The sequence below is a fragment of the Schistocerca americana genome, chromosome 2 (assembly GCF_021461395.2).
Source record: "Schistocerca americana isolate TAMUIC-IGC-003095 chromosome 2, iqSchAmer2.1, whole genome shotgun sequence".
Classification (NCBI taxonomy): domain Eukaryota; kingdom Metazoa; phylum Arthropoda; class Insecta; order Orthoptera; family Acrididae; genus Schistocerca; species Schistocerca americana.
This window is the reverse complement of record NC_060120.1, coordinates 175,588,699-175,649,646: the sequence shown is the minus strand read 5'-3', so window position 1 is coordinate 175,649,646 and position 60,948 is coordinate 175,588,699. Positions and strand designations below refer to the sequence as shown.

Below are 60,948 nucleotides of genomic sequence, written 5' to 3'. Positions count from 1 at the left end.
ATGTGTGTTATTTCATTCACATAAAGTTACAATAAAATTAAGATAAAAATCACAGCAGATAGGACCTCACAACTAATGTGTTTTGACCTCTTATTTTTTTATTTAAAAGTTGTTCAGTGCATGACAGTTTGGTATGGGGGGAAGTGTTTAAGTAAATAAATCAGAACCACAGTCTAATGACTGTGTCCGAACTATGTTTCCTCTCCTACAGTGGTGCTTGGTTCTGTGTTGTGAATTTCTTTGCTCCAAAGAGTTTCTTTTGTTTTCCATCTTTGTTCTCTTTGAAGTCTTTGTTATTGCTGTGAGTCATCTTTTAGATATTAAAGGAAAAAGATCAGTATTCTTTCTATAAAATTATATCCTAAGTTCATCCACGATACTCATCAACAATAAGATGAGTACTTACTTTATTCTACAAGTTATTTAATCAGCTTTTGAATAAGTATCTCTCTCTCAAAGTTTTGATACACTAAAATAGCAGAAAAGAACTTTATCTAAAAAAGTGTAATATTTTAAAAAACTGTGTATTACATAATTAGAGTAGAGGGTCATTTGAAGTGGAGTGGCTCCCTGGGATATTATATCTCAGATAGATCATTTCATCCCCTATACTTAGTGAGAATGGGATTCTTATGTTATAACTAATAATGGATGCCTTTCACATGTGGACTAAAAAACTTAACTGAAACTAAAGAAATTGCACATAAGTGGTATTTATAAATAAAAGAAATCGTGGTCCAAGTTTTAATAAGTTTTTAATAACTTTTGAAACATCAACTTTTATAATACATGCAATATAGCAACAGTATTTTAACAGCTGTTTGCTGCCTCTGATGAACTTGCAGAAATGTAGAATTCATTTTTAAGAAAACACAAAATGCACAAAAGATTTGACAAAATAATCCAAATCACAACTTAACACAAAAAGGTATTGGATCAAATGATAATAAATATACTATATTGATAGTTGTACATTGAATACTGACTAGTGTGTATTACTTTACATGGTTGCATTACTTATTTTACAGTGTAGCATTACACATTGTCAGTATGAAATAGTGGACATTATTACACATCTCCATAAGTATAAACATATACTCTGCCAGCACTGTAGGCAGCTGCAACAATTTCTTTCTTACCATCACCATCCAAGTCAGCTACAACTGATTTGCCTGAAAATAAAAGTTTATTTTGATTAAATAATCACCATTTCTGAAGACAAAGAAACTTTACTTCCACACACTGATAACTATCGTGGATTAACAATTTTCTGAAGACAAAGAAATTTTACTTCCACACACTGATAACTGTTGTGGATTAACAATTAGAAAAAATGAAGTCTGAATGAAGATTATTAATTCATTCATCATATGTACTGCATAATGAAGGAGCGCCTTCAATTATGTGAACTGAGTCATTTTGCAGTACATTAGTGAGGCGAAGAAGCCATTAAGAACTGAATGTATATTAACTAACATGTTAAATTACTATATACTATTTGTGCTTACACAAACTAAATTTAATAAAGCAAAATTAATAGGCAGCCCCCATTTAGAAGACAAATGGTGCTGCTTTTTCATTTATATTAAATAGCTACTCCATATCCAATATTGTTGTTGGCTTACTATCTACTTGACTTTGGATTAGTTATTTCTAACACTTAAGTTGTGCTCAAGTCAATACAAAGAGAAATACTTTCAAGGGCAAAACATCCTAAACTAAGTTGCCTGATTACTGTTTTTACATGTTGACTCAATTTTAAATTGCATCCAGTTGAATTCCATGGAATTTAACACAGCGTTTCATTTAGCACATGATCATTTATATATTTTTTTTCCTGGTGCCAGCAGGTTATTTTTGTTTCTCTAAAATCACATATGAGTCTTGTTGAGACTGAGACAACTGTTTGCCGTGAACCAGTCATAGGCTTGTGCAACAGTCATTTGAGCTGCATCTGGTAAGGTTGAGACTGGAACCTTGTTTAGTATGGCTGTGTCAACTGTAACAACTGACTTTCAAAGTCATTGGCAGATAATGTATGTCAATTAAAAACAAGAGTGAGACCAGTACTGATCCTTGCAGAACACTGACAGTCTTTCATTCCAAGATGTGATGAGGGAGTAAATATTGGTGGCTGGTTCACAGTGGCAACAGGTGAGTAACAGGAAGATAAGACATGTAACATATTTGGATAAAAATAGTAGCAATAGATTGAGATATAATTTGTGTTGTTAATCAAGTGCAGAAGAGAGGGTGGAAGGTGCTCAAATGTAAGAAGAAGGGTTGTTGTTGTTGTGGTCTTCAGTCCTGAGACTGGTTTTATGCAGCTCTCCATGCTACTCTATCCTGTGCAAGCTTCTTCATCTCCCAGTACCTACTGCAACCTACATCCTTCTGAATCTGCTTAGTGTATTCATCCCTTGGTCTCCCTCTATGATTTTTACCCTCCACGCTGCCCTCCAATACTAAATTGGTGATCCCTTGATGCCTCAGAACATGTCCTACCAACCGATCCCTTCTTCTGGTCAAGTTGTGCCACAAACTTCTCTTCTCCCCAATCCTATTCAATACTTCCTCATTAGTTATGTGATCTACCCATCTAATCTTCAGCATTCTTCTGTAGCACCACATTTCGAAAGCTTCTATTCTCTTCTTGTCCAAACTATTTATCGTCCATGTTTCACTTCCATACATGGCTACACTCCATACAAATACTTTCAGAAATGACTTCTTGACACTTAAATCTATACTCGATGTTAACAAATTTCTCTTCTTCAGAAACGCTTTCCTCGCCATTGCCAGTCTACATTTTATATCCTCTCTACTTCGACCATCATCAGTTATTTTGCTCCCCAAATAGCAAAACTCCTTTACTACTTTAAGTGTCTCATTTCCTAATCTAATTCCCTCAGCATCACCCGACTTAATTCGACTACATTCCATCATCCTCGTTTTGCTTTTGTTGATGTTCATCTTATATCCTCCTTTCAAGACGCTATCCATTCCGTTCAACTGCTCTTCCAAGTCCTTTGCCGTCTCTGACAGAATTACAATGTCATCGGCGAACCTCAAAGTTTTTATTTCTTTGCCATGGATTTTAATTCCTACTCCGAACTTTTCTTTTGTTTCTTTTATTTCTTGCTCAATATACAGATTGAATAACATTGGAGATAGGCTACAACCCTGTCTCACTCCCTTCCCAACCACTGCTTCCCTTTCATACCCCTCGACTCTTATATCTGCCATCTGCTTTCTGTACAAATTGTAAATAGGCTTTCGCTCTCTGTATTTTACCCCTGACACCTTCAGAATTTGAAAGAGAGTATTCCAATCAACATTGTCAAAAGCTTTCTCTAAGTCTACAAATGCTAGAAATGTAGGTTTGCCTTTCCTTAATCTTTCTTCTAAGATAAGTCGTAGGGTCAGTATTGCCTCACGTGTTCCAACATTTCTACAGAATCCAAACTGATCTTCCACGAGGTCGGCTTCTATCAGTTTTTCCATTCGTCTGTAAAGAATTCGCATTAGTATTTTGCAGCTGTGACTTATTAAACTGATAGTTCGGTAATTTTCACATCTGTCAACACCTGCTTTCTTTGGGATTGGAATTATTATATTCTTCTTGAAGTCTGAGGATATTTCGCCTGTTTCCTACATCTTGCTCACCAGATGGTAGAGTTTTGTCAGGACTGGCTCTCCCAAGGCTGTCAGTAGTTCTAATGGAATGTTGTCTACTCCGGGGGCTTGTTTCGACTTAGGTCTTTCAGTGCTCTGTCAAACTCTTCACGCAATATCATATCCCATTTCATCTTCATCTACATCCTCTTCCATTTCCATAATATTGTCCTCGAATACATCACCCTTGTATAGACCCTCTATATACTCCTTCCACCTTTCTGCTTTCCCTTCTTTGCTTAGAACTGGGTTTCCATCTGAGCTCTTGATATTCATACAAGTGGCTCTCTTTTCTCCAAAGTTCTCTTTAATTTTCCTGTTGGTGGTATCTATCTTACCCCTAGTGAGATAAGCCTCTACATCCTTACATTTGTCCTCTAGCCATCCCTGCTTAGCCATTTTGCACTTCCTGTCGATATCATTTTTAAGACGTTTGTATTCCTTTTTGCCTGCTTTATTTACTGCATTTTTATATTTTCTCCTTTCATCAATTAAATTCAATATTTCTTCTGGTTCCCAAGGATTTCTATTAGCCCTCGTCTTTTTACCTACTCGATCCTCTGCTGCCTTCACTACTTCATCCCTCAGAGCTACCCATTCTTCTTCTACTGTATTTCTTTCCCCCATTCCTGTCAATTGTTCCCTTATGCTCTCCCTGAAACTCTATACAACTTCTGGTTTAGTCAGTTTATCCAGGTCCCATCTCCTTAAATTCTCACTTTTTTGCAGTTTCTTCAGTTTTAATCTGCAGTTCATAACCAATAGATTGTGGTCAGAATCCACATCTGCCCCTGGAAATGTCTTACAATTTAAAACCTGGTTCCTAAATCTCTGTCTTACCATTATAAAATCTATCTGATACCTTCTAGTATCTCCAGGATTCTTCCATGTATACAACCTTCTTTTATGATTCTTGAACCAAGTGTTAGCTATGATTAAGTTGTGCTCTGTGCAAAATTCTACCAGGCGGCTTCCTCTTTCATTTCTTAGCCCCAATCCATATTCACCTGCTACGTTTCCTTCTCTCCCTTTTCCTACTCTCGAATTCCAGTCACCCATGACTATTAAATTTTCGTCCCCCTTCACTACCTGAATAATTTCTTTTATCTTATCATACATTTCATCAATTTCTTCATCATCTGCAGAGCTAGTTGGCATATAAACTTGTACTACTGTAGTAGGCATGGACTTCATGACTATCTTGGCCACAATAATGCGTTCACTATGCTGTTTGTAGTAGCTTAACCGAACTCCTATTTTTTTATTCATTATTAAACCTACTCCTGTACTACCCCTATTTGATTTTGTATTTACAACCCTGTATTCACCTGACCAAAAGTCTTGTTCCTCCTGCCACCGAACTTCACTAATTCCCACTATATCTAACTTTAACCTATCCATTTCCCTTTTTAAATTTTCTAACCTACCTGCCCGATTAAGGGATCTGACATTCCACACTCCGATCCGTAGAACACCAGCTTTCTTTCTCTGGAGCTAAAAAGTTGAAAGTTGAACATAAAAAGATCCCTTGGCAGTATGTGAGGAAGAAAGGGGCATTGCCAAATTTCAGCAACTGCTTGCATTTTGTTTTACTGAAAAGATGTGAGTGATGATGAACATTAGTTAAAAACCTCTCTCAGGTTACACATGCTCCACATGAGCCTCCTGCTGCTGCTTGGAGTGCAGCCATGAGGAGGAGATGGTGCAGTTCCTTACACTGTGCCAGCAAGCAGGCCACCTCCTCATGATGGATGCACTCCTGACTGCTAGAGATTGGCAGTGGTGGCACCGTGCACCTGGCTCCGAGGACACTGCACCACCCTCAAATGGAAAAAGGCTGAATATATGTAAACTAAGTAAACCTCTCAAACCTAGAGACTGAGTGAAAACATTCAAATAACAGACTTAATTATCAGAGACTTGTGTCATTCCACTATCTCACATTAAGCGAAACTACTCAAACCCGGAGAGTGAGTGAGAAACATTTGTATATCTCACAGGGCCACAGACACTAGTTTCATTCAATTCTTTCATTCAACTGATAAAACTGACTGAATGAAAAAGCAGTCAATGGGCCAGTTGGTTGTTAAAACCAATCAGCTGCCCCATCACTACTATTTATATGTAATCTTATCATATCATGTAATCAGTGACGTATTTAGAAAAATATATTACTGTGCTGTATATTGAGATTAGTAGCCTTTGCTGTTTCTGTATATATGCAAAGAATCATTCAATGTTGAAACAAGTATTATTATTATTATTATTATTATTATTATTATTATTATTATCATCATCATCATCATTCTCTTCATCATTATTACTATTATTAACTTTTATTATTCGAGCTGTGTATTTCACAGTTCATCCTTAGTTCACTCTTTTTATTAACAAGCAGTACTACTAGGGAGTAAATATATTGGCACTTGATTGCAAGAATTCCAAGACTATTTTTACGATCTGAGACGATAATAATATGTTAAGCTTGTAGCTGTTTTCAGAGAAATGTGACTGTAACCCTGACACAGTACCAACATAAAATGCAGACTCCTTGACAAATGCACCCATGTTGTGATTAGTAACTGAATTACATAGTGTGTGAGATGCCAAACTTGGAAAGCCCATTATAATAAGTGAATTGAAGTGAATTAAATTTTATTTGATTCTATAGTATTATGTTGCATGCATAAAGTGTGTGTGTGTTATGTACAACATATCAAAAACAGAAAACACTCAGTATCAGTTATTTCCTAAGGACTAATCATTTTGGTTTCCCTCTTTAAACACCACTGATGACAAAGAAAAACCCAGATAAATTAAATTTAATAGGCACAATTTCACCTGCAAAATATCTTTACTGACAGATACTTTTCAAGTTTCTTTGTTAAGTTAATGTGGTGTATACTATGATATAGGATTCTGAGTGATTTCTTCATAATGTGATACTGAAGTCCTTTTAGGCCCACAAGAATTGTCTATCAGAGGGATATGCTTCATATCTCGTTTTTTCTCTGAGCATTTTGGATGGTACATTATCATTCATTTGTGATCCACTCTGAACTGTCTTTTGTGATTTATATTGTTGTTTCATATATCTACAAATAAGTAAAAGATAAGATGCCAAGATTTCTGAAGCAGTTTCTTTATGTTTCAGAAGTGTCCCCCATCCCTTACCCCTCAATGTGAATACTCTTTTCATTCCCTGAATGTTTGAGTTTCCCCATACTGTCACTCTGTACTGCGGGTACTGTTGAAAGAATCCATGGTATACTTTGCACAGAAGCTGTTTGTCTGTGTGTTGTGGTAGCTGTTTCTTTATGAATGTGACAGTTCTGAGTTTCTTACAGACAGAATTAATACACTGTTTCTATTTAGTTCATTAGCCACAGTAATACCTAATAATTTAGTGGATTCTACTTCTTCCAGCCTTGTTTTGTCCACTTCTAAATCCTTATGGTCAGACTTTGGATTCTACTTCTTCCAGCCTTGTTTTGTCCACTTCTAAATCCTTATGCTCAGACTTCACTGAATATATAGTTTTATTTTCTGGTTTATAACCACTTAATTTTCCACTGGACTGCAATGCTTGTAGAAGTATATGCTGTTCTCTCAACCTGTTCCATATTTTGCTCACTGATCAATATTGTCAGGTCATCTGCATACAATGTTTTCTTCTCTTTCTGTTCAACATTTCTGTCGCATATAAAAAGGATAAATAGCAATGACCTAATTATAAATCCTGTGCCACTCTGTATTTGATGGTTTGTGACTGGTCTCTGTTCTACGTTGGTACACACTATTTCCTGTTCCATAGGTATAATTGTATCTGTTCTCCTGCTTGTCCTTGAGTGCTATAGCTTAGAAGACATATAGAAATATTATAGACACAAGTTTTTTTCTTCTAATGACTGTATAATATATTCTATCACACCATTAATCGCTGGGGGAAGAGAGGGGGGGGGGGGGGGGGTAGGTGTGTGAATTTATGTAATTAAACTTGATGAAAGCATTGACGTTTTATTTAACCAAGGATGGAAAACAGGAAAAATAACTTGACTTAGCTTATGGAACATAAACCAGAGAATAAGTGCAAAAACTGGGACTTGTGATGTCACTTATCTACTAGAGCATATGAAAAATTTATCTGATAAGACACAATATCTTACATTATATATTAATAAAGAACATTATTAAGAATAGATATGTGAGGCTATGAAGATGAAACAGCTTAATTACAAATCTAAATTAAGTATCTTTATCAATGGTAAAATTGTAGGAATGCTTCAGAAAACACTACCTGCATTACTGAGCTGTATTGTAAACTGGTTCAGCCTTGACAAGCTGATAATAAAAATAAATAGTACCATTAAATTCCTACATCATCAACAGAAATTGTGAAGACATTAATAATGCAGATGTGAGACACAGACATTGTAAGTGCAATCAGTACAAAACTTCTCAGGTCTTGCTCCAGGACAACTGCAAATGAGATACACACATTTACAGTATATTTAGAAGGTTAAGAACAATGTGTTATTTAATGAAAGTGCTTGAAAACTGTTGCCATAAGGAATGCCTGATGACTTGTAATGTGTAAATGTACATTCTGCCCTGAAGGATGAGATCACTTTGAGCTCTCTTTAAAAGGACATGAATTCTTACTCTTGCATGTATTTTTATTAAGAAATATATGCATTTTTTTGTAATACATCTATCAAAACTCAAAATATTCATTGTCATAACACTAAATGGAAAATAAACTTTCATGTGCAACAAGTAAAAACCATGTTCGCCAAAAGGGACACTACATTATTGTAAAATTACGAACAATAAGCTGCCAAAAAAAACTGTAATAATATATGGTCTCATAAAATTAAAAGCAGCGTTGTAAGGATGTTTACTTATGTACTGGTTCTGTAGCTTGAGTAAGTTCCTTCAGAACCTTGGAGCCAATAACATAATCGATATTATTGTGTGTGTGTATGTGTGGTGAGCTGCCAAGGAAACAGTATTATTTAAGCAATTGTAGATGAGTGTCCAGCTTATTCTGTACCCTGTATTACTGTTGTCCAGTCAATGTATTCGGTGCTGCATACAACCTGTATCTTATGTGTTGCTCTAAAAGGAACTACGTACAATAAAACATGTTTGTTTTTGTTACAGCAAGATTCATTTGTATCCTCGACAGTCCAAGTAATATTCTTGTTAGCTAGCTATATGGCAAAATTTCTTGCATCCTCTTAGAGAGACTGTTAGTTGATGAAGAGAGAAACTGAAGTAAGGCTGTTTTTATAACACTTACGCTTTTAATAACTCTTCAGTAATTTTGGTCATCAATTAACAAATGTGGGTAAATCAGTGACATTAGAAAGTGCTTACATGGACACTATTGTAGCTCCATCTCTTAAGCAGTTAAAGTGGTAATCAAATATTAAGTAAAACAGCCATCAATTTTAATTATTCTTTGTGTGTGTGATATTGCTTTTGTGTGAAAGAACAAGAACATTGTCAAAAACCAAAAACAGCTCACTCGTAGCATCAAAAAGATTGTCATTCTTAAGCATCACAACACCTTACCTGTTGTAGTAGCTTTTGTGTCCAAATAAACATTTTTCTCATAGCTCCAGTCATTTTTGTCTTGACTTGCTGCTGTGAGAATATAGTGCTTTCCATCATCATCACCTGACAAAAGTATATATGGCTTTTCCCTATAAGAAAGTATTTCAGTGATCAGTATTTATCATCTAAAGTGATGAGGACACCAAAAAAATGTTTCATGATAAAAAGATGTAGAATCTATGGTTGAATTCTAACCTGCTTACTCTATTTTGAGTGCATATTGTGTCGACAGTATCTGAGATGAGCTTTCCTTGTTAGGTACTGAGAGGTGATAGACACACAAGAGAAAAAATTGTGAAATCTGTAGTTTTCAGAAATTTATTGGTGTTAATGCTGACTTGTATGACATGTCACCTCAACACATCCACATTTGCTAACTAAAAATAACAGTTTATGCATTTTTATATTATCATACATCTCACATTAATGGTTAAATATGGTACAGAACATTATGGCAAAATGTAAGTAATTTAGGGGTAAAGGTAACAACTCACTGAATAGTAGAGGTGCTGAGATGTCAGCAGGCACATGAACAAGAGTGAAAACTTTTGTGGCATATCTCTGTGGAAGACCCAGATGAGAGACTGTACTGTTCACCCACCCACCACATCCTACTCCATTCCTGTCACAGGTATATCCTATCACATCGCAGGCAGAGTCACCTGTGGAAGAAGCCATGTCCTTACCACCTCCGCTGCAATTTTTGCACAGTATTTTACGTGGGCATGACCACCAAATAACTGCCCTCCCAAATGAATGACTACTGCCATACTGTGGCCAAGAGCAGATGTGACCCCCCCCCCCCCTCCCCCCTTGTGGAACATGCTGCTGGGTGCTACTTTAAAAGCCACTCCCCATCTGGATTCTTCCCTCCAGCAACAGATTTTCTGAATTACACAGATAGAAATTATCCTTGCAACACATCCTTTGGTCCAGAAATCCAACTGCCCTCAATCTTCACTAGTCCCATGCCTCACACACACACCTCCACTATGACACCAGTCCTTAACTTCACTCATCTTGCACCCACAACCTCTTCCCACAGTTTCCCCTTCATCTGTTTGGCCCAACTCCCAATCCATTCCCCATGTTATCATCATTGTGTGTTTCTTGAGCTTAGTGGTGCTCATGCCCATGTGTCACATTTCTAACATGTGCACCTGATACCTTTCACTCCATTATCTGTAGCCCATACAACCAGCAGCCACTCTCTGAGCCATCAGCACTCCTTCCCCAATTCTCCCTCGTGTTCCTCACCTCCTTTCTCCTGTCACAAATGTCACCTAACACAGCCTCTCATCCCCCAACCCCCATCTACATGCGGAACTGCAGAACTAAGTTTTCAGTCTGTTTTAAGTGCTTATCAATGACTCAAAGCCTCTACTATTTGCTAAGTTTTTACTTTTACTCCTAAATTAATGACATTAAGAATTCTCTCTCTTAAAGCCTACACCATTAGGGAACTCCTGTATTCTCTGAAATTTACTCTCTCATCCAATATTTCAGCAACCTAAGGAATAAATTCAAATCCTAGAACTATCCACTGAACTCACTCTGCAAGCAGATATTTCTTCCATCATGGTGAAGTTGAACCAGTTAATGATCAAATCATGAAAACAAGAAATCAGTAATTCTAAACACTGCGGTAAAGTTTTTAGACTCAAATGACCCATAAAAAAGTTTTCTGACTTGCTTACTCCTAAATATCTGCCTACTCTCATAGCTAAATCTGCCCTGTGCATTCTTTTGGTGCCATAAAGCTAAGCCCCACAACCATTATTATGAACTTAATCAAATACATCATTTTAGTCATACTGTAACCGATTTACATGGATAGACCTACTTTTAGACTTGCTCTATTTAGTCTTTCTATATGGTGTTGAAATTTATCTGTACTAGAAGCAAAAGTACAACTTCATCATAAAAATCAAAACCATTCAGATATGTTCTGACTTTTTCTTTGCCATACCTTATTTTCTATTGTTTCATCAGTTATTTTTGCAATCTAGGCATTGAGTTATTAGCCTATTTTGTAACACTGCTGGTTTTTTGCATATTGGTACAAGCATAATCAAACCATATAATTTACAGTTATGAAAGAAATTAACTATTAATACTAAGTATATAACATAATACATTCCAAATCACGGGATATTAAAATAAACTACTGAATAATACATTTCTAATAGTGTACAGGTTTACGAAGACAAATTAGTCAATGAATCAGGTTTTTCACAAGCTATTAAAAGGTAATATCAAGGAGTGAAAAGCAGCTAAAGTTTATTCACTAGCTGTGCAGCATAGTTCTTGTACTACCTCTTCACCTTCTATATTTAAAGTAGAGACAGTTTCTGTCCATTATTTCTAGGGCATAGCAAGCGGGCACAATGGACAGAAACTGTCTCTTTCTTCTTCCAGCTAATAAGGGAATAAGGAATACATTAAGTAATTAAAAATCACAATATTTTACAGGCATAGACAGTTGTATGTGAAGTATGTTAATGGCAAGAAACAATCAGTGCCTTCTCTGTGGAATACAATGGAGATACTATCGAAGACAGTGCTGCCAAGGCAGAGTTACTAAACACAACCTTTCGAAATGCCTCCACAAAAGAAGACTAAGTAAATATTCCAGTATTTGAATTGAGAACAGCTGCCAACATGAGTAACATAGAAGTAAATATCCCCAGAGTAGTGAAGCAACTTAAATCACATAATAAAAGCAAGGCTTCTGGTCCAGACTGTATACCAATTAGGTTCCTTTCGGAGTATGCTGATGCATTAGCTCCATACTTAACAATCATATACAACCGTTCACTCGATGAAAGATCCGTACCCAAAGACTGGAAAGTTGCACAGGTCACACCAATATTCAAGAAAGGTAGTAGGAGTAATCCACTTAATTACAGGCCCATATTGTTAACATTGACATGCAGCACAATTTTAGAACATATATTGTGTTCAAACATTATGAATTACCTTGAAGAAAACTGTCTATTGACACACAGTCAACATGGGTTTAGAGAGCTTTGTTCCTGTGAAATACAACTAGCTCTTTATTCACATGAAGTGTTGAGTGCTATTGACAAGGGATTTCAAATCGATTCCATATTTCTGGATTTCTGAAAGGCTTTAGACACCGTTCCATAAAAGCGGCTTGTAGTTAAATTGCATGCTTATGGAATATCATCTCAGTTATGTGACTGGATTTGTGATTTCTTGTCAGAGAGGTCAGAGTTCATAGTAATTGACGGAAAGTCATTGAGTAAAACAGAAGTGATTTATGGTGTTCCTCAAGGTAGTGTTATAGGCCCATTGCTGTTCCTTATCTATATAAACGATTTGGGAGACAATCTGAGAAGCCATCTTAGGTTGTTTGCAGATGACACTGTCGTTTAAAGACTAATAAAGTCATCAGAACCTCAAAACAAATTTCAAAACGATTTAGGAAAGATATTTGAATAGTGCGAAAATTGGCAGTTGACCCTTAATAACGAAAAGTGTGAGGTCATCTACATGAGTGCTAAAAGGAATTTGTTAAACTTCAGTTACACAATAAATCAGTCAAATCTAAAAGCCATAAATTCAACTAAATTCCTAGGTATTACAATTACGAACAACTTAAATTGAAAGGAACACACAGAAAATGTTGTGGGGAAGGCTAACCAAAAACTGTGTTGTAGTGGCAGGACACTTAGAAAATGTAACAGATTTACTAAGGAGATTGCCTACACTATGCTTGTCTGTCCTCTTTTAGAATACTACTGTGCGGTGTTGGACCCTCACCAGATGGAGTACATCGAAAAATTTCAAAGAAGGGCAGCATGTTTTATGTTATCACAAAATGTGGGAGAGAGTGTCACAGAAATGATACAGGATTTGGGCTGGACATCATTAAAAGAAAGGCGTTTTTCCTTGCGACAGAATCTTCTCACAAAATTCCAATCACCAACTTTCTCCACCGAATGTGAAAATATTTTGTTGATACTGACCTACATAGGGAGAAACGATCACCTTGATAAAATAAGGGAAATCAGAGCTCGTACAGGAAGATATCTACATCTACATCTACATCTACATCAACATCCATACCCCGCAAGCCACCTGATGGTGTGTGGTGGAGGGTACTTTGAGTACATCTATCAGTTCTCCCTTCTATTCCAGTCTTGTATTGTTTGTGGAAAGAAAGATTGTTGGTATGCCTCTGTGTGGCCTCTAATCTCTCTAATTTTATCCTCATGGTCTCTTCGCGAGATGTACGTAGGAGGGAGCAATACACTGCTTGACTCCTCGGTGCTTGTTCATTCAGTGCGCTATACGAGATTGGAATAATAGAGAATTGTGAAGGTGGTTTGATGAACCCTCTGCCAGGCACTTAAATGTGATTTGCAGAGTATCGATGTAGATGTCACCACAGATTATGTTATTAAGAAATGTGATAACATTACTACACCACCACAGTTCCATTTGCAGAACAGTCCACTGTCAACTGCAGCTTCCCCTAGTTGCTTGAAGAATTATTCAAGAAAGGGAAAAAATAAGATGTACCAAATTACGGGCCAGTTATATATTACCTGATTTCTCAAGGCTTCATGGAAAACAAATATGTTCAGAAAAGACTTCCTAATACTTAAATTTGATGTAAAAACATTTTTTTTTCTTTTTCAGGAAAGCTTTACTTGCTGTTAGCCATCTACTTTATATGTCATCTATTCTTTTTCCATAATCAGACTTTTTTTACCCATACAGTAAAACATGTCTACTACGATGAACATTAGATTATAAATCACAGAGGTGACTCATTTTCTCAGGAGGTCCAAATGGCCTTATTTCATGTACTTTCAGCATCTCATTTCCAAATCTAATTTCTTCAGTACTGTCTGGCTTAATTTAAATGCATTGTAATACCCTTGTTTTACTTTTATTTGTTCAAAACACACTATCCATCCCCTACAATTCACTTTGAAACTCTTTTGTGATCTCTGACTGACTGACAGGCCAAATTACCAAAGGATGCTATCTTCTTTACAATTTAACAATTTAATGTAAGAATGGGAAGGGCATAATCATCAAGCCTTATCAAACATAACTACGGTTATCTATGTTAAAATTCTACCATGTTTTAAATTCAACAAAAATTCTTGTTCGGTGTCTGCTACGTGCCAAATGCTCTAAAGTCATAAACAGGCAAAAATCAAACAATGGAAAATTCAGGATGGAATGTAACATTATTATGAAAAGGAAAGTTGCTACTTACCATATAGCAGAGATGCTGAGTTGCCAATAGCCACAACAAAAAAGACTGTCACAAAGTTAATGAGAGTTGTGTGTGTGTGTGTGTGTGTGTGTGTGTGTGTGTGTTTATTTGTGACAGTCTTTTTGTTGTGCCTATCTATGACTCAGCATCTTTGCTATATGGTGAGTAGCAACTTTCCATTTCATAGTATTATTACATTAACAGCCAATATTTTTTAAAGAATAATCCAAATGGCAAGTCAAAAGTTACTTCACTCTATCAGATGTTATTTACCTCAGACACTTAGTATATGTTTGGTTTGCAATGTCAGCTAGCTTATGAGGTCCTACAGTTAAAGAACAATAATACATGTTCACCTCTGAAAATAAGTATTCTGATCATATGTCATTTTGAACAACCTTATGTCTGGAGCTCTCAAGTTAAAATACTACTCATAATGGTGAAGAAACTAGCAAGGAACATCATTGTACTTGAATAAATGGGAACAATTCATTTAAAAAAATTGTTGTTTAATATTCAGTGCATCAGTTCAGTAAAATGGCTTTAAATTTTTCAATGATAGTTTCCACCCACACAATTTTAAAAAGGAGATATGTTTCTGGAACTGCTATTTACCCCCCCCCCCCCCTCCCCACGTTCCAACATATAGGTATTTACAAGGTCTACTACTGTGAATCTTTGCCCTTTTTCACAAGAAAGATCTTTGCAGATCTCATTGTAATTTTGACGAATGCATGTTGGATAGAATATATCCACAGTTTCTCAGGACCCAAAAGAGTTAGATGGAAGTGTAACTGACCATTATGTCGTATTGTGTAACAAATAAAATAAGGAATATCTATCTGGAGGCAACAGAGCTCTAACAACACTTTGTGACTCTTGTAGCATTTCCCTTTGACTGAAATGACGTTTACAAAAATATATTTTATTACCCTTTCTGAGGAGGCACAAGATCATAAATAACAACTGATGAATATTCTGTACTACAACACTTTTGACTTTTACATTATTAACTGATTGCTTTAAAAGTATTAAAAATAAGAACGAAGTAATACATTGTAATAGGACACCCTCCACTAACATTTTTTTTTTCTTATAAAAATAGTCAATACCAAGTATACTTTCAATTCTTGTATAGGTGAACATTATCTCAGCTGTTTAACTAAATGAATTTCATTTGATTTTGTATACAAGGTTTGTTTTTTTATATATATATATATATATATATATATATATATAAACAAAGATGATGTGACTTACCAAATGAAAGTGCTGGCAGGTCGACAGACACACAAACAAACACAAACATACACACAAAATTCAAGCTTTCGCAACAAACTGTTGCCTCATCAGGAAAAAGGGAAGGAGAGGGAAAGACGAAAGGAAGTGGGTTTTAAGGGAGAGGGTAAGGAGTCATTCCAATCCCGGGAGCGGAAAGACTTACCTTAGGGGGAAAAAGGACGGATATACACTCGCACACACACACATATCCATCCACACATATACAGACACAAGCAGACATATTTAAAGACAAAGAGTTTGGGCAGAGATGTCAGTCGAGGCAGAAGTGCAGAGGCAAAGATGTTGTTGAATGACAGGTGAGGTATGAGTGGCGGCAACTTGAAATTAGCGGAGATTGAGGCCTGGTGGATAACGGGAAGAGAGGATACATTGAAGAGCAAGTTCCCATCTCCGGAGTTCGGATAGGTTGGTGTTAGTGGGAAGTATCCAGATAACCCGGACGGTGTAACACTGCGCCAAGATGTGCTGGCCGTGCACCAAGGCATGTTTAGCCACAGGGTGATCCTCATTACCAACAAACACTGTCTGCCTGTGTCCATTCATGCGAATGGACAGTTTGTTGCTGGTCATTCCCACATAGAATGCATCACAGTGTAGGCAGGTCAGTTGGTAGATCACGTGGGTGCTTTCACACGTGGCTCTGCCTTTGATCGTGTACACCCTCCGGGTTACAGGACTGGAGTAGGTGGTGGTGGGAGGGTGCATGGGACAGGTTTTACACTGGGGGCGGTTACAAGGGTAGGAGCCAGAGGGTAGGGAAGGTGGTTTGGGGATTTCATAGGGATGAACTAACAGGTTACGAAGGTTAGGTGGACGGCGGAAAGACACTCTTGGTGGAGTGGGGAGGATTTCATGAAGGATGGATCTCATTTCTGGGCAGGATTTTAGGAAGTCATATCCCTGCTGGAGAGCCACATTCAGAATCTGATCCAGTCCCGGAAAGTATCCTGTCACAAGTGGGGCACTTTTGTGGTTCTTCTGTGGGAGGTTCTGGGTTTGAGAGGATGAGGAAGTTGCTCTGGTTATTTGCTTCTGTACCAGGTCGGGAGGGTAGTTGCGGGATGCGAAAGCTGTTGTCAGGTTGTTGGTGTAATGCTTCAGGGATTCCGGACTGGAGCAGATTCGTTTGCCACGAAGACCTAGGCTGTAGGGAAGGGACCGTTTGATGTGGAATGGGTGGCAGCTGTCGTAATGGAGGTACTGTTGCTTGTTGGTGGGTTTGATGTGGACGGACGTGTGAAGCTGGCCATTGGACAGGTGGAGGTCAACATCAAGGAAAGTGGCATGGGATTTGGAGTAGGACCAGGTGAATCTGATGGAACCAAAGGAGTTGAGGTTGGAGAGGAAATTCTGGAGTTCTTCTTCACTGTGAGTCCAGATCATGAAGATGTCATCAATAAATCTGTACCAAACTTTGGGTTGACAGGCCTGGGTAACCAAGAAGGCTTCCTCTAAGCGACCCATGAATAGGTTGGCGTACGAAGGGGCCATCCTGGTACCCGTGCCACTTTCCTTGATGTTGACCTCCACCTGTCCAATGGCCAGCTTCACACGTCCGTCCACATCAAACCCACCAACAAGCAACAGTACCTCCATTACGACAGCTGCCACCCATTCCACATCAAACGGTCCCTTCCCTACAGCCTAGGTCTTCGTGGCAAACGAATCTGCTCCAGTCCGGAATCCCTGAAGCATTACACCAACAACCTGACAACAGCTTTCGCATCCCGCAACTACCCTCCCGACCTGGTACAGAAGCAAATAACCAGAGCAACTTCCTCATCCTCTCAAACCCAGAACCTCCCACAGAAGAACCACAAAAGTGCCCCACTTGTGACAGGATACTTTCCGGGACTGGATCAGATTCTGAATGTGGCTCTCCAGCAGGGATATGACTTCCTAAAATCCTGCCCAGAAATGAGATCCATCCTTCATGAAATCCTCCCCACTCCACCAAGAGTGTCTTTCCGCCATCCACCTAACCTTCGTAACCTGTTAGTTCATCCCTATGAAATCCCCAAACCACCTTCCCTACCCTCTGGCTCCTACCCTTGTAACCGCCCCCAGTGTAAAACCTGTCCCATGCACCCTCCCACCACCACCTACTCCAGTCCTGTAACCCGGAAGGTGTACACGATCAAAGGCAGAGCCACGTGTGAAAGCACCCACGTGATCTACCAACTGACCTGCCTACACTGTGATGCATTCTATGTGGGAATGACCAGCAACAAACTGTCCATTCGCATGAATGGACACAGGCAGACAGTGTTTGTTGGTAATGAGGATCACCCTGTGGCTAAACATGCCTTGGTGCACGGCCAGCACATCTTGGCACAGTGTTACACCGTCCGGGTTATCTGGATACTTCCCACTAACACCAACCTATCCGAACTCCGGAGATGGGAACTTGCTCTTCAATATATCCTCTCTTCCCGTTATCCACCAGGCCTCAATCTCCGCTAATTTCAAGTTGCCGCCACTCATTCGCCTGTCATTCAACAACATCTTTGCCTCTGCACTTCTGCCTCGACTGACATCTCTGCCCAAACTCTTTGTCTTTAAATATGTCTGCTTGTGTCTGTATATGTGTGGATGGATATGTGTGTGTGTGCGAGTGTATACCCGTCCTTTTTTCCCCCTAAGGTAAGTCTTTCCGCTCCCGGGATTGGAATGACTCCTTACCCTCTCCCTTAAAACCCACTTCCTTTCGTCTTTCCCTCTCCTTCCCTCTTTCCTGATGAGGCAACAGTTTGTTGCGAAAGCTTGAATTTTGTGTGTATGTTTGTGTTTGTTTGTGTGTCTGTCGACCTGCCAGCACTTTCATTTGGTAAGTCACATCATCTTTGTTTTTAGATATATATTTCCTACGTGGAATGTTTCCCTCTATTATAACTATATATATATATATATATATATATATATATATATATATATATATATATATATATATATATATATATATATATATATATATATATATATATACACAGGGTGTTTCAAAAATGACCGGTATATTTGAAACGGCAATAAAAACTAAACGAGCAGCGATAGAAATACACCGTTTGTTGCAATATGCTTGGGACAACAGTACATTTTCAGGCAGACAAACTTTCGAAATTACAGTAGTTACAATTTTCAACAACAGATGGCGCTGCGGTCTGGGAAACTCTATAGTACGATATTTTCCACATATCCACCATGCGTAGCAATAATATGGCGTAGTCTCTGAATGAAATTACCCGAAACCTTTGACAACGTGTCTGGCGGAATGGCTTCACATGCAGATGAGTTGTACTGCTTCAGCTGTTCAATTGTTTCTGGATTCTGGCGGTACACCTGGTCTTTCAAGTGTCCCCACAGAAAGAAGTCACAGGGGTTCATGTCTGGCGAATAGGGAGGCCAATCCACTGCCGCCTCCTGTATGTTTCGGATAGCCCAAAGCAATCACACGATCATCGAAATATTCATTCAGGAAATTAAAGACGTTGGCCGTGCGATGTGGCCGGGCACCATCTTGCATAAACCACGAGGTGTTCGCAGTGTCGTCTAAGGCAGTTTGTACTGCCACAAATTCACGAAGAATGTCCAGATAGCGTGATGCAGTAATCGTTTCGGATCTGAAAAATGGGCCAATGATTCCTTTGGAAGAAATGGCGGCCCAGACCAGTACTTTTTGAGGATGCAGGGACGATGGGACTGCAACATGGGGCTTTTCGGTTCCCCATATGCACCAGTTCTGTTTATTGACGAAGCCGTCCAGGTAAAAATAAGCTTCGTCAGTAAACCAAATGCATATCGCCGTCATCAATCCTGTGCACTATATCGTTAGCGAATGTCTCTCGTGCAGCAATGGTAGTGGCGCTGAGGGGTTGCCGCGTTTGAATTTTGTATGGATAGAGGTGTAAACGCTGGCGCATGAGACGATACGTGGACGTTGGCGTCATTTGGACCGCAGCTGCAACATGGCGAACGGAAACCCGAGGCCGCTGTTGGATCAGCTGCTGCACTAGCTGCGCGTTGCCCTCTGTGGTTGCCGTACGCTGTCGCCCTACCTTTCCAGCACGTTCATCCGTCACGTTCCCAGTCCGTTGAAATTTTTCAAACAGATCCTTTATTGTATCGCTTTTCGGTCCTTTGGTTACATTAAACCTCCGTTGAAAACTTCGTCTTGTTGCAACAACACTGTGTTCTAGACGGTGGAATTCCAACACCAGAAAAATCCTCTGTTATAAGGAATAAACCATGTTGTCTACAGCACACTTGCACGTTGTGAACAGCACACGCTTACAGCAGAAAGACGACGTACAGAATGGCGCACCCACAGACTGCGTTGTCTTCTATATCTTTCACATCACTTGCAGCGCCATCTGTTGTTGAAAATTGTAACTACTGTAATTTCGAAAGTTTGTTCGCCTGAAAATGTACTGTTGTCCCAAGCATATTGCAACAAACGGTGTATTTCTATCGCTGCTCGTTTAGTTTTTATTGCCGTTTCAAATATACCGGTCATTTTTGAAACACCCTGTATATATATATATATAAACCTTGTATACAAAATCAAATGAAATTCATTTAGTTAAACAGCTGAGATAATGTGTATTTCTATCGCTGCTCGTTTAGTTTTTATTGCCGTTTCAAATACACCAGTCATTTTTGAAACATCCTGTATATATATTGTATACAAGGTTTTATATTTAAGGCTAAAATGTATAAAAAGAAATTAATTTGTTACAATCAATACAGCTAAAATTACTTATTCTTTTGAAATATTTGAAATTACAAAATATCTGGCATACTTAAAATTCATTATATTAATTGCACAATCTAACACTAATTTTTAAATTTGTTTCTGGATTCACTAACAAAATAATGATATAACTTGGTGAAGATTCTTCTTTTCTCAAGAAAGTCTGTAAACTCTGTTGTTTTGTAAACTCTTTAGAATATTGTTAGTACCGCAGAATGTAAGTGGTAGTGTGCATGCCTCTGATGAAATGAGACATGTTTTTAATTTTAGCACTAACAATGTAATTATAGTTTTTATTGAAGTGGAAACTGTAAAGACAGTGTGACATAGAAGAATAGGTCAAATAAAATAAAAAAAACCATAGAAACAGAGTTTACTTCATCAGTTATCAGAGCAACTGAAACCCACTACGTTAAAAAAAAATTACAGTCTCAAGAATCTACCTTTACATGTGTCTGTAGCCAACAATGAGAAAATCAAAATAAGTATGAATAGTTTTTTGTATATAGTACACCTCTGGAAGCTTATTAAAGTAATGAAGAGACAAAAATTTAATGGTGATGAGTGGAAGGACAAGATTACAACCTGTAGCCAAAAATGCAAGAATAATCAAATATAGAAAAAGAATAATTTACATTTTTTAAGTGACAGGAAACAGACACACAGTGATAACCACAAAAGGGACATTCTATGTCAAGTCAACCAAGCCATCTCACCCACTATCTCAGAATTGGATGAAATTTGTCTTATTTGCTCTCCTTAGAAATAAGTAACCATACCAAATTTTAGCATCTTATCTCTCCATTTTCATTTATGACATTTTAAAGCTCAGAAGTTCTGACATGTTTGACACCACAATGACGCAAAATTACACTTACTAACACTTGAAAATAAATTACAATCTTTACATTTATCATCTATTCTGTGCTAGTGTTCATGTACTCTAAGGATTGTAAACATAATTACCAAATACCTTGAAGTCAATTGACCAAGGCAGGTAAATTTGTATACTTATATTTTTGTCTTTTACTTTCTGAAAACCTTGGTTCAGCATTGCATTGAATATCACATAAAGACAGTGCAGTAATCCCCCTTCTTTTCCCCAAAATAAACCTCAAATCAAGAGCTATCATGTGGAAAAATAAAATTTAGTTAGGTTTTCACTCCTTGAAAGTATATTTCCTGCTACACTGGAATTTTTAGATCAATTTTTTATTGTTCATCTTACACAATCTGTCATTTTTGCATATTTTAATATTTAAAAAAAAATTTTCATTGCTTTCAATGTTATTATCCATTTTAATAAATAATACTTGTTTAAAAACTAAGGAACAAATGGCAACAGGCAATGTCATGCACTCTGGTCCAAATACTTATGACAAAATTGAAATTTTAAATAATTAAACTTATAAAACAAACTGGCTTAACCAAGAGCAGTTTAAAAAAAAAGAATGATGATGGTAACATAACTTCTAATTTATTTACTTTTTTAACCACACTGATAAAGTTAAAGTAATTTAAAATGGCAACACTTTTCCCTAACCAGAGTACATCTCTGTGACACACAAGTTGCCCAATGAGGAATCAACTGAAAAGACATCCAACTCAGCAGCCAAACTTCCCCCTGTGGGGGGACTCCTGGCCATCAGTGTCATATGGTCATTTCATTTCATTACCATGTGATAAAATGCATGATTTGGGGCATAAAAAGTGCCAGGCATAAAAGTGAAGAATGCAGAAGGAGAGGAGGATATGCAATAAAACTTCATGGGTTGAGAGAGTACAGATGCCATTTCAGTGATTATAAAATCAAATCAGATTTACTGAGAACATGGCAGTACGACAGCACTTATCAGTATGACGTTGCATCCCCAGTGCCCTGAATGTATGAACCGATTCAGTTGGGAAGAGTGTGATAAAACCATTGTGTCCTCTTCTGAGGCAAGATTGTCCACAACTGTTGCAACTGGTCCTTGATAACCTGGATATCAGTTCTGGAAAGGCATTGACATCAGAGCTGGTTCCACACGTGTTCTATCAAAGACAGATCTAGAGATCTTGCTTGCCACTTGAGTACCTCAACATCAGACAGACAATTCATGAAGACAGGTGCCATGTGTGGACTAGTACTGTCCTGTCAAAAAAATGGCACCATGATATTGTTGCATGAGAGGTAACACATGAGGACACAGGATGTCCATTATGTACTGCTGTGCTCTCAAAGTTTCCTCAATCACTACCTGAAGTCATACGCAAATGGTGCTCCACACAATGATCCCAGAAGTAACATCTCTTTGCCTCTCCAAAACACTGTAAGAATGGGACGTATTCCCAGGTAGCTACCATACTTGCCGATGATGGTCATCTGGGATGGTGCAGAACAGTGATTCATCACTGAACACAATGTGCAGTTGTTTGTGTTGTGGTGCAAATGGAAGCCTATGAATGCAATATTAATTTCCTAGTCTGGCTGAGTCTCTGACTAATGGTTCAGGATGACATAGAATATTGCAGGGAGTCCACTGGCTGTTGTTGGATGGCAGGCACAGGTGTAAAGCAGTTACAATGTGCTTGGTGCACAGTACAGCAGTCCTCCCTTGTGGTGGTTAAATGTGATCTACTGGAACCTTGACAGCAAATATGCCTGACCTCATGTTCCTATCTTCGCCAACATATCCAAATGCCCCATAAATCTGGACAATGCATGATTCAGTCAACTGGCTAAATTGAGACCCACTGTGCCCCTCAAACTGTGCCAGGTGATCATAACACAGTCTTCCATAAGTATGCCCTATCAGTCCAGGTAACAGCACTAAACATGAACAACATTAATGCACTCTGGTGGCTGTTGTACTTCTCACAGAGAGCTGCAATTCAAATCATTTACAGTCCTGCCAATGGTGTGTACATGTACAAATTTACATTGACATCCTACCACATCTTCTGGGTGCTTCATTTTTTTGTGGACTGCGTATTTAGTGTAAATTTCATCAAATCAACTGTTTTCTTCCAAAATGTTCTCCCTCTGTGTACCAAATCCTCCTCACCTGGTGAAACTCTAAACAGTTTATTATTATCACAAAAATTCATTACTAAATCATATACTTCAGGTTTCAGCTTCATTCCTCTTGTCAGGCTAGGTTCTGCCAAGAAACTCTATTCGCTAAAAAGATTCAGTGCACTGTATAGTCAGAAATTTCAAAAGCACTCTGAATTTATTATCAGGAACAGTTCAGTGATGCAGAGCCAGTCAGCAGGTGATTTTTTTTATTCTCTGTATATTGGTGTATATTGTTCCTTATGATATAGAGCAGTAAGTCTATTTCAACAGCTCCAGTATTTACTAATGCTGTATCATTTTCTGCACTTCAACATCTAATGCAACTTTTTACATTTTCTGCCAGTTTTTGAATTTTAACTTTTGCATATTCTTTTTTACAGTCCTCATTAAGTGCACATAATTTCAAAAGTGAGCACTTCCATGTAAGAAATATTAAAGATTTTGTACACCAGAAAACATGGATACCAACATACAAATATTTGTTGTTTTTTGTTGTGACTATATAATTTATATTGCTACTTATTCCTTAGGTTGTAAACAAAATATTATTTATTAAAATGAATAATAAAATTGAAAATATAAAATTATAAGAAACTGTCTTTACAAATATTGGAACAATAACAGATTTTGAGACACACCAAAATAAACAACTGTCCTAAAATTTCTTATATAGCAGTAAATATAAAGGAGTGAAAAACCATACTAACTCATTTTACTGAGTAACAGCTCACATTTTGAGGAGAATTTTTGAAAAAATATTTTGCATACTATCATACTGTCTTTAAGTGATATCCACTATAATGCTAAACCAAGTTTTTTACAAGATAAAACACAATAATATAAATATTTACTCTTTTCTTTCCTTGATGAGTTCACATAAAAGGTACTAGATAATTTTGTTTACAAACCCTATACTTCAGAGTATATGACCACCAAATTTTACATGCAATGGATGATAAATTAAACTATTGTAATTTATTTTTCAGATGTTAGAAAGCGTCATTTTGTCTCATCGCAGTGTTAAAAATGTCAAAACTACCAAACCTTAAAATGACATAAAATGAAAATAGAGAAAGGTAAAATGCTAAAATTTTCTGATTACTAGTCTGTCTATGGAGAGCAAATATGGTCAGTGAGAAAATGTTTTTTTGCTCTGAGTGCCATGAAATGAGCAAACGTTTTTTGACCAGAGATGTAAATGATGAAATGATACAAAACTAATAAAATAATAATCACACTTACCCTGACTGCTCATGTTCGTCAGAGATGTAAAACAAGTGCGCAGCACCAGGTGTCATAGACTGACCTCCCAGAATGAAATTAGCCTCAAATCCTTCAGCAAGTGTGTGTCTCTCAAATGTTCCTGTTCTGAGAAATGATGAAACTTTACATAGTAAAGAAGCAGACCTTAACATAGGTAAGTAATGTGCCATAAAAAGAAAAGCATACATGAAAAATATTTTGTGCGTAAAAATGAGAGAGACAGAGAGAAACTTAATATTTATCACAGTTTTACTTGCCATTTGATACAGCAAGGAAACCTTTATAGCTCGAAGTATTATAATACTACAATTTTCATTGGCTGGTCAGCATGTTCATACAACATGAATTGCTCATCAATTAAGATGCCTTGGAAATTTAGTCATGATTTTAATTGCATCTTGTTGTGTCAAGTTGTGGTTCTAGATCAAAATGTTTGTACTATCATTTGACAATTACCTCTATATGTTTATTTTTTGTGACTGAAAGAGTTTAGAGAGATTGAGTTCACATCAGCTAGTATTCCTCTGTCCACCCATGGTAGCTTAGTGGTCAGTGCAACGGGATGTCATACCTAATGGTCTGGGTTTGATTCCCAGCTGGGTCAGAGATTTTCTCCACTCAGGGACTGGGTGTTGTGTTGTTCTTATCATCATCATTTCATCCCCATCAACATGTAAGTCACTGAAGTGGCGTTAACTCGAAAGACTTGCACCAGGCAAATGGTCTACCCGATGGGAGGCCCTAGCCACATGGCATTTCCATTTTATTATTCCTCTTGCAGGACATTCCTGACAAACAATTAAGGGGACAAGTGACACACCACAAGTTGGTTTGTGGAGTATATATGTAGATATAGGTGCATCTGTAGATAAGAAAATCAAGGCATGTTATAGCTCAAGATTGAAGCTTTGAGTATTTAGATCTAGTATATAATATTTCTCCATTCTGGGATTGGTGTTAGACCTATGTCTGTTATTGAGATAATAGTAATTAGTTATTTTTAAAGTTTGTTATTTGTTTGTGTAGACGGCTAGTTAACTGCATCTTCTAGGAATAATATTTTCTGTATTTTTCTGTCATCTCTAACATGTTAGGTGATATATGAAAATAACATACTTTCCCAGTGCACATTATACTAGTGTCCTTTCTGTAGAGCACCCTATACAAAATCCGAACAACAATTAAGTCATCATATCATTGTATGTAATACTGTCAGTAATCCTATTAGGTTTAGATACATACACTGCAAATCAGAGTGAAGTGCATGTCCCCAATTGGTGTAAGAGATTTTGTGTTTGCATCTACTTCTGTACTCTGCAAAGCACCACGAACTGTGTGGGGGATAAGTTACAGTCAAGCTGACATTGGCTCTTTCACAATATTTCAACAATTTTCCTTGTTGTCTTCACCAGGTGTTGAGGAGAGATTTTGGGACTTGCTCTTTGGACTACAACCTGTCACACAAAACCCTTCATTAAAAAGCCTTTTATCTATGAGCAAAGGAGAGCATTGAGATGTTTGCTGATGCGATTTAAGTTAACTGAGTGTTAGACCCCACACTTTACTTAATTTAAAACTTCTGTCCCTGTTGATTGTATTATCCACCACTCTAATCTCAATTGTTTTCCGTATTCCACTGTCCCAGAAATTTGGCACCTGCATCACAATGTTGGCTATATTAGTCTGGGGTGGCTATATTAGTCTCATGTAATACTTATGTTCTTTACATATTTGTCTAATCATTCTTATGGTCTCTCTTGTAACATTTTCATCAATTAAACTTTTTTATGCTTCTGCAAAGCTTTATCTTAGATTTGAATTTTTATTGACTGTTTCATTAGTTATCGACACCAGGAAGCAGTCAACTGGTAGTGACCAATGTGTACTTTGCAGTTTGGTAGGAGTCAAAAGAGTGAACAATGAAGTCAGCATTCAACAACTAGTGAAGTAGTCAAAATTTCATGAAACAGAAAATGACAAATTGATTGGAACTCCAAAAACTTATAAACTTTCAGATATGAAGATAGAAGGATCATAATGTCCCCAACAATTTTATGAAAAACTAGCTGGAGAGAGAGGCTTATCAGTACCAGTAACTACACATCATTTGTCTTCACTTTTGTGAATGGGTGTCACTATAGCATGTTTATATTTAAATATTTTAGCCTGATGGGGAATGTTTAATACTTGCTAACAAAAACAGTACCATCAATTAGTAACTCTTTCACTTCTAGAAGAGTTTTCTACGTACTGGTTTGAGCACTGGCTTGTTATCACCTAATGTGGACACCTGCACTGAATGCAACATCAAAATGCTAACAAATGCTGTGTTACTTGAACCACCTGCCTGGTCCTGTACTGAATATTTCTGGCATGCTAGCAGTCATGAATTTTGTCACTTGAGTTTTGTCATCAACAACATTAACTGAATACAGTGATTGCAGAAAAATATAGAGATCTCCAATTTCTGGTTTGGAAGCTTCTTAGAAAACTGGTTCCTATAAGGATAAAACCACAGAGGTGTTATAATTTCTTTTTTCCATAAGAATTACATGACTGTTGTTAGTTTTCAAAGTGAGTTTATAAAGAACAATCGAAAAGTTTCCATTTGAGGGCATTGTTGCGATGTAGCAGGGATTAGTGTGGCATTCATGTCTTTCCAGTGCATGTGTAGTAGATACAGAAATGTGAACTTTGGCAACATTATTACCTAATGCATTCAAATGGGACCAATGTGCTGTTGTTCTTTTCTTGGCTGCTAAAGGACAACATTGGTAGACATCCATTGGAGAATGAAGAATTTTTGTGGAGGAGCATGTCTGTCGAAAAGCACGACAGTGGAATGGTATGTATAGTTCTGTGCTGGATGCTGCTGCTTCATGATAATGCATGTTCCCAAATCCCAAATGTCATAAAGCAGAAGTCATGTCACATAAAGTGGGAGGCACTCTAGGACCCATCCTATAGTCCTGATATGTCCCACATGATTAGAATGCCTTCAGTTCCTTAAATATGGCCTTCGATGGTGGATGATTCCTGTCAGATAAGCATGTCCAGCAAGTAGCTATGGACATCTTTATGCAGCAGGACATAGTGTTTTACCAAACAGCTATCTTCAACCTGGTGCATCAGTGGGCTCATTGTGTCAAAGCTCATGATGATTTTGCCTGTTGCCATAGAAGGTGTGGACTGTATGGCCTTCAAATGGAAATTTTGTTGTCGCCCCTTATAGTAAGCTATGATGAAAGTGATTCTGTTGTTCACTGTTACTTCATTGCTACCTACTCCCAAAACCTGCTTCTGGCATATACTTGTGTTCCTCACCATATTAGTTTAAGAAAGCAATAAATCAGTTAATAGTTACATAGATAGATTTTTGTACCTCTTAACATGCTACTGTATGATGGACTGAAAATTACAGTGTTTGGTATTTTTCTTATGAGGAACATATACCAGCAACTACATGGGTGCTTTATAATATTTTTGTAGTGCAAAGCACTCTATTAAAAGATCCAGTGAATGAGATATTCAAAAATTTATAATTTCATAGCCACTTTTTCTGATCCACAGTAATAACTGCTGAATGAGACCTGTTTGGTAACATCATGTATGATTTGTTCCTTATACAGTAACAGTCTGAATGCTCAGTCACAAAAGGAACACATTAATTCTCTGTAATATTTACTCCACAAAAATAATATTACAACAAAGCAACTTTTGCCATTGTATTAGTAACTTATTGAAGATTTTCTTAAGTTTTTAACAACTTCTTGTGAACTAAAGATAGTTGGCTGAATTTTTAGATATAAATTTAAAAAAAAACAACAACAACTTAAACATTAGTGTCATGCAATATTTTGTGTAATGTAATATCTTGTACAGACATCTTTTATTAACCTGACACGTTCCACATCATTACAAAGTGTCGTATTCATGATCTATGGAACAAGTATTAATCTAATCTAATCTAATCTACTCTGACTGTCTGAAGCTGAGGTATGTTAATGGAATCATTGTAAATCAAGATAAATTCACATTGCAGCTAAACTGAAGTAGTTACCAGCTGTCATTTGTCTATATATATAAAGGCCAGTGCAAGGTCAAGGAGGGATTTTTTTTAACTTAGTGAGATTGAAAGTTGTTATTTGAGAGCAAGCATGTCAGTTGTTACAGAGGTGGTGCGCAAAGTTGCGGATAAATGGAGGGATATGAAAATAATATTGGTGAGTCACAGCTGGAATCGATAGACTCATACAAATACCTGAGTGTAACATTTAACAGGGACATGAAATGGGACAATCACATCAGCTCAGTCATAAGTGAAGCAGGTGGTAGACTTCAGTTTATTGGTAGAGTACAGGGGAAGTGCAATCAGTCTACAAAGGAGATTACTTACAAATCACTTATGTGACCAGTTCTAGAATGTTGCTCACATGTGGGACCCGTACCAAATAGGACTAATAGGGGATACTGAACATTTACAGAGGTCAGCATGAATGGTCACAGTTTTGTTTGACCCATAGGAGAGTGTCACAGAGATGTTGAAAGATCTGAAAAGGCAGCCTCTTTGAGGGAAGATGGAAACTATCCAGAGAAAGTCTGCCAAAAAGTTTCAAGGGCCAGCTTTAAATGATGGCTCTAGGAATCTACTAATCCCCCCACCCTCCATATATTGTTCCCATAGGGATCATGAGGACAAGGTTAGATTAACTGCAGCATGCTCACAGGTGTGTAAAGAATCAGTTTTCCAGTGCCCCATAGATGAATGTAATGGGAAAAAGCCCTGACAGCTGATACAGTTGGACATATCCTCAGCCATGCACATCCCAGTAATTTGCAGAGCATGGAAGCAGGTGTAGATGTAAGTGTTGGGCAGTAATATTGTATCATAATTTTATGGTTTTCTCAAGCTACAGAATAAGACAGATGAAAATGAAGAATGCTAGTACAGTTTGTCATCTGCCTGGGTCATGCCTACTGGGGTGTGGAGTAAAATGAAATGACCATTTATGCCTATGCATATTTATTAAAAAAAAAGAACCATAGCAAAGACAGGGTGTAAGACATGCACACCAGTTTGTTTTTTTTACTATACTACTGGGTGGTTATAATTAAAGTGCTGCTACTCACAGAGAGCCAGTGTTAGCTGCAATTATCACATGCCAATGAAATTTGGTAGATATTCTAACGCATTAATGTGGGACCAATTTACACTGGAAAAGTATTAATTTCAATTTTGGTCACCAAATTCAACTCTGGTGCTGTGAATGCAAGAAAGACATACTGAAGTGTTCCCACATGTAATGGATTAGGAGTCGGATGTGGGCAGAAAAGGTAACAAATGAGAAATGCATAATGTTGATTTTATTACTAATGCCACTATACAATTTGTTCAGTATGAGCACTGAAGCCATTGACAAGATGCTGCATCCATATAATGACATGATCAACAGTTGCTTGCAACAGTTCTGGTGGGACCTGAACAACATGTTCCTGCATATTGGCCTACACTTGAGGTACAGACTGAACACATTCCTCGTAAATGTGTTCTTTTAGATATCTACAGGGCCAAAAGGCACATGGATTGAGATCAGGTGATCTTGTAGGAAAACCTCTGGAGTTAACATATTCATGGAAGGTTACATTAAGCAGATCTTTCAATGGGCATTTGACATGAGGTGGTGCCCCATATTGCATGAAAACAGTGGTTTCTATACAGCTGCTCTCTTCCAAAGCAGAAAACACATGCTGTACAAGGAGGTCTTGATAATGTGCAGATGTCACAATATACCTCATAGGACCTCTGGGTGTATTCTCTTCAAAGAAGAATGGACTGAGAATAAAGGTGTTTATCAATCCATACCACAGTCACATATGGTGAGTGCAATGGCTCTTCATACACAACATGCAGCTTAACCCCAAATTTGACAGTTCTGTGTATTCACTGCATCCTGTAGTGTAAAATGTGCCTCATCACTCCACAAAATATTACCCAGCTACATGTCTTCAACATCAGTCCATGCCAGAAACCAAAGAGCAAATTCAGAACACTGCCATGGATCATGAGGTTTCAATTGCTACACTGTCTGGATCTTGTAAAGGTATCAGTGTAAAATAGACCACAAAACTTTCTGTACTGTTGACCATGGGATGGACAATTCTCATGACACTGCATGAACACTAGCAGTCACAGGTTCGAATCCTGCCTCGGGCATGGATGTGTGTAATGTCCTTAGGTTAGTTAGGTTTAAGTAGTTCTAAGTTCTAGGGGACTGATGACCACAGATGTTCAGTCCCACAGTGCTCAGAGCCATTTGAACCATTTGAACACTAGCACTACTCAGGACACATGCTGCATGGGTAATTACAGCAACAGCAAACTTCTCAATAACTTCCACAGTGATAGGACACCTTCCTCTTTCAGATGCCACACCACACTCACCCATGTTTTTGAATTCCATTATCATTTTCTTTAAACCATTTAATGACACTGGGCCTCCCCTAAGACTGTTGAGTTAGCAATACTCTCTCGATGCAGCACTGTAATTGCTGCCATCCTCATAAACTGATTACATGTTATGGCTTGTCATATTGCAGTGTGGGTGTCAAACCATCATACAAATAGTGTAGAGAGATAGATACGCACCTGGTGGCCAAAATTGGAACTAATATTTTCCTGTTGTAATCAGTTTCATTAATAGCACATTGCCTCTCTTCTTGATAGCCATATTGTTCAATCATGTTATGGCTTGTCATATTGCAGTGTGGGTGTAAAACCATCATACAAATAGTGTAGAGAGATAGATACGCACCTGGTGGCCAAAATTGGAACTAATATTTTCCTGTTGTAATCAGTTTCATATTAACACATATGATATCTACAAAGTTTCAATGCCATATGATAATTGCAGCAAACGCTGTGCCTACATGAGTAGCTGCAGTTTAATCATAACCTCCTAGTACTTAATGTGTAGTGCTCATAATGCTGAGTACCACCAGAGTAATTATTATTAACTCACCTGAAGTCTTCTGGTACTGTATAAGCAAAAACATTTCCATAGCTGCCATTATAGGCAGTAACAATTATTTCTTTTACACCATCAAGGTTAATATCCCAGTAATATAAATCAAAAGGTTGACCGATTGTATCATCTACAACCACTTCTTGTAACTGCAACAAACAGTTATATCATATACATTAGAAGCCTTGCAAATTTTATCGTTAAAATAAGTAACAGAGTAACTATGATTCAGGTATTTGTAAATTAATGGCCCTTTATTACTTACACAGTTCATTCACCAGTGACTTGCTGTTTTGTGCAAATATATCTAACATATGCACACCAATTCAGGAGATCTGCAAAGTGCCCTTGCAGTATTTTGCAGTAGATGCAGTCATTGACTGCTGGGACACCTGGGAGGTGCACATAGCATTGAGAAAACGTCACCTTGGGTTGTATTGCACACCCAGCATTCAAATGTTTTAGCCATAGTATTTCCAGTTTCTTATTAAGAAACTACAAAATAGTTACTGATAGCTTTTGAGAACAGATAACCACTCACCACACACGGAAAATACAGCAAATTCACAAAGAAGGAAGATATAAATAGTTAGAGACCACTGCTCATATCGTAAACTTAAGTTCTCAGCAGGCCTCTCTTCTCTTTGTTCTGTTGCTGCAGTTTGGCTGGAATGAGTACTGTTCTCAATTTGAGTGGATGGAGGAACAAATATATTGGAGAATGGGCAAGAGGCAGAAGAGAAACAGGTAAGCAGACAGTATTGGAAAGACACGCTTCTAGAAGACATGGCAGCTCTTTCATTTGGGTATCATGATAGTGGCTAGCTTCCACATATGAAAGAGAGATGGTGAGAGGCAGGATCTGTACTGAAGACTGATGAGAAAATGGAGAAGCCAATGTTAGATATCATTTTGTCCACAAAGTTGACTTAGTAAGTTTTTGGGTGATTCACATTTTACGCTAGTTCCAGTGGAGGAGTGACGTGCATTTTATGAAAATAAATTTTCACACTTCCACACATTCAACAACATCAATATAAGATTCTGGTCTATCTTATGATACAATTTGTAATTTCCATTGCAAGACAGAGAAAGTAATTAGTCTTTCCTTCTCATCCTATCCAGTAAGTCTCCCCAACCCAGGGTTCTGGTGACTTTTCTGAACTTTACCCCTTTTCCTAAATCTCTCCAGTCCTTCTTCACCCCCCCTTCCTTCCCCTTTAACTGTTCTGCCACAAGAGGGAGCCACTGGCTCCGAAACTTGTAAATATTAAATCTTTTTGTGTGTGTATTCTCCTGCCATCGCTCGGTGAGTAGATTTTTTATCTATCCATTTACATTACAAATATTTAGTCTAATATACAGGTCATGAGTAAGTAAACTTATGTTTTGTACAAGTAAACTACCATTAAATGTGAGCATAAAGAGGTCCTATACTAACCACAGAAGGGTTTTGCCAGAAATTTGCATTGTCAGTTCCATAGTATATTGTGACCTTTTCATTCCAGAATTCACCATTGAGCTGGACATCATAGGCTGTTCCACCAACTGGCAATTGCTCAATCTGAAAATGTATATCAGCTCCATCTTCGTTTATCATATGCTGAGTCCATCCTTCCAACTGACTGTTACCTGGATTCTCAAGCCACAGGAACTGTTTTGTTACACTGCCTGAAGCATTGTAATTGAACAGAATTGTGGTAAATTGAAAAACAATAAATGATTATAATTATAATCAGAAGCTCTAGTAATATTAACAAAGGAAAATGTGACAGATAAAACTAATAAACTATGAGACAGAATTGCTGGTCATTACCTATCCCCGGGAAGCAAAGTGTATTAAGTAGCGCATATAAAGGTACAATGGAAACACTAAGTAGTTTTGGGTACTAAAGATATTTGTGTACACTCTTCCTCAGTACAGGTGAGTGTCTCTCATATTCGGGTCCAAGAGGCGTAATTTTTTTTTTAACTCAACACACCCCTTAGTCCTCCCTGAAAATGGAATAATTAGTTCTGAAAACTAGTAGTGTGCCTATTGGCAGTACCATACATTTTGCTTCCTGAAAGTAAGTACCAGCCAGCAGTACTAAAGTAATATTCTAATTTATACTATTGAAACAAATGCCAATGTTTCAAAGGAAACTGAAGCATACCTAAGAGTCCAGTGTGGAAACGAGCAGTCACAGCATCTGAAAGGCCATCACCATTAACATCTCTCCAAATTATTCGATGGTAAGAATAGTCTTGATCCTATTAAAACAAAGAAATTATGTATGGAGCACCTACTATGCAAGCATTACATTTGTATAATATAAATAACTTGTTCTGCTAATCTTTAACATAATTCAGTAACTTGAAGTTATTACTAGTATATAAATACTTCTTTAATAGTGAAATTTAACTTCATGCTATCAACTGTTCACCTTTTACTTTAAACAGAATTTCTATACATTAGTTACAATTAGTACCAAGTAATAAGTACACTAAACATTTGTGTCACTTCAGCCAATGTTTGTAATATTTTGATAATAATAATAGTACATTCAACTTACATCTAATGAAGCAATATTATATGGTCCATCAAATGGCTCTTGATCAGTGAAGTAGATGTTCAAACAACCTTTCGTTTTGGTGGGTACAAGAAAACCTGATGTCCAAATTATTCCCTCACGACCCGCTATAGAACCTGTAGTACATTGAAAAGAACACAGTGTAGATATAATAGGCTAAAATGTTTAATATTAGGATAAATTTTCCTATTATTTGTAGATCTTACATTTATTTGTTTCATTTTCACCAAGAAATATTGGAGGGTACTATGTCAGTTGATTCATATTTGGAAGAAACAGAGACGAAGTCGAGTAAATCGACATTCTGAAATAAATTTTCTCTTTGTGTCTTATGTTTCTAGATATTGTTTTCACCACTGACCACAGGTAGTGGAATAGTAATCTATAACATGTTAATAAAGTTTTTTGACTAAAACAAAGTCCTCACTAGTACCCAGAATGTTTTCAGAAAAAATAAATCTACAACTAGTGCCATCTATGATTTTCTACAGAAAGCCCTAGAAATATTGGACAAAAATCAAAATGCTACAACCATCTCATCATTAAGATAGCAATAGCTCATAATTCAAAAATTGTCAGATTTTACTTACTTGTTTCTACATTTTAGAAAATGTGTCCCACATAGGGTGAAAAGTCCCATGCAACAATGAAAACTCCAGGTAGGAATATCAAGAATGTAGGAAAAGACAGATTGCTACCCATCAGGCTGTCCCAAGATACTGGAGATGGCGGTTGTGTGTGCATGAGGTCTGCTTACTTATACTTGTGAATGGTGTGTGTGTCTCTTTTACAGATGAAGGCTGTGGCCAAAAGCTATATGTAAGTGTCTCTTAAATGTGACGGTCTTCAACTTGATGTGTCTTCTTTATGGTAAAGTAGCAACCTGTCTTTTCCTACAGTGTTGAAAGCCCCATACAAGGCATGGCCAGACTGGTGCTGAAAAGCCTTATGAGTGAACGAAAACAAGCTTGTGAAAATGCTTGCACACTTTGAGTACCTTGAAAATGATCATTGTTTCTTGGAAAGTGTGATAATATGTGATGAATCTTTGTTCTTCACTTATGATCAAGAAACTAAATCCCTATCCATGCATTGGAAGGGTCCAACTTCAATGAGCATGAAAGAAATTCAAATGAGCAAATCGGCAAATCGAGATTCAAAGCGATGATGACTGTTCCCCCCCCCCCCCCTCCCCCGCTCCCTCCCCACCCCACCCCCCCCCCCCCCCCGACATTCATGGAACTATTTACCTTCACTGGGTTCCTGAAGATCAAACTGTTAATCAGCATTACAACCTTGAGGTTCTTGCTCAACTCCATGAAAAAATAAGAAAAATACCAAACCGTATCATGAAAGAACAAGTCATGGGTTCTCCATAAAGATAACGCACCAGCTCATACTGTACTGTCTGTTAAGATGTTTCTGGCAAAGTACAGCAGCCCAATACTAGACAACCCATCTTATTTTCCTGATCTAGCACCATGTGATTCTTATTTATTCCCAATGTTAAATTTGATATAGAAGATTTCAATTGATTGAAATAGTGAAAGAAAAAGTGGCACACATCATCAAGGAGCTCACACAAAAAGACTTCCAACACTGTTTCCATAAATGTAAAATCTGCATAGAGCATTGCATGGAAAGAGAAGCAGAATATATTGAGGGTGACAATAACTCAATGTGTATGTTTTTGAAATAAAATGCTTTACAGCAATAGTCTCATTATTTTACAGCCACACCTCATATCTTAATACATGTTTGCTTAGCTCTTCCGTAGAAAAGTATCAAAACCTCATATCTTATAACATTGAAATCTTATGGGTACGAAACATTCTAATTCAGTAGGACATACCATGCTTCTTTAATTGTTGGGTGTGTGTAATAATTATTTAGACACAGAAACAAACACAAACACACACACAAAATTCAAGCTTTTGCAACCCACGGTTGCTTCATCAGGAAAGAGGGAAGGTGAGGGAAAGACGAAAGGATGTGGGTTTTAGGGAGAGGGTAAGGAGTCATTCCAATCCCGGGAGTGGAAAGACTTACCTTAAGAGGAAAAAAAGGACAGGTATACACTCGCGCACACACACACATATCCATCTACACATATATAGACACAAGCAGACATATGTAAAGGCAAAGGACATAAAATTATGAGCTCATTACATCAAAGGAATCTGAAGGCTCACATAAGAAAACAGAGGATGAATATTGGTACCAATATGTCCAAAAAAGAATTAAGAAGCAAGATACTGGAAAATAGAAAAAAATGACAATTCATAAACTACTGCCGCTGTTGAAATTTAAGTGTTATTAGATAATGAGAGTCAAAGAAAAAGCCAAACTCAACAAGTTAACACTCTGAATAATGCTGTGGAGCCAGAACTTATGAATAAAGGGCATGAAATGACAATAAAGTGTGCTAAGAAAGGTGAAGCAGATCCTTCTGTGTGGAAAAGAAATGAAGCAAAAATTTTTAGAAGAAAGGCAAAGAAGATAAAAGTACTGTGTATAACAAAAAAGGAAAACAAACTGAAAGGGTCCATAATGCTTCTCAAAATTCTGTTGCAAATCAAAGACCAAGAGAATGTGCTCTTCAATATCTGAACCAAATCAAAATATATTTCTGTTAAACGTGTTGCAAAATTACAGTACAGCAAGTGGTATGACAATCATTCAAAAATATTTACTTAAAGGACACCCCCAAATGAAATGTGATAGTGTTCATTCCTCCAGAGTGAATGAAGAAAGAGAAACAGGGTGCTCTGTTCACCAGCTGCTTATTTTGATGTGATAAAGGAAGCTCCTGCTCTGCATCATGTGGTGGCTTGTGGTGTATCTATGTAGACGCAGATGTTGATGTAGAAGATGTGGCAGACAAGGTCAGTAAAAGATTAAGTATATATCTCATAACTTTTTTAAAAACTCTCTAAAATTCTGCACCATAAATCCATTCATCCAGGGAATACAGTAGGAGATTCATATGTTACACACTTATTGGCCCTCAGGTATATTCCATCTGCAAGTGTCGAATAAAAACTGGATTTTGAAGAGGGCTGGAAATTACCTGCAAAACACGCTGTAGGGAAGCAGCCTACTCACGCTGTAGTAAATTCACATCAGTTTCCATTGTGTGCCAGCCAGTCTGCTGTAACTAGCTCTGACGTCATAAATGTTGCGCAATACCTTAAAAATCAAGCAAATGAACTAAAACTTTTCTAGCATGTCAGAAATAATATTAAATTAATGTGTGTTAAATATCAGTTCGATAACTTCAGCCATTTCCGAGATTTGGACGTTTTTCTGGAAAAATCATTGGCGCAACAGAAAAGAGCTAGAGACTTCAAAATTTATATTTAGATTCATCTTTCATAATGATTTAATAAAAACAGTACTTTGGATTTCACATATTAAGATTTTAGTGGAAATTTATGATTTTGTGGTTTTCATCTCAAAACTGAAGGAAGCAAGATAGATTAAGTAGGCTAATAAATAAGGCTAGGATGTTTAGATTTAAATAGGTTGGAGGTCCGCTATGATTATGAAAATGTGTAAAGTTTCTTTTTAATACCTATAAAATTATAGCGATAGCGGATCTCAAAAGGGACGGTTCAGAGCTCATCTGCTGCGTGCAGGGTAATTAGATTAATTCTCTCGCCCAAAGTATTTAACTTAGCCACGTCAAAATTTTATTATCAATACTTACCTGCGTGCTGAATGCACGTTTAAATTAAGAGATTCTTCGGCCATCAGCCAAAGAAGCTATAAATTATTATGTAACTTGAAGTGGTGCGTTACTAGCCCAGCGGCTAGTCGGGAGAGCGGATTTAATCAGGCGTTCCCTCAGCCGTCCGCACCGCGGCTTTATATATAAGAACACTGCGCGAGGAAGCAAGGCCCCAGTTCTCTCCAGACGCCGAATGACACGCCATCTGTGTCGGTAGTCGCGTCGCATCAGTGTATCTGCTACAAACAGCCTCGGGTGCCGTATTAAGTTACTAGAGATACGCGGAACCATTAAAACATTTTATGTGAAGTGTTAATTCTGGGATGATTTTCATTATCTAGCTTCAGTTTGCGTACCGTCGTATTTTCACGTGCCGTCGCGGGACAGACATTCTACCAAATATTTAGCGTGGCGTTTGATGAAATATTTTCATCAAATTTTGGCGAGCATTCTTTTTAACATTTGATTCGGACATTTATAGTTGCATCAGCGCATTAGACTCTGAACTGTTCTGTTAGTTAGGTTGTAGGGATACTTGTGTTGTTTATCAGTGAATTTCAGAATATACTCAACTATTTTGGAAAACCGTTTTTGATTAGAAATCCCGGACAATCTCCTAATTCCTCAGAGCTATAAGCTGCAGCTATAAGAACATTCTCAGGTAAAGTGGGCACCAGGATATCTATTTACTGGCTCCAAGTTTTATTAAATCACTTTCTGGGGGTCACGGAGTAAATAGAGAGCCAGTGTTGAGAACAGCAAAAGACAGCAATAACAACATTCTAAAAGCTAGAAACTGATTCAACACGCAAGCATATATCCAGCAATAGATTAATTACTTTTTACAAACTTATACATCCGCCGCCCCACAACGCCGATACTGTCATTAGTAAAATAAAAAAAAAAATCTTTTCACTAGTTCAGCTGTAATTTCTGCTTAACAGTATCATAGTTTCCAACAAACATTGCACGTAATTTCAAACCTTAAAAAAATTCTCATTGACACCCCCCACAAAGTAATAAAAGAAGAATGTTGATTCTTTACAACATTTTCACTATTCATGCAGTGAAACTTCAGCATCATGCATGCCATTTTGATTTATTACTTCTTTATTATTGACATCATTTGCAACATTTTTTACAGACAGTGTCCACATATTCCACTGAATTATCATCAAAATTTATATTATTATTTGACATATAGCTTAGAAGATATGATGTCATAAACATTGAGATGTGTGAGAAACTAACTTTTCTTAAACCAGGTTTTACATATTTGACATCAAATATTTAACACATTAATTCATTTGTAAGTTAATCACTGACATTAGTAGAGTAGAATGTATTGGGTGGGTGAATCGGGCACATCCTGCACCTACGTCTTTCATCCTGTGGCAGAGATTTGGGAGTAGCAGTGACATAGATATGGACAAGGGTTTTGTGTGGGTTGAGTGTGTGACAGAATATCATTTTAGGAGGATTGGGCTGGATTATGGGTAGAATGTCCCTAATTCCAGGCATGATGATAGACAGTCAAATTTCAGTTGTTCATCAAAGGATTCATCCGAAGGCTAGAAAAGCTTTTATTGCTGTTGCTGTTGACATCTCAATGCTTCCACTGTTAGGTGAGTTATCTCCTTCACTCCTGAATTATCCAAATTCTGCCAGAGCTTTCCTTACCATATTTATGCATTGGTAATTTATACAGAGTTAAAGTTCAACATTACTGCAGGTGAGGAAAATGATATGTATTGTAGTTAGAAAATAATATGTAATACCTTTGCATCATTAATGGACCAGAAAAGTTGAGTAAATTTGGTAATCTTGAATTAATACTACTTGAAGTGGTACTCACTGCTCATAAAATAGAGATCATTTGGCCAATAGTTTTCTTGATCTATCTTTGTTGGCACCCAGTTGTTGACATCATTTAACTGACTCCCAGGAGACTTGATGTAGTAAATATAATCTTTCTGTAAATTAAAAAAGCAAACTTGGCTGAAACAAAATCACAGTTAAGTGGATTACAGCAAATATGAATTTACACATTAACAAAAACTGATAAACAGAATTTCTTCATTGATATTTAACATTTCTCTCAGTGTTTCTTTACAAAGAAATAATACAGTTCTTGAAATAGTTAGAGGCAATGAATCTGTCATGAAATCATGTTTCCATCATTTTTTATTTTAGAATTGATACAGTTTGTTAAATATTGTGTCATCAATTTATGATTAACTGCTGAAATAAATATGAAGTTCACAGAAAATCAATTAAATGTAGCTACTATGTTTGTTGCAGCTTTAATACTTTATTATAGGAAGTTACCTACATTGGTAGAAAAAAAATTGGAATATAATATGATGTACATTTGAAGATAGACACCAACTATCCTGTTAGTAGCAATTTAAAAAGTTTAAAGCAATTTAAAAAGTTTAAAGAATCTGTACTGAGTGGTGGATCTAGGATTATACTCTGATCCCCCATAAATTGCTCCCATAGGGATCATGAAGACAAGAATGTCACTAACTACTGCACATACAAAGGCAACGAAGCAATCATTCTTCCTGCACTAAATATGTAAATGGAACAGGAAGGAAGCCCTCTTAACTGGTAAAATGAGAGGTGCCCTCAACATGCATTTCACAGTGTTTAAAAGAGTATGTCTGTAGCTGTAGATGTAGGAACTGTGTAGCAGATCAATAGTAAGGTTGATGAGCAAGCTTCAGGTAAACTCAAAAGTAAAAGTGAGCTACCAAAGCAATTCCTATGTACAAAGGAACATTTAAAGTGTGATATTTTTGGTATATGGAAAGATGTGTTGCACAAATAATGTAATATTTGCAACTGATAACAAATCATCATTATTTTTGTATGGGAGATTTATCAGTGATGTGGAAATTGTGTAACTGGAATCTAAAGTGAGCAAAAGAGTGATAATCAGCAGCTGCACACAAACAGTTATAAAAGTATGATAAAAGTATAGGAGTTGGACAAAAATATGGAAGCGCCAAAACACACAACACATTATCATGAATAATATGGTTTAGGAAACCATTGGCATTAAAAGCAGATTCCAGTCATGTCAGAATGGATACGTAAAGATCCAGTATGATCCCATACTCCTAGATTTTGAGAAAGATTTTAATACAGTGCTCCACAGGAGACTGTTAATGAAGGTCTGAGCATACAGAATAGATTCTCAGATTTGTGAGTGGCTCAAAGACTTCTTAAATAAAAGAACCAGTATGTTGTCATGGGTGATGAATGTTCATCAGGGAAGTTGTGTCATTAAGAGTGCCCCAAAAGGAAGTGTGATAGGACCAATATTGTTCTCTATACGCATAAGCAACCTGGTGGATATAGGGTAATCAGCAGTCTGCAACCATTTGCTGATTACATTGTAGTGTATGAAAAAGGTCATCATTGAATGACTGTGGGAGGATACAGGATGACTTAGACACAATTTCTATTTGGTATGATGAATAACAGAGTGCTCAAAATGTATAAAAATATTAAGCTAATGCAAGTGAGTAGGAAAAACAATACTTTAATGTTTAAAAATAGTATAGTGGAGTGCAGCTTGCTACAGTGTTGATTAAATATATAGATGTAACATAGCAAAGCAATATGAAATATTATGAACATGTAAGGGTGGTAGTAGGGAAGGTAAACTTTGGTTTATTGGGAGAATTCTCACCTGTAAAGAATACTTGTGTGACCCACTCTTGAGTACTGTTCAAGTGTTTTGGATCCTCACAGATCAGGTTGAAGGAAGACATTGAAGGAAATCAGAGGTGTTGCTAGATTTGCAACTGATAGGTTCGGTCGACATAAAAACACTATGGAGATGCTTCAGGAACTCAAATTAGAATTCCTGGATGGAAGACAATACTATTTTCACAAAATTACTGAGAAAGTTTAGAGACCCAGTATTTGCAGCTGAATGCAAAATGATTCTACTGCCTCCAATGTACATCTTGCATAAGGGCTGTGAAGACAAGATAAATTAAGAGCTCATATGGACACATTTGGACAGTCATTTTTCCCTTGATCCATTTGTGAGTGGAACAGGAAAGAGAATGATTTGTAGCAGTACAAGTTACCCTCTGCCACCCACCATTGCAAGCTTGTGGAGTATGTACGTCAATGTAGACCTTCTCAAAATATGTTATACCAGATCACATGCGTAAAACAGTTTGAAATGATTACCTTACAAATGAGTTAATTTGTTAAAAGTTTTATGTTAAGCATGCAAGCAAGAAAAAGTTTAGAAAAAGTTTGAAATTATGTTTAAAGTTTGCTGGAAGTCACTAAGTGCCTCTTTCTCAAATACTGAATATAATTGGAGTAATTTGCACACCATAAATTACACTGCCTCAAGATATATACACATTTTCTAACTTTAATACTTGTCTTATTGCATTAAATATTTAACCTAAGAATGTATGTCTTAATGACTAGGTTATGAGAGAATTTCAAATTTCTTAATTTGGCCTAAAATAACTTGAAATATTGGAAAAAGCTGTTGCCCCTGGAAGCGGTTAGATAGGCACTGTGAACCATGACTCAGGAACTGGATTACTTGGTTCATAATATATATGTGAGGAAGTATAAAGGGATTCAGCAAAAAATTTTTTGATGCTTAAAAGGATATTTCATTACTATTTGGATACAGCTACTTTGAAAAATGTATCCCAAAGGCATACTGATACTAAAGTAGCATGTACTCATTTCATATTACAGGTGAGTTTTCAGTTTCAGTTTTACTTTATAAAAGTAAGAAATTCGAGGACCTTCAAACATATTCCAAGATATTTCAAAAGAAGAACTTTGATCTACTCAGTCACTCAGTGGCCAATCTGATGTGGTAGTAGAAGACAGCATAAGGAAAGCTGATGTTTTAAATTTTGCATTTAAAAGCTCATTCATGCAGGAGGATCATACAGACCATTGTACAGACTCTCATATGTAGGACATAGATATACGCATCCTGGAATTGAGATGCAACTAAAAGAGTTGAAAACAAATAAGTTTCCAGGTCCAGATGAAATCTCAGTTCAGTTTTACAGAGAGTATGCTTCGGCACTGACCCCTTACTTAGCATGGATTTATCACAAATCTCCTGCCCAGCACAAAGTCCCAAGCAAATGGGAAAAAAACACAGTTGACTTACTTATACAAGCAGGGTAAATGAACAGACCCACAAAATTACAAACCAATGTCCTTAATATCAGTTTGCTGCAGAATTCTTAAAGCAGATTCTGAGTTTGCACATAATGAATTTCCTTGAGACAGATAATTGTCTGTCCACAAATGAAAACTGTCTGCCTACAAATCAGCATGAATTTAGAAAGCATCATTCGTACAAAACTCAGCTTGCTATTTTCTCACACAATATCCTGTGAACTGCATATTCCATATTCCTAGATTTCTGAATAGCATTTGACACAATGCCCCACAGTAGACTGATAATGAAAGTCTGATCATAGTGAATAGGTTCTCAGATACATAAGTGGTACATAGTTCTGGATAGCAAGTGCTCATAAAAGATATAGGTTTCATCAGGAGTGTCCCTGGGAAGTGTCATAGTTCAGCTCATGTTCTCTATATACATAAACAGTCCGAAGGATAGGGTGAGTAGTTGCCTTTGATTTTTTTCTGATGATGCTGTAGTTTAGAGGGAAGATGTTGTTCTTAAATGAATGTAGTAGGATACAGGATAAGTTATACATAATTTCTGATTTATGTGATGGATGTCAGCTTGTTCTAAATCTACGTCTACATATACAGCTATACTCTGCAAACCACTGTGAAGTGCATGGCAAAGGGAACATCCCACTGTACCAGTTATTAGGGCTTTTTCCTGTTGCATTCACATATGAACTGTGGGAGAAATGATTGTTCAAATGCCACTATGCATGCTGTAATTAATATAATCTTATCCTCATGATCCCTCTGGGACTGATACATTAGGGGTTATAGTGTATTCCTACAGCAAGTATTTAAAGCCAGTTCTTGAAATTGTAGACTGATTATGTTTCTCCAGCATTCTATCAATAAACCAAAGTCTGCTGTATACTTTACCCACAGCTGAGTCTATCTGATCATTCCACTTCACGTCCCTGCTAAGAGTTACACCCAAGTATTTGTATTCGCTTACAGATTCCAGATGTGACTCAATGATATTATATTCATAGGATACTAAGATTTTCATTTTGTGAAGTACATAATTTTACATTTGAACATTTAAAGCATGTTGTCTCTCAGTGCACCATTTTGAAATCCTATCAAGATCTGACTGAATATTGAACTGCTTCATTCAGACTGTTCTTCATTGCAGATAACTGCATCATCTGCAAAAAGTCTGAAGTTGCTATTAATATTGTCTATGAGGCCATTAATATACAACATGAACAGTAAGGGACCCAAGAGTTTGAATGAAGTATTAGCAGTATGCTACATGACACAGCCACACTGATTAAATATCTGAGGATAACTCTGCAAAATATGACACTGAATGAGCAAGTAAGGTCAGTGGTTTGAATTACTGTGAGAATTCTAGGAAACTGTAGCTCATCTATAATGGAGACCACATATAGAACACTTGTGCAACCCATTCTTGCATATTGCTTACATGTTTGGACAAAATGGAGACATCAAAACAATACAGAGGCATGCTGCTAAATTTTGTTACTATTATGTTTGCTCAGCATATGTGTATATGGAATTGGTCCACGAACTCATATGGGAAGCCATGGAGGCTAGACAACTTTCTTTTCACAAAACACTACAGTGAAAGTTAAGAGAACTGGCTTCTGTGAATGGCTATAGAATGATTCCACAGTTACCAACATGCAGCTCAGTGTAAGGACTGTGAAGACAAGATAAGAGAAATTATGGTTCATACAGAGGCACACTAACAGTCATTTTTCACTCACTTCATTTACATGTAGAACAAGAAAAGGAATGAGTAGCTGTGGTACAAGATAGCCACTGCTGTGTACCTTATGGTGGTTTGTGGAGTATGCATGTTGGTGTGTGCTGAACGTGAAGAAAAAAGATGTTAGCTATTTGACTGCCACAAGGTTTATTAATGTTACAGGAGCCCTGATTGTACTGAAAGCACTACATTTTTGCAAGGCAACTAAGTTTTCAGTAAAATGAAAAATGTTATCAAGACTCTCATTTAATCACCGTGAAAACAGCAAAATTTAAGAATGTCCCTTTTTAAATTTCAGTTGTGTGAAATTCTTTTAATGGAAAGTTAGGAAGGAAACACATTGTGTGTTCTTCCTTAATGCACTTGTTACATCATTGCAGCACATATAATACTGCAAAACTGTACTCATTGTAAGATTGTTATCAATTAAAGTAATTACTTTCTAACACTGTACTCATTATAAGATTGTTATCAGTTAAAGTAATTACTTTCTATCCTGTATAAACTGACACAGTCAGAACTTAGTAATAAAGCAATGTTTTGGAGTTTACCTGTGCAAGAGAAAGAGGGTTGAAGTTGGAGATATACAGGGTGAACTGGTCAGCATAGTTCTCTGTTGCCTGCTCAGACTGGAAAACCTCAAGAAAAGCAGCTTGGCCCAAATAGAAGTTCCCCAACTCCTTTGGCAAAATATCAAAGGCAGTAGTGGCCACTGCAGTGAGAAGAACCAAAGTTGCAGTGATCATCTTGGAGTTCTGCATGTCTTGCTGTGATCTGATGTCTCTTATAGAGAGACGTACCAAGTGTGAGACAAATAAGTATCATAGAAGTGCAAAGACACACCTTTTTCCATCTGTTTGAACATCTGCACTTAATTAAATGCTCATTGTTCACACAGCTGTGCCTGTGTAAACAGGTGCAAGCTCATGCATCATCCTTTAGTAGCAAACTGCAAACAAAATGTGCACTTTTTTCATATGTTAAGAAAGATTTTGCTAGCAGCAGCAACCATCAACATCCATCTTTTGCAACATGGAAATACCTCTTTGCAGATCAACACTTTAGGATGCCACATATTCATCAGGTATTAATAAAGAGGTAAAATATGGAATTCAATCCAACCAATGTGTGAGAGATTCTTTGTGTTCTCATACACAGCTTCAAGTTACATTCCTCAAGTTTCCTTTTACACAATTACAATCAATTATTTTCCCTATCCCCTCAGTCATACACACTTACACAACAATAGTGTAAATAACAAAACAAAGGGGTTTTCAGTCTCTGATTTCAATATCATACAAATAATAACCTGAAGCATAATCAAGCACAATGAAAAAATACACAAGAAAATAAAACAAAGAAATATAAACAAAATTATGTTACAGTTTCAGAGTAAGAAAGGAAATAAAAAGTTGTTAGGACATCTCCAGGTCAACTGAGAGATAACAACAACAGAAATTCCAGACTGGAAATGACAGACAAATAATTAAGGGGGACAAGCAACTGTTCATCTGTGGTGGACTAATAGCCTCTTTTTCATCCTTCATTTTTTGTTTCTCTACTAGAAGAACAAATAACATAAAATTATATGATAGGACAAAAATGTGAATGTTGTTAAAAATTACAGGAACCAAAAATATATTATGAGGCCTGCAACTATGAGTTATATTAGGATCAGTGAAGTGAAACAGAGAATGAGGTTATTAACAAGGATCCCCAAAGGACATACCTAGACTTTGTTCAGAGACATAAATGGTAAAAAGCAGGAAGTAACCACATTTGGTTCTACTATTCAGATATAATATGTTAGATAAACAATAGGAAGAAGTTACCAAATGGAACAAAGTAGATGAGGAATTTAATCCCCTCTTAGAATCAGAACCAGAATTTTATTGTCTCGTACCATACATGTCAAATCGTTGATTTATTGTACGGGAGACTCTCCAAGCTTATATCTATAATAGGCTGTACATGGAATACAACATTTACTAGAACTATAAAATATCTGAATATATGTACTATTAATTTTTATCCTGCTCAAATGGTCAGATCATCACTAAAAAATTCATCAGTAGAGTAATAGCATTTTTGTACTAGAGTGATATATAATTTTCTTTTTACTGAATCAATTTCAATCTTTTGAAAATTGTCTTTTTTAACCTATTGCATATTTCCCTCCCCATATATTGTGGGGTCTGCATGAAAATATTGAGTCTATGTGTAGGAAGCATGAAACTTTCTTTGTTTCTAGTTTCATAGGTGTGCTGGAAGTTATTTGGAGCAAACAGTTCTGGGTTATTATTTGTTAAAAAGCATTATTTCATATTCATACAGTAATAGACTACTCAGTATGTTTTAGTCTCTTAATAGTGGCTGACAAAATTCTCTTGGTTTTGCACTATACATATTCCTAATAATATTTTCTGTAAAGTTAATATTCTTGTCAAAATTGCTAGCATTTCCCCAAAAGACAACGCCGTATCTCAGTATTGCCTCAAAGTAGCTATGGTACACTTACCTTTTCCATGTCTATGGCTGTGATATTGGCTAATATTGATGTAGCAAATACCAGGCAGTTCTGTTTATTTTTTAAATAGTCTGTACATGATGACCATGATAGATTTCTGTCCAACTGCACTCCTCACAATTTAACACATTCTGCTTTATTTAGTTCCAGACTTCATGCATAATTTGAATATAATTTATTTTAGACTGTTTGGTCTTAAACTCCATAAGCTGTGTTTTTGAAATATTTAGTTTTAGGTCATTTAGATGGAACCACACATCTAAATTTTCTAGTGTTTCTATGACATTTTTGGGAATTTCTTCTGAATTTTTATTTTCTATCATTCTTACAATACTGTGAACACAGTTTCCCTTTTTAGTGGGTCAAGGGCAGTTAGTCAAAGCTGACAGAAAGAGTGGCTAACATCTAAGAAAGAATAAGTATTAAATCAAAACAGTATTTTCTACTAAGTAATAAAACTGTTCAATACAGTGCCCATGGAGATTGAGGAGATTATTTACTTCTACATCTACATCTACATAATTACTCTGCTATTTACAATAAAGTGCCTGGCAGAGGATTCAACGAACCACCTTCAAGCTGTCTCTCTACCGTTCCACTCTCGAACGACGCGCAGGAAAAACGAGCGCTTAAATTTTTCTGTGCGAGCCCTGATTTATCTTATTTTATCATGATGATCATTTCTCCCCATGTAGGTGGGTGCCAACAGAATATTTTAACAATTGGAGGAGAAAACTGGTGACTGAAATTACATGAGAAGATCCCGTCACAACAAAAAATGCCTTTGTTTTAATGATTGCCATTCCAATTCACGTATCACATCTGTGGCACTATCTCCCCTATTTCATGATAACACAAAATGAGCTGCCCTTCTTTGTACTTTTTCGATGTCATCCGTCAGTCCCGTCTGATGTGGATCCCACACCACACAGCAATACTCCAGAATAGAGTGCACAAGTGTGGTGTAAGCAGTCTCTTTAGAAGACATGTTGCATCTTCTAAGTGTTCTACCAATGAATTGCAGTCTTTGGTTGGTTCTGCCCACAACATTATCTATGTGATCGTTCCAATTTAGGGTATTTGTAATTGTAATCCCTAAGTATTTAGTTGAATATACAGCCTTCAGATTTGGGTGACTTATCGTATAATCGATATTTAGTGGATTTATTTTAGTACTCATGTGAATAACTTCACACTTTTCTTTATTCAGGGTCAACTGCCATTTTTCACACCCTACAGATATCTTATCTAAATCATTTTACAATTCGTTTTGGTCATCTGATGACTTTACAAGACAGTAAATGACAGCATCATCTGCAAACAATCCAAGATGGCTACTGAGATTGTCTCCTGTGTTGTTAATATATATGAGGAACAATAGAGGGCCTATAACACTTCCTTGGGGAATGCCAGATATTATTTCTGTTTTACTCGATGACTTTCTGTCTATTACTACAAAATGTGACCTTTCTGACAGGAAATCACGAATCCAGATGCACAACTGATGCAATATTCCATAGGCAGGCAGTCTGGTTAGAAGACACTTGTGTGGAAAATCTAAAAATATGGAATCAATTTGACATCCCCTGTCGATAGCACTCGTTACTTCATGAGTATAAAGAGCAAGTTGTGTTTCGCAAGAACAATATTTTCTGAATCTCTGCTGACTATGTGTCAATAAATCATTTTGTTCGAGGTACTTCATAATATTCAAATACAGTATATGTTCCAAAACCCTACTGCAAATCAATGTTAGTGATATGAGCCTGTAATTCAGTGAATTACTCCTACTTCCCTTTTTGGGTATTGGTGTGACTTGAGCAATTTTCCATTCTTTAGGTACAGATCTTTCTGTGAGTGAGCAGTTGTATATAATTGCTAAATATGGAGCTATTGTATCAGCATACTCTGAGAGGAACCTGACTGGTATACAATCTGGACCAGAAACCTTACTTTTATTAAGTGATTTAAGCTGCTTTGCAACGCCGAGGATATCTATTTCTATTTTTCTCATCTTGGCAGTTGTTCTTGATTGGAACTCAGAAATATTTACTTTGTCTTGTTTGGTGAAGGAGTTCTGGAAAATCATGTTTCATAACTCTGCTTTAGTGGCACTGTCATCAGTGACTTCGCCGTCGTTATCACTCATTGAAGGTATTGATTGCGTCTTGCCGCTGGTATGACCAGAATCTCTTTGGCTTATCTGCCAGATTTCAAGATAGAGTTTCATTGTGGAAATTATTGAAAACATCTTGCTTTAAAAAGACAGCTAAAAAGTACCTGTTTAACAATGCATTCTTACAGTGAAGGATTATTTAGATAATGTGGAGAAGGGTTTCATAAAAATGTAACACGTAAATAATAATAATAATAACACATCTCTGTCATTTCACATAACACCTTCATACTGCTATATATTCTTTTTATTTCTTTTATATTCTGGAAAATCTTACTCCCAAAGTTATACAATGTACAAGTATAACACTAAATTCTTAACCTCTTTCTGAGCTCAATATCTCACTCATTACAGAGGGATGATGACTAAACTTTCCAGGAAAGCACATGAGGATTTGAGGTACACTAAATGGTAACCAAACAATGTCCATTGTTATGTATATTGAAGGTGGAGGGGGAAGAAATGAAATGGAAGGAACCATTGATGCCAGCTGCATCAGAAATTTGTGTGGAATCAGCAGGGATGATTGAAAATATGTGCAGGACTTGGATTCAAACCCAGGATCTTCTGCTTATTAGGTGGCTGTGTTAATCACTGTGCCACTCTGACACAATTTTTATCACAATTGTGTGGACTATCTCGATGAGCCCCTCAGCTGACCCACTTTCCCACCTAGCACCACTTACCTGCAGTCCCAGTCCAAGTCCTCCTTCCTCACTACTTTGTGATTCCCACAGAAGGACTGACATAACTGTGCATCCACACTGAAGGTAGTGGATTCACTGCCCATTGAGGTGAATCAGTTAAATGAATGTGGAATCTGCAACAATAATACATATTATATAAACTGAACGTGGAGGGGGAGAGAGAAAAAAGGAAAGGTAAGGAACCGTTGACGTCAGGTTATAAAGGCACATTTGCATGCCGAGCGTGAGTTTCCTCGGAAACGCGAAATATTAATTAAATAAATAATCAGTGACAAATAAATAAAGCCTATGGCACACAACTGCAGCGCTGTGTCGCTGATAAAACAAAAGCACAATTACGTTACTCTTATATTTTGTTTAAGAAAGAGAGAGCTCTGGTTGAAGTGCTGCGAGAAGCACGTATTTTATTTTATTGTCTGACACACCGCCATATTTCATGTTATAGAAGAATACTGCGAGTTGCAACCACACTAGGCACTCGATTCTGTAAAGAATTTATATTTATAAAAGTAAGTAGGATTATGAACTGTAGGCTTATTCATTGAATATATCTGATTTAACTAACTGTGTAACTTTTTTATGTTTAATAGACAATCACCTCTGTACGACGTATTGGCATGGCTGGCAAATTATTGTAATATTGAGATTTAGATTATGAGTCCGCACCTACCGCAGCAGTCTTTGGAAACGATTTAATTACGAAGTCCGATTATTCAGTTTTATTTCACGGTCAACTACGAGTAACATTGCCTTTACGAGAAAGCCATTGTCAAGCGTCTGATACCGAATAATTAAACGTCCACGTTCCAGATAAGCAAATACAATTGCAATCACAATCACCATCATACAGATAGAATAATTAACATATTTAAAATAATAACATTTTTTTTATTTATTTTATTTATTTTATAAGGTGCATTGAGACTTTATGTAGAATCAGCGGAAAACTATTGAAAATGTATGCTGGACCAGAATTTGAACCCAGGATCTCCTTCTTACCCTATCTGCAGTTCACATCCATGTCCTCCTTCCTCACTTCTTCAAGATTACCACAGAAGGTTGGATGTAACTGTGCATCTGCACTGAAGGTGGTGGATTTATTGCCCCTTGAGGCTAAACCCCCCATGAACCACGGACCTTGCCGTTGGTGGGGAGGCTTGCATGCCTCAGCGATACAGATGGCCGTACCATAGTTGCAGCCACAACGGAGCGGTGTCTGTTGAGAGGCCAGACAAATGTGTGGTTTCTGAAGAGAGGCAGCAGCCTTTTCAGTAGTTGCAGGGGCAACAGTCTGGATGATTGATCCGATCTGGCCTTGCAACACTAACCAAAACAGCTTTGCTGTGCTGGTACTGTGAACAGCTGAAAGCAAGGGGAAACTACAGCCATAATTTTTCCCGAGGACATGCAGCTTTACTATATGGTTAAATGGTGATGGCATCCTCTTGGGTAAAATATTCCAGAGGTAAAATAGTCCCCCATTCAGATCTACAGGTGGGGACTATTCAGGAGGAAGTCATTATCAGGAGAAAGAAAACTGGCGTTCTATGGATCCGAGCATGGAATATCAGATCCCTTAATCAGGCAGGTAGGTTAGAAAATTTAAAAAGAGAAATGGATAGCTTCAAGTTAGATATAGTGGGAGTTAGTGAAGTTCGGTGGCAGGAGGAAAAAGACTTCTGGTCAGGTGAATACAGGGTTATAAATACAAAATCAAATAGGGGTAATGCTGGAGAAACTTAAATAATGAATAATAAAATAAGAGTGCAGGTAAGCTACTACAAACAGCATAGCAAACGTATCATTGTGGCCAAGATAAGCATGAAGCCCATGCCAACTAACTCTGCAGATGACAAAGAGATTGTTGAAATGTATGATGAGATAAAAGAAATTATTCAGATAGTGAAGGGAGACGAAAATTTAATAGTCATGGGTGACTGGAATTCGATAGTAGGAAAAGGAAGAGAAGGAAATGTAGTAGTTGAATATGGAATGGTGGTAAGAAATGAAAGAGGAAGCCACCTGGTAGAATTTTGCACAGAACATAACTTACCATATTTACTCGAACCTAAGTCACACTTTTTTCCAGTTTTTGTAATCCAAAAAACTGCCTGCGGCTTAGAATCGAGTGCAGAGTAAATGGAAGTTCTGAAAAATGTTGGTAGGTGCTGCCACAACTAACTTCTGCCATCAAATATATGTAGTGCTACACATGCATGCTTTGCAGGCACAAAGATAAATACTGGTGCCAAAACCTGTGTGTCAGTAAATAAATTAAAAGAAAAGGTACAAGAATGTAAAAATTATGCCATGTATTCTTTCATGTTTGCTGCTATCTCATTTAAATCCTGTCTGCCTAATAAACTACGAAACAAGTGCGCGTCATATATCTTGGCGGCCGAGTTTAGGTTCGTTCTGCGCATCTGACGTCACAAGACACAGTCAGCCAATGAACAGAGAACGACGTTGCCAGATCTCGACTGCAGTGCAGAGCACGGACGAATGTCTTCAGTTTTAGAAACGTTCAGTCATAAATAAAGTAATAGAACAAAAGCAATGTCTTGATATCAGACTTTCTTTTATAGAAAGTTTGGAAAAAGCATTCTTTATACCAATTGCTTCATATTCTATCAATTAATTAAACCAAACAAGCAATAAGACTCCTAATTCAGGCGATAGCAAGGAAAGGTGTTTGTTTCAATCTCACGAACTGCTTTTTTGCAATAAAGAACAGTGGTAATTGTTTATTTCCTATTGTACTTCGACGAAGCGTGAGTAATTCATAGTCATACCAACAGTGTTTATAAGTAGTTGCATGAGGTGTTATAGTCCTTATGGAGTACACTTTTCGACAGGCTGAGGTAGTGGAATGGTTAAGGTGTTGGGCTGCCAAGTGAAAGGTTATGAGTTCAAACCTTGAGCGGTGCTTAATATTTCCTTTATTTAAAAACAATACTGGAGTGCCTTACTTCACGAATTTTATTCGTTTGAATGAAATTTCTAGTGCTTTGCCTCTTCATTAACTTTTTCGCTGCTGCAGACACGTGCTCCCCGCATTCCGCGCTGTGAGCGATTTTGTCATCACTGCACTTCTCGCCTGTGCAGACACATGGTGTTCCCACTGCTTTGCCACACTTATCATTCGATTTCACAAAAACTATTTGGCCAAAAAATTTGATTTTTACACGTCTTCTTGACTGATACCTTCCCCCCATAAATGACTTAATTTTGATTTGATGTGCAGAATTAAATGTAGTAAACCATTGCACGAAATTTTGAAGAGTAAAAGTCCATAGCGTATACTTTCCGTATGGTCGATTTTAGTTGCCACAATGTTGAGAATGAAATGTGGACAAGATACCTAAATTTCATATAGTATTTACTGTATAACAATATCTCATTTAATTTAAGTACCACATAGGTGTCATATGTAATATTGAGAAATATTCCGTCTTTCGCGACTGTAATAAAAGTTTTATTTACACAGGGCGCGTTTGGCTTTATTTTAAAGCACTTCCATCGGTGAAAGGTATGGTACATACACAATGGTATTCATGTTCTATTTCTTGTTTTTGTTCCACAGTCGCAGTTTTACCAATGGTATTGAAATATATCCCTCTTCTGCAACTGCAATAAGCGACTTATTTAGACCAGACGCGTTTCTCTCTTTTGAAGCATCATAAGAGGACTGTATTTTGTGTCCTCCATTGCCAAGTCACCTTTCGTAGTTTTGTGCTGCGGTAGCACAATATTCAACGTTTGTGTTGGCTCATCAGTGTTTTAGCAAATAAATGCTGTTTGTGTGTGCCACACACAAAATATTTGACATAGCTCTGAGCACTTCACTGACAGACGGTATATTGAAGTCCTAATGTTTTTGTAAGTCCACAGTTTTGTTTAATGTATTTTGTCTACTTCCTTTTGATTGATTGAAGTGCTTTAAAATAAAACCAAACGTGCTCAGTGTAAGTAAAACTTTTGTTACAGTCGCGAAAGGTGAAATATTTCTCAATATTACATACGACACTTATGTGGTACTTAAATTAAATGAAATATATAGGTATCTTGTCCACATTTCATTCTCAACATTGTGGCAACTAAAATCGACCATCCGGAAAGTATACTCTATGGACTTTACCTCCACAAACTCTTCAAAATTTCGTACAATGGTTTACTATATTTAATGCTGCATAATAACTGCATTGAACATCGAAACAAAATTAAGTCATTTATGGGGAAGGTATCAGTCAAGAAGATAGGTAAAAATCTAATTTTTGAGCCAAATAGTTTTTGTGGAATCGAATGATAAAGAGTGTCAAAGCAGTCGGAAAACTGTGTCTGCACAGGCGAGCAGTGCAGTGAAAAAATCGCCCACAGCGCGGAATGCAGGGAGCACGTCTTTGTAGCAGCGGAAGGGTTAATGCGGTCGTGGTGGCTTTACTTCATGAACTGCACGCTCCCCCCTAAACGTAAGCTTGTAAACTAGCTATACTATGGCGCTGCTTCTATTGGCGCGTGCGTCGTGTGCAACTGGCAACGCAGCCATCTCCCGCGTCTAGGCGGGCATGCGCGAGCCGCCAAGATAAAAGAATTGAACTATAGAGTGAGATAACAGCAACAGCGGAAGAATATACGTATCATGTCATGTTTGTATTCGTATTATTCTTATGCTGTATAGTGATACAGTCAGAAAAGAAGCATGGTAACTGATTCGATTTTTAAATCTAAGGTGACTTTAATTTCTGTGCAGAATGTAATGTACTAAAGAGGTGTCTGCAAATATTTTCAAACGGAGAAAAATTTCGCTAAACTTTCTTTCAGAACATCTTCTATCATGCAATCTATTATTTGGTTCTTGGTGATCATTATCAAAGAAAGCAGCAGTGTAAGTAACAACAAATAGCAGTCTCTTGCCATTGCTTCGCTTATGAGACAATTCCTCTCTTTTTTTAATTGTAAGTGGCAGTAGCGCACACAAAAGCAAGCCATGCCGCGAGCAGCAACAGGTCATAAACACTCATTATCAGAATGTGACAAACAATGCATGACACAGTACAATAATGCATTTTCAGCTTAGAGTGACGTAAACACCTATAACAAAGAGAACGGCACTTATCAGATCAAAGCAAAATATGCAATTGATTCAAACCAGATGAAGCACGTGAAAAAGGAAGGGTACCCATATAAATACAGACGGAGCACCTGACCCATAGCAATGGCTACTTGGTAAAGCTTAAATGTTAAGCTTATGACTCGAACCAAACTACTGTAGCTGTATCTTCATCCATTCGACCTAAATTGTGTCTCATGTTACAGTGGACCAACTTTGTTTCGATTTGGAGGTGCGGTCTAAAACTTTTCTCTCCCCTTGAATTTCGAGTCTCAAATTACAGATGCGGCTTAGATTCGGGAAAATTTTTTTTCCTTGCTTTCGAGTCTCATTTTGGAGGTGCGGCTTAGATTCAAGTGCGGCTTAGACTCGAGTAAATATGATAATCATACCTAACACTTGGTTCAAGAATCCAAGAATCATGAAAGAAGGCTGTATACATGGAAGAGGCCTGGAGATACTGGAAGGTTTCAGATAGATTTTATAATGGTGAGACAGAGATTTAGGAACCAGGTTTTAAATTGTAAGACATTTACAGGGGCAGATGTGCACCCTGACCACAATCTATTGGTTATGAACTGTAGATTAAAACTGAAGAAACTGCAAAAAGATGGGAATTTAAGGAGATGAGACCTGGATAAACTGACAGAACCAGCGGTTGTAGAGAGTTTCAGGGAGAGTATAAGAGAACAATTGACAGGAATGGGGGAAAGAAATACAGTAGAAGAAGAATGGGTAGCTGTGAGGGATGAAATAGCGAAGGCAGCAGAGGATCAAGTAGGTAACAACCCAAGGGCTAGTAGAAATCCTTGAGTAACAGAAGAAATATTGAATTTAATTGATGAAAGGAGAAAATTTAATAATGCAGTAAATGAAGCAGGCAAAAAGGAATACAAACGTTTCAAAAATGAGATCGACAGGAAGTGCAAAATGGCTAAGAAGGGATAGCTAGAGGACAAATGTAAGGATGTAGAGGCATATCTCACTAGGGGTATGATAGATACAAGCAAAGAAGGGAAAGCAGAAAGGTGGAAGGAGTATATAGAGGGTCTGTACAAGGGCAATGTACTTGAGGACAATATTATGGAAATGGAAGACGATGTAGATGAAGATGAAATGGAAGATATGATACTGCGTGAAGAGTTTGACAGAGCACTGAAAGACCTGAGTCGAAACAAGGCCCTGGGAGTAGACAACATTCTGTTAGAACTACTGACAGCCTTGGGAGAGCCAGCCCTGACAAAACTCTACCATCTGGTGAGCAAGATGTATGAGACAGGTGAAATACCCTCAGACTTCAAGAAGAATATAATAATGCCAATCCCAAAGAAAGCAGGTGTTGACAGATGTGAAAATTACTGAGCTATCAGTTTAATAAGTCACAGCTGCAAAATACTAATGCAAATTCTTTACAGACGAATGGAAAAACTGGTAGAAGCCGACCTCGGGGAAGATCAATTTGGATTCCGTAGAAATATTGGAACACGTGAGGCAATACTGACCTTATGACTCACCTTAGAAGAAAGATTAAGGAAAGGAAAACCTACATTTCCAGCATTTGTAGACTTAGAGAAAGCTTTTGACAATATTGACTGGTATACTCTCTTTCAAATTCTAAAAGTGGCAGGGGTAAAATACAGGGAGAGAAAGGCTATTTACAATTTGTACAGAAACCAGATGGCAGATATAAGAGTCGAGGGGCATGAAAGGGAAGCAGTGGTTGGGAAGGGAGTGAGACAGGGTTGTAGCCTATCCCCAATGTTATTCAATCTGTATATTGAGCAAGCAGTGAAGGAAACAAAAGAAAAATTCGGAATAGGTATTAAAATCCACGGAGAAGAAATAAAAACTTTAAGGTTCACCAATGACATTGTAATTGTGTCAGAGCCAACAAAGGACTTGGAAGAGCAGTTGAATGGAATGGACAGTCTCTTGAAAGGAGGATGTAAGATGAACATCAACAAAAGCAAAATGAGGATAATGGAATGTAGTCGAATTAAGTTGGGTGATGCTGAGGGTATTAGATTAGGGAATGAGACACTTAAAGTAGTCAATGAGTTTTGCTACTTGGGGAGCAAAATAACTGATAATGGTCAAGAGGATATAAAATGTAGACTAGCAATGGCAAGGAAAGCATTTCTGAAGAAGAGAAATTTGTTAACATCGAGTATAGATTTATGTGGCAGGAAGTTTTTTCTGAAAGTATTTGTATGCAGTGTAGCCACGTATGGAAGTGAAACATGGATGATAAATAGTTTGGATAAGAAGAGAATAGAAGGTTTCAAAATGTGGTGCTACAGAAGACTGCTGAAGATTAGATGGGTAGATCACATAACTAATGAGGAGGTACTGAATAGAATTGGGGAGAAGAGAAATTTGGGCCACAACTTGACTAAAAGAAGGGATCAGTTGGTAGGACATGTTCTGAGGCATCAAGGGATCACCAATTTAGTATTGGAGGGCAGCACAGAGGGTAAAAATCATAGAGGGAGACCAAGAGATGTATACACTAAGCATATTCAGAAGGATGTAGGTTGCAGTAGGCACTGAGAGATGAAGATGCTTGCACAGGATAGAGTAGCATGGAGAGCTGCATCAAACCAGTCTCTGGACTGAAGACCACAACAACAACAATGAGGCTAATCAATTATGTGAATGCATGGTGTCTGTTCTTTTGGATGTGTCCAGAAGAACAGACACCACACAGTCCTATAATCATCCATTGTTATTATGGTGCTGAAGTCACTGATAGTGTGTGTTGTCATACATTATAAAATAAGGTGTGTACAGTTTGTTTACAGTGGGCAGCAGAAAATGAATGAATGAGCAGTGTAGTACTAGCTTTTTACATTATTGAATAACTTCTTTACAAAACAGTGATGTTCATTAGGGATAAAGTGAATTAGGATGTGCCGAGTTAAGCAGATTGGTCTTGCATACATCTTAACACCATCTCCAACTAGCTGTCTTATTCATATCCAACTAGACTGTAAGACTGTAACTCCTGCTGGTGGACTTGAATCTAGTGTGCTTGCATGAGCCGAACTTGAACTCTGTGCACATGTATGAATTTTTTCCCACCTGTTCGTAGTGTCAGTTGCTGGCAAGCAGCTATTGAGTGAGGCAGTGTGTAGTGATTGCGTTGGTTTTTCGTTGCAAGGGCAACAACGAGATGACCGGAGCAAAGCTACTGCATCAAATTTTGCTAGAACCTGGGCAACAGCTACATGGAAACCACATTCAGAAGATTCAGGCAGCTTTTGGTGATGATGCTATGGGCATCACATAGGTTAAGGAGTGGTACAACCAGTTTAAAGATGGCTGTACACCAGGGAAGAGTGAGCTATAATCCAGTCGGCCATCAACGTGCTGAAATAACCAGGTCATTGCCAAAGTGAACCCTGTAGTGAAGGGAGACTATCAGGTGACTATCAGAGAAATTGCAGAAGAGGTGGGCATCAGCACTTTTTTGGCAGATTCAATTGTGACTGAAGATTTGGCCATGAAGAGAGTGTCAACGAAATTCATGCCAAAGCTGGTGATGGCAGAGTAAAAGTAACTTCGTGTTGAAGTCTCACAGGACATGCTAGCCTCCATAAACAATAAAACTGACTTTGTGCACACCATAATCCCTAGTGATGAGTCCTGGGTGTATGATACGACACAAGAACCAAATTCCAGTCTTCACAATGGAAGCATTCCTCATCACCAAGACAAAAGAAGGCCTGCCAAGTGCACAGCAACATGAAGGTGATGCTGACTACTTTCTTTGAGTTCTGTGGTGTGGTACATCATGAGTACACACCCCAGGGTCAAACAATCACCAAAGAGTACTACAGAAATGTCCTCCATTGCGTACGTGATGCTGTACAGTGCAAGAGAACCGTCTTAAGGTCAACAGGAAATTGGGGCCTCTGTCATGACAATGCTTCACCACAGTTCTCGCACTTGAATCAGGCTTTTTTTGGCAAAAAATCAGATTACTGTGCTTTGAAAGCCTCCTTACTCTCTTAATATGGCCACTGTGATTTCTGGCTGTTCCCCACACTCAAGAGGCCACTGAAAGAAATGCAATTTCAGACAAGAACAGCTGAGCTAAACTTCATTCCCAAAGAGATTTTTTTGGCATACTTCAAACAATAGTGGCACTGCTGAATAGAACCATGTGGGGCCCCAAGGGAACTACTTTGAGGGTGATTAGTTGTCCAATGCATCAGGTAAGACAGGTTTTTTTCCGGTTAATGGTAAGATAGTTTTCTAACAGACCCCATATAGGGTGTTTCTCCATAATAACTAAAAATGACAAAAAATAAGGCTTCTATTCAAGAAAGGAGGCAAGACAAATGAAAAGAACTACAGACCAATATCTCAGCTGTCTGGTTTTTCTAAAATACTGGAAAAAGTATTTTATAGATGTCCTATTACATTCATATGGAAATGTAATTTTTTATTAAATACTCAGCATAGGTTCAGAAACCACAAGTCAACAGAAACTGCCATTTTTAATTTTGTTAGTGAATCATTGATTGCAAGAAACCAGAAGAAACATGAATCGGTAATATTTCTGGGCCTCACATATGTCTTGGACATGACAGACCACTGTTTACTGCTTAAAATCTTAGAATACATAGGACTTATGGGACTGACACATGAGTGGGTGATGTACATGAATGGGTGACATCATGCCTGAAAAGCAGAGAGCAGATAGTAGAAATCATGCAACAGTAAGAAAAAATTATGTATACCTACAAATGTCAAAGAAAATAAGTTACATACAGTGTGACCCCAAGATTCTGTTTTAGAACCAGTTTTGTTCTTGATATTTATTAATGCTCTAGAGTCATCCAGCAACTGGCAGAAATATGAGTGTGGTCAAAAAGTAACACGAATTTGTTTTCTTGAAGAATCTTTATTTGTTCATCAGCATCAACTTTGTCCCCTTCAAAGTAATCCTGCTCAGATGTATACACTTGTGCCAGCACTTATCCCAATCTTGAAAGCTCTTCTGGAACTCACTTTTCATTATGGTGTTCAGCTCCTTCAGTGATTCTGGTTTTATCTCATCAATGGTGGAAAAATGACATTCTTTAATGGGTCCCTTCAACCTCAAGAATAAGAAGAAGTTGCAGGGTGGCATGTCCAGTGAATACAGTGGCTGAGGCAACATAACAGTTTTGTTTTTTGCCAAAAAAAGCATGAACAAACATTGAGGCATTATCGTGATGCAATTTTACCA

At 37.4% G+C, this 60,948-nt stretch overlaps 1 protein-coding gene across 2 annotated transcripts; it reads right to left on the bottom strand.

Annotated features, from left to right (window-relative positions):
- Window positions 1-736: 736 nt before the first annotated feature.
- LOC124596225 lies at window positions 737-45,983 on the bottom strand. Of its 2 annotated transcripts, none has more exons than XM_047135281.1 (9): window positions 45,744-45,983; window positions 40,105-40,222; window positions 34,502-34,635; window positions 34,103-34,199; window positions 33,388-33,617; window positions 31,944-32,095; window positions 24,904-25,029; window positions 9,253-9,383; window positions 737-1,172 (listed from the first exon to the last, which is right to left on the bottom strand). In XM_047135281.1, exons 1-9 carry the CDS (start codon window positions 45,951-45,953, stop codon window positions 1,069-1,071), a joined length of 1,302 nt encoding a protein of 433 aa, XP_046991237.1. In that variant the 5' UTR covers window positions 45,954-45,983; the 3' UTR covers window positions 737-1,068. The 2 variants fall into 2 exon arrangements, with proteins under 2 accessions (XP_046991237.1, XP_046991238.1); XM_047135282.1 differs by having other exon boundaries at window positions 40,105-40,247; window positions 45,744-45,947.
- Between the last annotated feature and the right edge of the window lie 14,965 nt (window positions 45,984-60,948).

Coding starts and splice junctions, on each gene's coding strand:
- LOC124596225 (XM_047135281.1), bottom strand. CDS start 45,953: ATGCAGAACTCCAAGATGATCACTGCAACTTTGGTTCTTCTCACTGCA. Junction 40,223..45,743: donor ACCCTCTTTCTCTTGCACAG/GTAAACTCCAAA, acceptor TTTAATTTACAG/AAAGATTATATTTACTACAT. Junction 25,030..31,943: donor ACAGTACCAGAAGACTTCAG/GTGAGTTAATAA, acceptor ATCATTTCTCAG/AACAGGAACATTTGAGAGAC.